This window comes from Apteryx rowi, unplaced genomic scaffold (assembly GCF_003343035.1).
Source record: "Apteryx rowi isolate R43461 unplaced genomic scaffold, aptRow1 scaffold_877, whole genome shotgun sequence".
NCBI classification, from domain to species: Eukaryota; Metazoa; Chordata; class Aves; order Apterygiformes; family Apterygidae; genus Apteryx; species Apteryx rowi.
The window spans coordinates 193,215-255,363 of NW_020451179.1; the positions used below are offsets into that span (position 1 = coordinate 193,215).

Sequence of the window (62,149 nt, forward strand, 5' to 3'; positions counted from 1 at the left end):
CATCAAAGGGGGAAAAGAAGGAGAGAGAGAGGAGAGGTAATGGTAAAGTGGTTTCTTTTGTTTGCTTGTTTGTTTGTTTGTTTGTAATGAAAAAAGACGACCGGGGAAAATGGCATTAATACTGGGCTGAAATGATTGCCTCATTTTACTACTAAGAAAAGATACTGACTTGATCATCACCTTCTGAAGGAACTTTGAAGCTAGTCTGTGGCTCCCCAATATCATAGAGAAGAACTCATAGAAAAGCCTGGATGACAAATGGACTTATCTGTGATAGCCTTCTGGATAACTTTTACAATATTATTTAATAAGAACTGTACCAAACAATTCTTGATGGAACACTGCCAATTTCATCAGTACTTAACATATCTGTGGATCTGAATTAGGATTCAGAAGGCTAAGAAAAATCCCAGAGTATTTTGTATTATCATGTGATAAACTTCTTTTAAAATGGTTTTGGCAATATTTCTGTATTCTGCCAATTGAGCTATCTACCATGTGATTTCTGCCCTTTTGTCAGCCTGTAGTGACCACAGCAATAAAAGTCAGCATCAGCTCATCCCTCTACTCACATGTGATTCTGTAAAACTTGAAGAAATAGACAAATACAAAGAAAAGAGACCACTGCAAACAACCAGCTAACTAGGCAATATTAACAAAGACATCTAAAGCAAAAGACTCTATGAAGTCCTCCAGAGAACTGCCAGTTAATAATAAGATGATGTACTTAAGTACTATCACAATATATAGCAGTATAAATCTTGTAGCTTATAAAATATGTATCAAAGCTCTACATACGCAAACTCCGGGTTTTATTTCTAGTCACAAAAGGTGCACAGAAATACATGGAAAGGGTAGTGCAGGTACATTATAGAGATTTTTAAACATAAATATTTGTTTTCTGCTGTCTTTGTCCTTCTGCTGACTTTGGCAGTAGGATTCATAAAGCTAAGGTTTTATGGGTGGAAAAAAATGAGCAACTGGACTAACAACTTTTTTTATACTCCAGGATGGCTTTACTGTAATTCATATAGGGCCATAGATACTGCAATTAACTATAAGAATTTTAATGGAACATTAACCCTACATACCCTATGTAATGTATTCATAAGTAATTCAGCTACACCAAACTCAGGCTGATAAAATCCTCATGTTGTGTTACTCAGCTGTGTGTTCGCTGTGGATAAATTAACATAGGATTTAAAGAAGAAGTAAACATCATCCTATTTATCCAATTCCCCCTGAGAAGGCGTTTAAGGTAAATAGCACTAACAGCCAGGTCTAGCCTGTCCTCAGAGCACATGACCAAGCCCATATTCAGACAGACTTACCTCATGCTCATTCAGACTGTTTGCACAGAAGACCATGCACTGGTGAGATTTTGGGCAAGGGGACAGCACAGACAGCACAGACCCAAGCATGCCCTTGTTTGGTGTATGGATGTGTCAGACACAGTCTTTAGTTGAAGTGTACTGCCAAGTATATCTCATAATATTTTGCCTTGCTCAGCACTGGGTAACAGTGCATGTGTGTTGTGGATGTTCCCTCCTAGTTGCTGTATGCAGTGAAGAATTATAAGGTAAACAGGGAAGCCTACAATTAGCAAGAGCATGTTGTACTTCAGCACAGGTCTTTGGCTCAGCTGGCTCTCCAAGGGACAAGCCATCCTTTAGCTCATCTTGGACAAAATAGACACAGCCAAGGTGACCTATCAAAATGTACATTGGAAGCCTTCAGCAGCAATAAAATACACCATTTTTCTTGACACTTTGCTTCTACTGGTATTACTTTCAGTGTATCTGATGGACCCATTCAGTATATTTTCATGACTGTTATGGCATATTGCCTGAATATAGGTGAATAGGGAGTTTCTTTGGGAACACCACAACATCGCTCCTCTACTCTGGCTAGAGTAGTTGTTCAGAAAGAACAGAAGACTACTATTTGGAGACAGAACAGAGATTACCATCAGGGTGGCTTGACACATGTCAACAACTTGTGTTTATTTATTTTACTTGACATCAAATCCCTTAGGTAACTAAGTGCTATTGACATGAATAGCAGCCTAGAGCTTTAAGGATGTGAGCCTTAGATACTTTTGGAAATCAGGCCCCAAAACTTTAAATCATTTCCATATGCCCTAGGGAACACAGACCCCTTTTGTTATGTAGGTCAATAGGAGAATTTGCATAAAGCCTGGCCCACAGACTAAATGAGCAAAAACGCATACAGGAACACAGAAATATTTCCCTTTGCTTTCTCTGTGGCCTCCAATGAATTACCTAGGAATGTCTTTAAATTATAGCTCCATGGGAAACAATGAAACAAAGAAATTAAACAAAAGCTTATTTATCTTCCACTCAGCACTAAATGGCTGTCCTGAAACTTCGCTCAGGCGGAATTCTTTCTCCTTGCCCATGCAGAGTAATCAACAGTCCAAAGCACAGCAGTCTTTGTACAGAAGCCTAGATGGTGCCAAAGGAAGAGCAAGAAGTTTGGCTGCAAAGTAGAATGTTGACAACTGCATCATCAAGAGTGATCTGTGCAAGGTGGAGTGTCCTCCGTTATAAGAGAGAGGTTCAGACTGGTTTCACAGAAACTTCTCCCACTCATCTCCATCAGCAACAAATAAACCACAGCAATAAAACATGGAAGGATGTGCAACAGGATACTGGTTCTTACCTGAAAAGGATTGTGTGACACAATCTTGGCTTTGCTGAAGGTGATAGCAAAGTATCAAGAGACTTCAAAGTAATCAAATGTAAAGGCTCTGTTCACTGTACAGGCTTCCAATACAGTTCATTGTCAGCCAGATCAATGACCAGAAAGACAAACCCTTGGTGCAATACTTAGGATTGTGGCAATACTGCATCTGCCATCTAGGACTGGTATTCAGATAGGTGGTGGTGGCAGGAATCACCTCTTAGGGGGATTTGTACATGGAGAATAATCTGGGAGATATTAATCTGTGCTACCCTGGATGTATCTGCATGAGGAACAGCTATGATTTTAAGTCTAATGAAGGAGGATATTCATTTTATCTTTTGGAGGTCTGACCTGTGTAGGATGAAGATCTTGAGCATGACTATGATGTTGTTTAGGAAGAAAATACAACAATAACAAAGAGATGCCAGTTCAGCAAAATATACCTTTGGACAGACAATGCCTGATGTGTAATAAGTATTGTGATGTCAAAACAATGTGACATCAGTGATTCATTGATTAAGCTGATAGCTGGCAAGGGCGTTCAGCTATTTCTCAGAAGTGTTTTGCAGATGATAGGCTGAGTGCACACCATAAGCAACCCTGAGTACTCTGAGATTCTTAAAAATTTATTGAGTGGAAGGGCTACCCATATTCAGTGCTGCCCACATTACAAAAAAAAAAATGTGCCATTGTTTTGTTACACTAAATCAGTGAGTTTTCAGTTAAAGTCTTGTTAAATTATTATGCAGGGACAATTCAAATGTTTTCAGAAGGGTTTGATAAGCAGGAAGAACTGGTTGGGGATGTGATAATCAATGTCATATTATAGAGTCAAGGGGAGTTCAAGATATTGAAGGGTGTGAGGAAGGAGAATAGCAGAGTATAGACCCTGCATTTCAGGTGAACAAATTTCAGCTTTTTCAGGAAACTGTTAGATGGGATTCCAAGGGAGGAAGCTCTGAAGTGTAAAGGAGCTCAGGAAAACTAGCAGGTCTTTAAGAACAGCAGCCTCCAATTGCAAAAAATGTGCATCCCAGTACTCAGGAATACAAGCAGACACCTCAGGAGACTGGCTTGGCTAAGCAGAGAAATCATGATGGAGTTCCAATGCAAAAAGGCAGCATACAGGAGGTGGAAATAGGGTGAGGCTACGAAGGAGGAATTCAGAAATATTGTGTGAGCATGTAGGAATGGTGTTAGGAAAGCCAAAGCTGAACTGGAGTTGACCCTCACAAGGGACATCAATGTCAACAAAAAGAGCTTCCATTGCAATGTTAGGAGTAAAAGTCTGAATGAGTAAAATGTTGGCCTGCTACTGAATGAGGTTGGTCATAGAGTGTTGATGGACACAATTAAGTCTGAGGGACCCAATGCTACCTTTGCCTCAGTCTTCACAAACAAGGTCTCTCAGGCCTCTGTGCTTAGCAGGAGAGTTCAAGGAGAAGAACTAACAGCAGTGGATGAAGATTGAGTTAGTGATTACAGTCTGGGGAACTTCAAGCTGGACAGCCTTACTTTAGTCCCTGGGAAAATTATGGAGCAAGTCCCAATTGCTGTTGGACATGTTTCTGGGCACATGAAGGAGAAGGTTATTGGGAACAGTCAGCATGGATTTACCAAGGATAAATCAGACCTGAGCAGTTTGATTGCCTTCTGTGATAAAATGACTAGATTTGTAGATGAGGGGAGAGCAGTGGATGTCATTTACATTGCATTTAGCAAAGCCTTCAACACTGTCTCCCTCAGTATTCTTGTATCCAAGTTAGGACATTGCAGTCTAGATGGGCAGACAACCAGATGGGTAAAAAAATGGTTGGATAGTCAGGCTCAGAGGGTGCTGATTAACTGGTCATATTCTACCCAGGTGGAGTACTGGCAGCAGTCTGCCCTGGAATTTGTCTTGTTCAGTATCTTTATCAGTGACCTGGGGGAGGTGACGGACTGCTTGCCCATCAAGTTTGCAGATGATGCCAAATTGAGAGGACCAGTAAATACATGTGAGAGCAAGGCTGACATCCAGAGGAACCTAGACAGGCTGCAGAAATGGGCCAAAAGGAAGCTTATATAATTCAATAAGGGTAAATTCAAAGTCCTTCACCTAGGAAGGAAGAAGCCCTTGCAACTGTGCAGGTTGGGAATTGGCAGGCTGGGGAGCAGCTCTGCTGAAAAGGAGCTGGGGAGTTTTGACCATGCACCAGCAGCATACCCTGGCAGAAAAGAAGGCCAGCACAACAGTATCCTAGGCTGACAGTAGCATAGCAAGTAGTTTGAGGGAGGTGATTATCCCCCTCTACTCAGCACTTGTTAGAGCACATCTACAATATTGCACCTAGTTTTTGGCTCCCCAATACCAGAAAGCCAAACTGGAGCGAGATTAGAGGAGGGCCACCAAGACGGTCTGAGAGCTGCAGCACTTTCCCTATTAGCAGAGGCTGAAGGAACCGAGCTTGTTCAGCCTGAAAAAGAGAAGGCTTCAGCGGGACCTAATGCTATCCTTCCAGTATCTACAAGGAGGTTATTGAGAAGATGGAGCCAGGTTCTTCACAATAGTATATGGTGGGAGGACAAAAGGCAATGGACATAAGTTAAAACAAGAGAGCTTCCAAATGGATACATGAAGAACAGTTTTCACTATGAGGACAATCAACTGTTGGAGCAGGTTTCTTGGAAGGATTGTGCAGTTTCCATCCTCAGAGATTTTCAAGATCAGGTTGGATAAAGCTCTGAGCAACCTAGTCTGACCTCATAGCTGACCCTTCTTTGAGCAGGAGCATGATCTCCTGATGTCCTTTCCAACCTGAATTATCTTATGATCTTATGATCCTAGTTCTCTAATCACAGGAATTTGTTCCAACAGAGACTATGATGTCAAACAACAGATTGTACCCTATTCTTATCTATCTTCTGTATCACCTCCTAAAGATACAGGATAAGATGGTTAGGGAGAAGATTCTCAGTCATATCCATAGGCTTCTCTGGATAATTATTTTTGACTTCATATGGCAACAATATCCTAATCTTGAAAAATCAAACTGTCTTTGAAAGCTAAGTAAGTCATCCCTTCTCTTGTAGCTTTATGATCCATATCATGAAATGTGGAGTTATTCCATACTATAGCTCCACCTGGTTAGGGTTCTTTTCTCATCTTACTTTTCAGTGCCAAGATAATGATGCCAAGATGACACATGACACACAGAATGGTTAAATCATGGTTAATCACTTCGGGTTTTGTTTCATGCCTCTGTCTTCCATGGAATCACCTCTTAAAAATTCTCCTGTCCTTGATGGGTTCTCTGTTATTTGGTGACATGTAGAACTGGTCAAACAGGACTTTCACCATTGCCAACTTTATTTATGTGTGACAGGACTTTCCCAGTCTCAAAAGTGAAATAAACATGTAGGCTGCAAATACAAACAGAAAAGGGTTACTTGTTCCCATAGTGAAATTTGTAAGTGAAGAAAATGCTGAGTGATTACAACCAAGCAATTCCCACTAGTGTGTATGTGGGTGTGTGTGCCATGATCAAAAGAAATAGAAATAGATTAACCAAGTGCCTCCAAAGGTTCAGAAATCTTACTTCAAAAGGGAGCAACTCATAAAACAAACATACTAATTTGAAAATGGAAGAGAGAGGTAGAAATTGAAGGTCAGCTGCAGACAGTAAAAGAGAAGACACAAAGGAAATACCATGCCTAAGGAGCACATGAATATATGATTTTTTTTTTTCCTAGTGGAGTATCCTACTGTGCAGATTGGCTCAGCTTCAGGAGGTGAACACAAGTAGGTACTGTGGTATCTGAAGGCTTCACTGTCTATTGTGGCTTTCCTTGTGCATTTCTTGGTTTTGTAGGGTCAGAAACTGTTCTCAATGTTCAAATACCAACATATAACAAGCTGTAGCTCATATGTCTCCTGCCACTAGCAGCTACTACCCTTTCTTACATATGCTTGAGCAGAGGCATCACATGCTCCTCTGATTGGTTAAGTTTTGGCATGTGGTGAGTTGTTTTTATCCATCACAGAGCTGGCTGGAACCAGCTATGACTAGTACAGGGCAGCTCATGACCTCTTCCCCCACAGATCACTCCTGCAGCTCCCAGCAACCAAAACCCTGCTATTTATGCTCAATACAGAGCATTGCAGAGTTACCAGGGTCTGATAGCTACTGAACATGTTGGAGGGATTCAGTGAAAAGCAGTTCAATGTAAGCATTTGCATTCAGTCATTTAGATACAGCAGGTTTGGTAGTACAGTTACCTAGGAAATTTTCCTTGAGTTAGGTCATAGAGAGGATGACATGAAGCTATTTTTGGCTGATGCACCTCATTAGTGGAAAACACTAATTGCTGAAGCTGTGGTTGGAGGCAATGAAGAGGTGCATTGCCTTGACTATTCTGTTTACACTGGAAGTCTGCTCTGTTCTTGTGCAAATGAAAACATTACACTGTAAGAATGTGGGATGCTAGGTATGTCCAGAGTGGAAAGGCAAAGGTGCTTAGAGCAGCTAGATTATGCTGAAAAAAAGAAGTGGGAAAAAACTGTCTTGTCTTAAAGAGAACTGACAAGGAATTGGAGGGTGGTTCCTGTGATTCTGCTGAGCAGCAATTGCAGTACTCTTATGGAAAAGCTCTGCAAGTGTTTCCTTACATAGGTAGCATGTAGAATGCTCCTGAGTGGAGATAATGTGACATTGTTGAGCAGTTTTGCTTGGTGCTGCCAGGGAAAAAATTTAACCTCTTCTTTCACTTTTACCATTAAGTTTTTACTCTTTCTTCAGTCCCAAGTACTATCAGAGTTGTCTATTAGACTTACTAGTGTGTTTCTGAGAGCATCTTACTTATTATACCCATCTTTCGGGGGGTTGAGTCTTGAAGGTTGTACAGCTGCCTTCTCTCCTGAAACAATTATATGGTTGTCCTTACTGTATTTCTCTTTTCTCATGACTGTCTTATTTACAGCTCATTTATCACAGTTGCATCTTATAGGTAATACTAACTAGGTAGGAAACTACAGATCTGGGGTTTCCCAGAAAATCATTTCAGGTGGAATTCCACTTCATCCTCACAGTGTAGTAGAGCAAGGATTTAGCCTCTCTTTATCACTGAGTGGGAAGCATAGTCCACTGGAGTCAGGATAAAGATCTGTTTCATGCAAACAGTTCTATTAGACCACCAGTAGTATGTTCATTCATTCTTCCAATCTCTTTACATTATGGCTGCCTGGACCTCATGCACAGAAGTGTACATGTAAAGTGACAGAATTCAGAAGCCACAAAGTTCTCTAAGGCAGCTTGTAAGTCTACCATATAATAAAGTTAGAGAAAGTATTTAACATGCCTTTCCTGTCAGGGAGTGTTCCCAGTGTTCCTGATCTACAAAAGGATCTCTGGGATGAAAATAGATAATTTTAAAAGACAAGCTGACAGTTTATTCCATAATCAAAGAAAGGTATGGCAGTATATAGGGAAGGAACTGCTTGAGTAGTGAACAAAGAGAAGGACAGCATAAACAGAAAAACCTCTTTCTTCCTACTAAAGAAAATACAGCCAACCAGGTTAAAATCTGAAGAAAGATAGAGGCACATGTAGAGGAAATATTTCTTAGAATAGATCATCAACAGGGGTGCTGGAACCACTCATCACAGCCCAGAGCTGTCAGAATTTATTCAAGGATTTTTTTAAATTATCTATTAGCAATATGTCCTCCGAACAGTCAATAAGAGAGGTAGCCTCCAGAGGCAGACACATGTACGTATAGAGTTCTTATTATTTTGGCATTTAATCAATTATTTGGCACCTCTTCATTGCTTGCATACTTCCATATGCCTTTAGAGTCTTTAGCTAGGCCTTTGGAAAGCATTGGTGATGTCAGCTTTTAAAAAAGATCTTTCCCAGAGAATGTACAATTTCTGACTATACAGAATTATCCTTTTGCTTTTAACAGTAAAGGCTTATGCAACAGTTAGAAAATGCCTTCACTTTTCACTGTTCATATGTCTTCAAGTAAGTCAGCCTTCTTGCATTGTAGGAAGGTAGTTCTGAAACTAGATAATCCAATATCTGCTTTGTTTGTTCTGTAAATAACAGAACCATAGAACCTGTGGCTGCATTTATACTTTCCACAAGGGAGTGCTCCTTCAGGCTCTCCTAGCACCTAATTCACCAACTGCTGATACCAGAAAGCCCTTGAAACATTCTTCAAATCACTTCCAGTGGTGCCTAACCTCAGCAGTATTCAAGGTAGCCTCTTAATGAAGGTGGGAATGTTGAATAAAGTCATAAATGGCAGCTCCTACTTGGAGCAACAAAGAGAGGGAAAGTCACTCCTACCTTATGTAAAAAGTATTTTAAAATATCCCATCTCTGCCCTCCACAGAGAATAGGAGGAAAACATCCAGGCTTGCTGTGAAAAGATAACAGCAAAAGAACTCGCACATCCAAATAGCCTGGACATGCCTTCTTTCAGCATGGGCAGAAAGGGATTTTGGTGGAATTGTTACACTATAAGCCCAGCTAGGATCACCATCTGCAAGCAGTAAACCACTCCTTCCATCAGCCCCTCCCTAGTGAGATCAGTATTGGTTAAAGACCACTTGCTTTAGGATTATGATCAACACCCAGATATGGGTGTGTTGCCTGTCCAGAGCTAGTGCTGCTGTTGACACAATGCAAGAAAGGTGACATTTTGCATCTTGACATTTATGACCCATTCCTGATCATTTCATATGGGGAAGATGATGTGATCTTATAAGTGGGTGTTGGTGAGGCACACCCCAAACATTGAGCCATAGGAAGAATGAGCATGCCAGTGTCCACAAGCATCTCAGCATCACCCTAGTGCATCATGTTAGAACAAGCCAGTCTCTACTGTTTGCACAGTGCAAAGCACTGTCCCCAGGAGACAAAGCAAGGTAGCAGTACTTCTGAGCATAATCTGAATAAAGAACTAACTCTTATCTGTATCAATTAGGTTCTGTTTCTTGTCTGCCATAAGAAATAATATGTAGAAGCAGTATGTAAATCTATGCGCAGAAGCATGTACGTGGAATTGTGGGCAAAATTATGAGCAGCTGTGATCACATTTCTTTGTTTAAAAAAATACCTTAGAACCATAGTTCAAACATCTTCTGCTCATATCTGCCTTATACCTCCTTAAAAATTATATTTGCCATTGTATTATCTTCCAGTTTCAGTGCAAGAAAGCGAACTATGTCCCTGTCAGCCTTTTCATCTTTGCAATGATGTTCAAATTTGTCAAGTTTAGTTCAATTCCTGGCATTTGCTATGTAAATCGTCATTATCATTTACAGCTAAAAGCTTATAGCAGGATTCCTCAAAGACTACAGTTTATAAACAATTTAAATAAGAGACAACTCTCAGCCTATAATGCGCATTTCCCATTGCTTTAGTATAGAAATTGCTTCAGGAATTCGATGTCTGTGACTCTTTTCTCCTTTTCTGCCTGTAGCAATACTATGAAAGTCTTTCTCTAATCAGAGAAGGAAGAAAGCCTTTATGGAGACATGGACATTTTCTGTAGTGGTAAAGTATCCCTACTGTCATAATTTACCAAGGATGCTTTTTGCCTTGATGAGGCAATGGTCCATCAACTCAGCTTTAGCACTTCAGATGAAAAATAAGTCATATAGTTCTGCTTCCCTCCCTTCCTTCTCCCCTTCCTTCCTCCCTCCCTCCTTCTCTCCCTTCCTTTTTCTCCCTCACATCTTTCCTTCCTTCCTCTTTTCTTCCTTCAACCTCTCCTTCCTCTTTTCTTTCTCCCTCCCTCCCTTCCTTCTCTCTCCTTCCTCCCTCCTTCCCTCTCTCCCTCCCTTCTTTCCTCCCTCCCTTCTTTCCTTCCTTCCTCCCTTTATGATTTGATTGTATCACAAACTCCCTGACATCTGAACACCCATGTCTGAAAATATCCCTCATTCAACCACAATTGTCTATGTCAGCACTTTCTAAATTTTTATGCTCAGTAAATTCCAGCCATATTCCACCCAAGAAAATGTTTCTCTGTTTTGGGACATATTACCTCAAAGTTTTTAAAAGTGCACTGCCACACTCATGGGAGGGAGTTCTGAAGGGCCCAGCAGCTCAGGAAAGCCAGCAGGTCTTTGAGGTCAGCACCCAGCAAGCACAAAAATAGTCCATCGTGGTACTCAGTAGAACTAGTAGACATCTTGGGGGATCAGCTTGGCTACACTGGGAACTCAGGACTGAGYTCCAGGGCAATAAGGAAGCAGAAGGAAGGAGAGGCTGCAAGATGGTATTTAGAAATATTGTCCAGTGAGAAGGGATGGTGTTAGGGAAGCCAAAGCTCCCCTAGGATTGCCCATTGCAGGGAACATCAAGAGCAGGAAGAAGAGCGGCTACAGCTTCAGTTACAGTAAAAGAGTAAAAAGGAAAATGTTGGCTCACTGCAGGATCAGGCAAGGAATCTATTAACAGCAGATGCAGATAGGTCTGAGGAGCTCAAGGCCTTCTTGGCTTCAGTCTTCACCAACAAGGTCTCCCAGGCTGTTGTGCCTAGTCATCATGAAGATGCATTCCTGCTATCAGGTGAAGTTTAAAAATGGTGAGCAGCTTAATACTGTTTTCCTTTCTCCTCCTTGCACTTTTTCTAAATTCCTGACTGTTGCTGCAACAGAAGGTTGGCCTCCATCAGCAGAGGGAGACTGTACTATTATGCTGCTTAATCCTCTTCACACATGGTCTGAAAACTCTCATATTTGTTTAGTGGCTAGTGTTGTCAGATGAAAAGAATAGCAGTGCAAAATATTAGCTGAGAATTGCAATAAGCCTGGCCTCACCAAGCAGGAGTTACATAGTGGTTATTCAGCATTTATTGATTTTGTTGTCCCAAAGTTTTTAAACAATGTTTACAAAGTTTAAAAAAAACTTCCCTGGCTTATAAGGACACTACTCTGAAGACAGAAACTGAGTGATAGTACAGCAGTGCAAGCAGTTTCTTGGCCAGAATATACAGGCCTAACTGACAGAGTTGATATCTTTGCATAAGTCTCAGCTCAGCCATGGCCAGTGAGCTTGATGTAGACCCTGGAGCGGTGGCACTGTGAAAGTTAAATATACTGTAAGCTCGGTGAAGCCAGGGAAAGGCTGAGTCATGAAAAATTGCATATGAACTTCAATGTAGGAAAAAGATGCTAAGACAAGGTGAGGGGGGGTGCAGATTCAGTTCACCTGGAAGGAAACACTCATGCTTTCTTTAATGACAGCCCAAACCATTCAGTCTTATCTTCTGCAGCACATGAACTGGGAGCACTGCAAAATATGGCGAGCTTAGCACCTCAGAGTGTGTAGACTCTTTTCTGAGTCTATAAAACAAAATCAGCCTTCCATTGTCTTGTCAATGTGCTTGAAACAAGACTCTCAAGAGTTCTGTTTTCAAAATTCCCTATGGTCTTTGTCCTAACTCAATATACGATGTTTTGTATGAAGCCCACTAGGAACTTTATGAAGACCCATACCCTCCAGATGACCTCAGAGGTCTTTCAACATGCTTCAGTTAATGTCTTTCAGCAGCTATCTATGGGATTCCTTTGAACTAGAGTTTGTAAGGTGCCTCATAAGGCTATCTGAATACCACCATCACTTATGTTCCTAACCCAGAGGACACAAGATTATTGTTCATACTGGGGGGTCAGAAAACACCAAGCCACATGTCCTACTTTATATTATTTGCTATGTAGCACTAGGTCATTTTTTCTTTTTAGTTCTGATTTTTCACCTGTAAAAATGAAATTCATCTTTTAGTACTGCAGCGATTAAGGTGGTTTGCATATGTATTTATTTATGACTTTACAAATTCATATTATGCAGTAAAATGCTTGTGGAGGAGCAAATGTAGGCAGAAGGCCAAATGGGAGAGGGGAGTTGACAGGGGACACAGTAAAGATGGATTTATAATTTCATTTTATTTAAAAACTTAATTTACTGGGGGGATGAGGATTCAAAAAAGATTGTGTCTTGGAAGGCTATTCATGGCTTCATAACAAGGGACAATGATCAATTGTGGCTTGGGAAATTCAGATTGAACATTAGAAAAAAATTCTCACCGCAAGGGTAGTGCAGAGCTGGAGCAGGTGCCTAGTGGGGTGGAGGAGTCTCCAGCCTTCAAGATTTTCAAGACTCTGCTAGACAGTCATAGCTGACATGGTCTGGTGCGGGTAACAGTCGTACTTTGAGCAGGAGATTGGACTGGATGATCTCAGATGTCCCTTCCATTCAGTTCTTCTATGAGTCTACGGATAAATCTTAAAAGAAATCTGCTCTCTAAAATTATTTCCAATCTTCCATTCATTTCTTTAATCACTTGCTTTTCTTGTAACTTACAAACCCAGGCTGACTCTGTTGCTGTTTTGTGACCAGAATCACTGATATTCATCTATGGGAAGAATTACTCTGTCTATTTCACCTCTAGGTGAAACCCTAGAGCTTTATTTGTCAAGCACTAAAGACTAAAAAAGAAAGGGTGAATGAACTAAACTTCCTCCTAGAAGAGATTTCCTGGGCAAGCTGGTGAATTTTTTATTGTTTCTCAGAAGCATGATGGGAAAAGCCAGAGAACAGTTTACAACAGAAGAGAACAATAACACAGGGCAATTTCTGTCCTTAATTTGCTATTATTTCCTGAAAGACAGGACTGTGTATTATGGTCCATAGAATTTGCCATAAAATACTCTTTGATGCAGAATCAGATATCATCCCTTTCTAATTAAAAACGTTTTCTGAATTTTCCATCTATGGAAATAATCTCGAAACTGTGAGGAGAGAGTAACTAATACTCTGACATGTGGTTGAGTCTGCTGGAAGCCTGAAACCACAGCTACAAGAGGTGTGAAGTGCTTCATTCATCCCAGGCAAAGCTTTATATGCTCTGCTTAAGCAGCTGGGCAGTTTGTCAACTTCTTTTTCAAGATGCCACAGAAATCAACACTTCTGACAAGGACTCTGTCACTTTTCTTTTCAAGCTGGTTGCTGACATTTCATTTGCCTAGTTATCCCCTTGGAAGGTCTAGGAAGCTACCAGTTTCTCTTCAACCTTCCCTCCTACTCCCCAAGAGAGATGGGGCTAGAATCAATGCCCAGCATGATTTTGCCAAGTGGCTGTCAGTCCAGCTTGGCTTTACCAATAGTATGGTTGATATGGTTGTGTTGCACATATTTTCCCCCTAGAATATTACTGTTTATTAGTATTTTAAATATAAAACTTCTAGACCAACTTATGACCTCCCAGACATTTTTTTTTTTTTAAATCATTCTTTGTGGTGCTATAGACTGACTGAGCTTATGGAACACTAATATCTTCTTTCCCTGTCCTCATTCTTTCTGAGGTACAGTTTCAATTAATTCATCTTCTTTGCAGGAAAAAGAGTGCTTTTAGCCAACAAATGTATTTGATTAATGAGTAGGAAGGTGGCCTAAGGACAAGTTTTTCATGTATGCAGAGAAATGATGATAAAGTGTTCTTCCATGGGGGCAGAAGAATGGAATAAATAGCAGCAGAGTTTAACAAATTTTGTGGTTATCAACCCATCATAAAACAGTAGCAAGACCACAGGCTTGACATGTGGTCCATCTCTGGTACTCTTACTTACATCTTCACTGGTTTCTTGTCTTATTTGACTTGCAGACTTTCTCAAGGCAGGCACAAAATTCTTACCTAAGAGGTCTCTGTGCACAGTTAAGAACTTGATTAAAATGCTATCATTTCAGAAATAAAAACAGCCTCATCCTTAAAAGCAATAGTAAATGGCTCTGAATAGTGTCCTAATCTTATACGAGCCAAGTATTTGTTGGATTGGTTTATTCCCATTTAGAAGCTTTCCAAAAATCAAGTTAGGGTTTTGTTTTAACTTTTTTCATACAAGACATAGATAAGGATGATTTTGTTACTGTATTGATTATTCAAGTCTGAAAAATAGCACATACTACTGGGACTAAAGTTAGATATCGCAAATCAGAAAAACAAGTGCTAATACAAGGAAAAATTAAACTACTGTTTCAATTCATAAGCAATTGAGGTTGATATCTAATAAACAAGCAGGATTCTAGCTTGACCCTTTGTTCATAGATGGGTCTGTTAAAGAGTGCAGAATGCATGTCAATAGGAGTTTATGGAAATTCATCTATAAGGATTCATCCCATTAGAGTCTGACTTGCATTTTTTTCTGTGTTGGTTACTTGAATGCATAATAGAATATGAAGCCCTTAACTAGGCTAGAAGAGAAATCACAGCAAATGTTTTTAAGAGATGATGTAAACATCAAATCCAGAGTACCATCATTATGAAAGCAAACCCAGGTTGTCTGCATCTGGTTTTGCAGGTGTATGACTAGAGACAGTTCCCTGTACCTACATGTGTTTTATTGCAAGCAGCTACAGCAAGAACTGTTATTCCACTGTCCAAAATAACTCATTCCAACTACATGAAAATATGGCTCCTTCTCCAAAGAGCTTGTTCTGCAGTTTTCTCTAAACACTCAATGATTTAGAAAAATAAGAACCTTGATAGTCCTTATTTCCTACTGGAAATAAGTATTTGACACTCTATGCTAATTTTGCATAAAGGAATTTCCAAAGTGGATTGCAGTGGAAAAACTGAGTTTTAATGCAAAAGTGTGATGATCCAAACATTTTGTCAACTAATATCCATGATTGCTACAAGAAAAACAAACACAAAAACTGGCCCATAATATTTATTTTTGGAAGAAGCAAACAAGACATTCCATATATTTAATGTTTTTATTTTCAGCAAAATAATTCTCTTTTCTCTTGGAGCAACTGGATCAAAACATTCATCCATAACACATTATCTTAAACTCAGAAGTTGCTTCAGTGGCTTAGAAGAGAATTTGGGGTCCATAATTTCAATGGGGGAAGGAACGTCTGTCTTGAAATTATTGCAGTATGATTGGGAGGGACAGGAGAGAAACCTCACAACAGCAGAGATGAGCCATACGGTTTCAGAATCTTAGGATATACCAACATCACAAAATGCTTCACACTGCTGCAAATCTTGAGGCAGTCCATACCTGCAGCATAGTATAGCTGAAATGCTTTGCCTTTGTGTGACTGCAGTCATTGCTGTTTCCCAATCTGAGACAGATCCTTTTCAAACAGATCAAAATGTTTCCTGGTGCCTCCTATAATTTCGCCATCTGAGGTTCATGTGGGCAGAACATTTATACTTTGTATATGCCCTAATGTAAGAGGGTAGGTATTCTACATCTGCATAATACATTTAATATTCCCAGTGCCTGGCATGCCTGTTATACCTGCTGGCTTTTCTGACCCCAAATTTTCTTTTATATTTGCTGATCCTCCAGATCAAATAAATTATGTTAAAGACAGTCTGCACCACTCATCATCAATAAAAAATATTAGGCAAAATATGACTGGGGAATTGTCTACTACTGGTAAAAGATTCTACCCTCTTTTGGGTCTTTTTCCAGGATTATTTTTAATGCGCATGTCACCTCAGGAAACTGGAAGCCAAATTCCAAGCATAACTGGTCAGTTCTGAAATAGAACAGAATTGCTGTACATTGATTATTAAGACAACATGAACAAAGATGACCAATTGTTTTCCACTCATATTTATATTAGGCAACTAATATAAATAAGTAAAAAAAGGGTAAATAAATTATACAGATTTAAGGGAGAGAAAATGCGTTCTGTGCAAGGAGTTTGAAAGCTGACTATTACTGAATGTAATTTTAAAAAAGAAGGAACTTCCTTAAAAATACCTGCTACATTTTTTGTTAATGTAGGGCAGATCTAGAAGGTCTAGTAGTGTTAAATGAGTTCTATTCTGCCTTCTGCAATGTCAACATGTTGTTTTGAGTTCTAAGCTTCATTATTGTTTACAGTGATGAAAAGGAGCACAAACTCATTCTCAGAACCAGGGCTTACACAGCTTATACTTCCAACTAGCTTTTTTTTTAATTATTGTTATTATTTGTAAATATTCACAAAGAGGAATCCTTGTGTAGAAATGGACATATGCAACTCTGTCTTCATTGTATTTCTGTTGGTTTTCAAGCTAGTGGAAAGACTGCTATATATAGTGGGAGGAGTCATCAGTTCTCCCCTTCCTACTGTTTCCCATTCATAAAGAAAGAAAATGCATCTACAATAAGAGCAGCAATTCACAGTTCTGGTAAATGTGTCAAGTCACATTTTTCCCTTCTCCAGAGACCACCAGTGGAATCCCCAAAGGTTTAGCGAGGTGGTTACAATACTTAATTGACACAGATCAAGCAACACTTTCAATTCAACAAAATGAGTCAACTCACAAATATGTAGTTAAGCTGAAGAGAGACAGGCTTCTGGCAGTCTTCCATTGGAGCATAATTATCAATTCAAGTAAGAGAAAAAAAGACACTTAATAAACCCATGTAATTGAAAAAATCATGATTTTGATTATGGTACCCAGCCTCCTGCAAGAGAGGAGAGGCAGGAGATGTTTGCAGTGACATTTCAGTCAGAAATCCACAGGGTCCAGGTTCTTCATTGTCTGATTTTGATTATCATGAGGTGATTTGCCTCAAAGTCCAGTGTCAGTAATAATAGTGTCAGCTCTTCAAAAACAAAAGTTCTGTCACTGGTCCTGTTGGAAAACGAAATGTCAAGACCATGTGTTTCTTTTCACTTACTTCTACTACTGGAATGAAATTCCAAGTTCCTGAAAATGTGAAAACTCCTAAAATGGCATTCCATTTCTCTGAACAGTCATTTTTCTTAATGAGGCCCTTGGCAAATGATAGAATGACAGACTGAAACAGCATCAAACCTAGAGGGCAATTTTTTGGATGGTTTAGTCACTGTGCATCAGGAGTGCGTTGAATGGTGTGGGGTTTGAGAGAAAGAGAGAGACTACCAGTTTCTGAACTGCTTCTGCAATAACTCTTATTCATATATCCAACATTTGCTTTCCATTTCATTCACTGCTATGTTATTGCTCACTACACAACCTTGATGGCTGAACAGTGAGTCAGAGCACTGTGGTTCAGAATTCTACTCTTCCACAGAAAACAGAGACCAGCTGGAGCTCACTTGGAATACTAACAGAGGACACACCACTGAAAGTCACCTAACCAGGTCATACGTCCTCTCATTAGGAAAAAAGTTCCCACTTTAGAACCTTTAAGATCTACTTAGGAATAGCAGTCACTTTTTTTAAAAAGGAATATAGCTTAAAATTCATTCACATAGCAAAAAAATTAAACAGAACAGTCCTGCTAAGACAGCAATGTTGACAATGCAGCTAATAGAGTTTGCCTTTCTTCAGAGGGCAAAATTAGGCAGGCCCTGAATACTAGCTGAATGGTTACAGTCCTTTTAATCATCACAGTATCAGCAACTACTTCTTTCCTGAGTTTAGTTATGGGGGGGGGTTCAGTTCTCTACAAAACGTAAAGCAGAATTTCAGTCAACTCTCCTTGCTCTGAGAGCACTGGGATTCTGTGAGACTGAAGGGAGAGAATTATGCCATATATAGCAGTCTGGGAGAAGACTTACTGATCATCTCTTTGTAAATGGATGAAATCCCAGTGCTGGCTCCTTTTGTTCATTTCTTTAGAGCATTACAGAGCATCACAAACCACCACAGGCCTTATCTCAGCAGACCCACCAACTTGGTGCAAATATCAGTGCAACAACTGGGACACCTAAAAGGTAGGAGAGAGAAGACTGGATTCATATATCATGGCACAGATGCCATCAACCATTCATGATGCACCAGCAGAGCTCTTACAGGCTGGCAAATGTGTGTGGCATGCTGTACCATGCATGAACATTTGGAGCAGACAACTGTTGTGGCAAAAGTGATCCGTGTTCTGGAGTAAGGAAAGAGGCTTCTTAGACATCATAGACCTCTTCTTCCATGGCATGATTGACCTCCCCATGAAGTTGGTGGAAAGTGTTGTGCCTCTGGATCTCCCAGCCACGGTGAGAACTAGTCCTGGATGTGCTCCGTGACAATGATAGAGCAGACAGTTCTTTCTTGTACAGGATGTTCCTATCAATTTCCATCTTTTCGAAACCTTTGTCACAATTATCCCTATCCTGAGCCTTAAATGCTTCTGTGTACTGCATCATCTTCTGTTTGTTGGGATCAACTCGGTCTTCTACTCTGTAGGAGAATTACAAAAGCATAAACTGAATGAAGTAGGAATGTGCCAGCTTATCAACAAAGATGAGCAGCCACAAGAAGCAGTCCTCTCCCAAAGATCTGCCTGCAGACCCAGACATTCAAGAATCATCAACACAAAAACAGGAAACTGATTTTTAGAACAATCCCTTTAGTTTTCTTTCCTTCTTTTATGCATGTTCTCATGCAAGTGGTTCCACCTTCTCAGCTGCTGTCACAGAGTTATCCTTTGACTTCACCCCCGTTATTGGCTTCACTACCTTTATTGCTTCCTTGGTTTTCTGTCACTTTAAACCATTTCCTAGCCACAATTTGCCCTTTCCATTTTGCCAGCTGCAAGATATTGGCAGACCCAGTCCATCTGACTCCATCTCCAGATCTATTTCCTTTTTCTGTATATACATGTATATTCATCCATTTCCTTTTTTGTTGTCTTTCCTCCTCTGCTACTCCATGTTTTTAAGCCTCAGAATGTCACTTATCTTTCACCAAGATTTGGTTTATTTTCTCCACATCCACCGACCCTTCTCTGCATTGCTCATATCTTGCCTTCTGAAATACTGTCCCACACTAAATACAATGAACATACATGTGATTTGACAGAACTAGATGACATCACCACTCTTTTCTCCTAACATCCAATTCAGAATTGGTGCTGGGATGTTGCACTTGCAGAGTTATATTCTGCACCTTGGACTGAATGTTTTGCATACTGCTAACATCTTAAGTCTGCTTATTCTGCCCAGAAAACTTGCAAGAAAAACTTACAAAAATTTACAAGGCCCGTTTCTCTGCTAAAGCCTACAGAAAGTCCTACTTCATAGAGCAACCACTCCCCCTTCTGGCTTTATCAGCAAAAGATGAAGCAGTGAGAAAAGACACATCCCCAAACAAGACTTATTCTTTTCTCACCCTGGTATATATGTTGATGAAAATCAGAAATAGTGAGGAATCTCGTGCTATCTAGACCACAGACAATTTGTTTATTATTTCAGGAAAGCCTAGATCTAAGACTTTGCAACCTGATGCAGTCTTTGCAAAACACAATACAGTTACTTGGCTCACATGAGAAAGCAAGCTTCTGTTTTTGAATCATTTCAAGCTGGTTGCTGCTGACAGCCTTATTGATTGTTTCTGCCTCTGCCATTCCACGCATCCAATGGATAGGGACAGCCAACCAACCACAAAGGCTTGAAGACACTTTGTGATACTCACTATAAGGAGATTAAAAGAAAAATTCAGGCCTTATAACCCATGCAGCTTCTGGGATCTGTCTCCTGGGACTACTAGATAAGAAAACATAACTGATTTCACAAGGAGAAGAGCACTTTTTCACCATAGACAGAAACCAGACAAGGATCTGTATTCTAGAAAGAAAGGACACCAAACACTCCTCCCCAGGCCACTGAAATGGCTCCTTGTTCACATCCATACACTGAATGCTTCCTCTGGGATCCTTTCATACACACATCAGAAGGGAACTCACCTGAGATACCATCGGTCCCCTAGCCCATAGTCCCGACCACAGATTCCAGAGCGAGGCCAGAGACATCGTGGCAGTTTCCGCTCCAGCATAACAGTAGTAGCGACAACCTTTACAATAAAAAACAAGGGAAGAGCTTGGATGAATGGGGGGGGGGGGAATATCTCTCTTGAAAATAATTAGTTTCGCTACTACTGATCAGGTCCATAGGAACTGAGGGAAAAACGCAGAGTCAATACCCTGTTTATTATGAGGCAATTCATTATTTTGGTCCTAACTGTGCCACAATTTGAGGAAGCAGTGGTACTCTTAAAACACTGTGAAACATCTTTCCCTTTATACCTGGTGGTAAGGTGTGGGGTAATCAATTTACAAGCTAGAGAAAAGGACACTACTTACATCAGTATCACAGCCTTGACTGAAATTGAGGGTCTATTCACCACCATCAAAATTGGCTATACTAGCCACACAATTGCAGCTAATCATTTGATTTACTGTTTTCTCTCAAAAAAGTACTGTGAAGTGGGTTTCCTGCTAAGCAGCTAGATAACTGATCTGGTTCAATGCAGCAAAAGGCAGCACGAGCTTTCTGACCAAGAGAGGCAGGCCAACTTCTCTTAATGAATCTATAGACACAATTGACCTATTTGTAACCATTGCTCTGCATTTTATCTCTTTGGAGTCAATCTCTGTAATTATTATTTAACCATCAATTACATAGGAATGTGATGTGTAAGACCGGGACAGCTTTAATTGTTTTTAACAAGAGATTCCGTGAGCAAGAAACAAACAGCTATGGAGACACAGGATGAACAAGAAAGGCTGGATAGGCTTCTAGCTGCTATTTGAAATAAGACAGGGATACCAGTACAGCAGAGGTATTCTGGGAAAAGCTGCAGAGGAGTAGTCTTGCACTGAGACAGTTCAGACTGATAGAAAGGATGAAAGAAATTTGGCGGCTAATGCACAGAGGCAGTAAAACAGAATTAAAAGGACATGGCTTACTGTATTAGCCCATGAGAAAAGGCCTGGCAAGGGTTTTAAAATACATCCTTTAGTGCAGGGAGGGTGGAGCAAGTAATTGGACTATCTAGCTCATTTCCCTTGGACAACCTTTCCCCCTCTTTATTCAGAAAGAATCCATACCATGTAACCTAGGTTACCTGGGCTCTCCAGAGCTCATCCCGTTCATGGGCTACTCTCCAATGGGTGTCACCCATCATGGCAATAAGCAAGTTGAGCATAAGGAGGGTGGCAATGATGGCAAAGGCAAAGTATACCACGCTGTACATAAAGGGCAGGTCCACATCATAGTTTGCAGGGCCATCAATGATAGTGAGGAACAGCTCAAAGGTGGTGAACAAAGACATGGGATAGTTGTAGAACTGGCCAAGGTTTTCAGGGTTCTCGGTCTGGAAGATGATGTAAAAAGCTAGAGGAGAGCAATGAGGAAAAAAGATAAAAATAGTTTAACAATGTGAATCACATTCCAAGAGCAGCAACAAGGTCCTATGAGAGATGCTGACAACACAAGAAGGCCTGTGAAGGTACTGCACATACTATGCTAGTGCGGTACTCAGCATAACAAGACCAAATCCCTGACTAGGGCCACTGGTCACCATTACAAAACAACTCAGAATTACTTTGATTAGTTATCTGTGCTAAAAAAAAAAAAACAAAACTCAAAATAACAATCTGTTCTTCTTCATGGATAGAATAGTTACATGTGTTAATGCCATTTTTCAAAGAGAAATATAATAAATGCAGTATGTTTTCAAACCTTGACTTACATATATTGGCATTATCTGTATTGTCCTAATTTTTATTATCCTGGAAAGAGCAAGAGTTGATAATCAAATCTATCAGAACAGAAATCAATGCTGGCAAAGACACCATGCTGAAAGAAATAGAAACTATACATCATCACCCCCTTTGCCAGCTAACTGAGAGGGCAACCTGAGAGTACACCAAAACCCACTGCACTTGATTCAAATGAGAGGAGTTGGCAGAGATAATATAACCCTGGTTTTCCTTTTGTAGACTCACCTGATGCAAAGCCCAGTATCACCACAGCCATGAGCCAGCAAAAGCGCATAAGATCACCAAATATCATCTGTAGAGCAAAGACAGCACTGCCATAAGGTCCAACTGTCCCACCAAACCACCATGCAACCATATTTAAACCATTTTCCAGATTCTAAGGTCATAGGTGGATGAAAGGAAGCTTCTGCATTTTATACATCCCTCTACTTCCTTTACTAGAGAAAGAATGTGAAAGTCCCAAACCCTTCAGGCAGCCAAGAACTTGACCCTTTGCCATTAATTCAAATCCTGAGAGAGAAGGAGTATTCTTTGAATTCTCCCTATCTGGAAAGCAGTGTCAGGATGCGTGTAACAACCCCATGTTTGTTTCTTATACCTTCTGGATCATGATGGTAAAGGGTCCCAGCATCTGGAAGCCTCGTGCGAAATACATGACATTGCACCATCCTAACACCAAGGCAAAGGACATGGGCACCACCTCACCAGTCATGCTGGTGAGACGCATCACCATGGTTACCAGAATCATGCAAGCATATGTGATACTGCAAATGAAAAAGAGACAGTGAATGAAGTTCAGTAAAGGAATCTTACCCTCCTTTTTCTTATCTTTCTAAAAATTCCAAGACAGGCACACACAGTCATCAGTCCCTTAGGCAGAGGAGAGTTACTTAGAGACTTATCAGTGTGCTCAACTCTACCTGCCCACTTGTCTGGTTTCTTACACACCATTTGAGTCAATAAGAGAAAGAAATTAAGAAAAGGAATATTCTGAAAGAACAGAGAAGGTGATTCATCTGGCAAAAGACAGCAGAGGGGATAATAAGAGACAATGTATTTATTAGACTTAACAGATGGTGTACTTACATAATTATGTGGAAAGGGCCTCCTAAGATGGTTTGTCCAAAGTATTTCGCTGCTCCAACTCTAAGGATATCTGGGATCTAAGAGAGACACCCTATTGACTTTAGGTCTCAGATAGAGTTCATTATAATAATAATTATACTGGTAACCCCTAATAGTCACACAGTCTTGGAGCAAGCCACATTTGCTTTGTTTGCTTGTTCAGTTTTTGTATTATGTTCCTTTAAAAACAGAGTGATTGAGTCAGGCTGGCCCCTCTGGATGAGGTAGAGATTGCTCTTTTCTTGGAAAACCTGAGAATACTCAGGCAGGTTGAGAGACTTAGGGATGAGGCAGAGTCATGTTGCAGCACAGAGCCATAAGCCTGAAGTTCCTGTAGACTACTGAGAAGAAAAGAGAGTGGACAAACAGCCCAGCCTCAGAAGTAACAAAAAAGACCTTCTTAGGGACCAGAGGAGTTTGCTATAATTCAGATTCATTGTGTAAGTTGTAGTGTAGTCCCTGAGTCCTGACTAAACACCTGTCCTTCTGGAACATATATGGGCAGAGAGAGAGCTGTCTACCAGCCCTATTTTATTTCAGATCTCTCTGACTTTGTCATTTGAGTTTTCCCTATTTAAAAAGTCCAGTCTTATAGTTCATATTATATTAAAATTGTGTGTGTGTGTGTGTGCGCGCGCGCGCGCGTGTGTGTGTGCACGCATGTGTGTGTTTTAATATAAAGAACTCCTGCTCTTTTTTGGGGAGAGTTCATGGTAAGGAGAACACCTAGACAGGTCCGTCTCAGAATTATGGTTGAGTGAGGGTCTTGTCATAGGTCCATACAGTTACTGATCTCCAGTTAAAGATAAATTTTCCTTTGTACATACAGAGATCACTTCACCAAGCACCCCTAAATAGATGAGTACAGAAAGTCTCTAAGAATCTCATGCGACTGCTGGGGTTCAGCTGGAACCACAGACGATCCTAAAGGGAACTGTGGCATTACTCTGCAGATACTACTTGATACTGGGATCAGTCCTTCTAACTGTTTGTTCGGCACCTGGAATCTTACTGTTAAACTGTCACAATCTCTGTTTCATCTAAAAGATGCTGTTGCCAGTGCCAGTTGCCATAGGTATATATTGAAGCACTTAGACTCAGCAAATAACCCCTACCAAGTCCTAAACACAAACTAGTATTTGTCCAGTAAGTCAGACCTGTCTTGAATAAACTCAAGACTGTATAGCTCACTGTTTCTCTTACCTCAAGGATCAAAATTACTACAGCGCCAATGATTGTGATCAGCTCCCCCACCAGCCTCAGCTCATCCTCATATGTCAAATACGATTCCTAAAAGAAAAAAAGGAGTCAAAGGAAATTAAAAAAAAAGGATGGGGGAAAAGAAGGTCTGCTGTTAGTGTAAGAAACATGTCAAGGCCTGAAGAGGCTACGGAAACCAGCCCAGCCTGAGCACAGAGAACAACAGAGAACAGAGCATAGCCAGTGCTCCTCACTGACCAAGGTGGGGAGAGAAAAGGAGGACAGCTGCAATAACTGGGAGTTGGGAAGTATTTGGACTTTCCAGTTGAGTAGCTTAGATTAAAATTACCAAATTCTGCCTATGGGGCCATGATTCCTACAGACACAGTACCTGCAGCATTTTCTGGATATAGATAGTATTGTCTCTACTGCTTGTTTTGTTGTCTGTTCGGGGTTTCAGTGGTCGGTAGACGCAGCACATAGTGAAGCAGACCATGTAGAGCACATAGAATAAAGCCAGGAAACAGAAATAGGGCCGTCCATACATATTCCACTTCAAGCTCACCAGTTCCTTCACAGGTGTTAGGTCTAAGATCTGGCGGGCCTGCAGAAGATAAAAAAGACAGAAAAAAAGAAGTTATCTGCCATAAGGGAATTTGTCTACAAGCATCATTCACACCGTTCCCTGAGACAACATTAGAAAATTCTTCTCACCTATACTCTTCAGCATTAAGTAGCTGAATTTATTATTCAAAAATGAGAATGCTCAAGTCAGTTCTGATTAACTCAGGTTGCCAGTAAAGAGCATTAGGAAAAAGTAAGAAAAATATACCCTGCAGCAAATGGCTTTTGAGTACAAGTGGGAAGCACAAGAGAAGCACGTTAGATACTGCAATAAATTTGTTTTCTCTGTAGGCCTGGATACATATAAACACTTCATCTGTGATTTAGGTCCATTAATGCAAATCTATGAGGCTGAATTGCAGAAAAGAAAAAATATCATTTAAAATAGCTTTTATGATGATCTCATTTTTTTACAGGGCTTTCTACAAAGTATATGACATGTATATAGTAGGGATTGGCTTACAGTGTCAGGTTTATAAACCCTGTGAACTTTGGGGATTCCAATGTGTTCAAAACTATTCTACTTCATGAATTGTCTTTTACTGTAACTGGAATCCATTCTGAAGAGACAGCACAATGTACTTTATAGCAGACAGATACTCCCCTCTGTGCAAAATATACACCATTATTAAAACAGAATTGAAAATAACATCATTTGAATTCTATTTCCAGCTGCAGAACAAAGTTGCTGAGCAACCTTATGGAATTTGCTTACCTTTTTTTTTTCTTTCAAAATTCAAGTTCTGCATTTATACACCTAAATTAACAGTGACTTCCACAGCTATTTCTATCAACTTCAATAGCATTTGTGGAAATTCTTAATTTCTTGGAAACATATCAAAAGGTCCTTTACATCATTAGCCCTCTTTGAAAAACTGATTCTGATATTACCTCAGCTTAGCAGACAAGTAAGAGAATTTGGAAAGATTTCCAGAGTTGCTTGATTTCTGTCTGAAGGCACCATCTTAATGGTGTAGCCTGGATTTTCAAGTTTTCACCATTCAGCTATGACAATGATAAAAAATGCAGTATACCCCCAGTGAGACATATTGTGAGAAGATACAGGCTTTTCAGTTTACTTCCTCTAAATTATTTATATCAAATTCAATTTTTTGGTCCTTCTCTTTAAAATCTCAGTGGTCCAGCTCAAGTGTAAGCAGACTACATATATTTCCAGGAATAAATAGAAGCTTCAGCAAGCATCTTGCGTGATATGAAAAATAACACTACTGCATATATTAAGGTTGTGTTTCTGTCAAAGATATGCATATATGCATACATACTGTGTATCTGAAGAATAATATACAAACAAAAAGCTTCATCAGAAAAGTGAAGACCATAGTTTTAGAAGTGACAGAGAGGGTCTTTAAAAAGTAAGATCAGTGGAGTTATGAGCACAGGAGGGAAACAATTCTCTTCCATCATACACTTCCATTTAAAAAACATGAGGAATCCAGAAATTTTCTTAAGTGTCCTCATGGTTGATTGGGTTAATTTACACACATGCACATAAAGGACAAAGAAAACCCATAGAGATGTTTTGAAAACCATAATTCAACTTCTATTTCTCTGTGAATCTATTGATTTGCAGCTAGGATGATTCTGATGAGAACTATAAAATGTGGAAAGTTCAACACCACTCGGCTCTTTTTAATTGTGTTCCCTAGGACAAGATGAAATTGTGGCTACGTTGGTAAGGCATTATCACTCTTCCCACAAGCAGTATGCAAATATTTTCTTTAAATAAAACATGTCACTGGCTGCAATGTAAAGACCAGATATTTGAAGAGAAAAAAATTTCTGTTTTGAGGAAAAATCTCATCTGTACTCTTTTTGAGGGAGTACTGATCAATGTGATCATATCATGTGTTTGGAGAGATAACTAATTACATATTAGGAATGTATGCAAGTCATGTGACAGTTGTACATTTTGGCCTGGATTTGTCCCCTGGAATTGTAATGTACAGAGTTAAACTTAATGCAACTATTCTCAGCTTGTTCTAACTTTAAAAACTGCAGCTTCTGTTTCAAGATCTGAAGTTCAGCACGTATGCCTGAAAGCTTGTTTGATTTTTACATCTCTATCAACTCATGTAATAAATGTCACTACTTCTTCCTACCAATTTTCCTTCATATATGTCCTTAGATCATCACTACTATAAACAACACAATCACAGAACCTTAGGCAACTAAATGAGTTACCTGAATTAGTGACGTGGTTATCCTAAGCTTTCCCTCTTTGTAAGTAATAAGGCCCTACAGTTGGTCATTCAGATCACCTGCAGCTCGCCATCAACAATATGTGAAACTGAGGGTATCTGTACCTGTATTTAAGCACCTCCGTTGGTGACAAAAAAGAGATGGGATCAATCTTGGTCAAGTGCATTTTTTAGCTTAAGTTGTCGAATGTGAACACACAATATTTTGTGCAAAAAAGTAACTACTTCCAAGCCCACCCAAAATTAGATGCTCTGCTTAGCAAACCACTCTGTGAAGAAAGAATGAACCACATGGGAAAGATACTAGTTTTAGTATATAATGCACTGTTGGGATGTATTCAACACTGTAGTGACAAGAACACTATGAGGATGTGAATAAAATGGAAGAGAGAATAAAAGGGTCTTTTCATACTGCGTTATTCTGAAAACTTTGGACCATGATTCCCAGTGGTCACAAACCACATAGAGTTCCATGAAGAGGAAGTAAGTACCACAGAAGTGACAAATATTATTTTCAAAGTAGATAGATAATACTGACTCAAGTTATCATGGCTGCCAAGATCTAGAGTTGTTGAAGAACTAAATCTCTACTTTAGAATCAAATAGATTACCTTAAGGTATTTTCAAAGCCACATTTCTTTTCATTCAGTTATGAACCTTATTCTATTAAAGTGGAAGTAAAACAAAGGTATTTTGCCTAGCTGAGCCTGCAAGCCCAGAAAGCCTAGCTTGGAGTCTTTTGATACTCTTCTGTCAGCTCATTAGAGCAGTTCAGGGTCCATTCCTAATCTGGAAGGTATCAATTTAGCTCAACTTAACTTATAATTTTGCAGGTTTCCTGCAGCTAAAGAGCCAGCCTGTGGCCCTTTGTCTGGCTTCCCTATGTGTGAATGCAGTTCCCACTGATGTAAGTGGAATATGCAAATACTCAAGGTCCAGAAACAGGTCCATGGCTGGCATGTTTATGGAGGATCAAAGTTTGCTTTGTAGGTCAAGGAACTCAGTCTACTTAACAGACAGTCAGAACCAGTTGTATTCAGCTACTTTAGAATCATCAGTGTTATTTCATTTGCAGGTCTTTACCTATAAAAAAGGGAAGAATTTATTTGGCTCTTCTAACAGAACATATGCAGGGTTCACAAGAGCAATAAGCTACTTTTCCAAGAATGTTGGCTGAAGTTGCTATCTGAGCACCAAAATGTTAATGAGGCATTTTCTGTAAAAGGCAGACAAACAGCTATATCTAATTCATTGAAAATTAGTCTGAGGTCTGATAACTTTTTGAGGATGAAAGTTGCTGATAATAGCAATTACCATTTCTCTGATAAAACATTTGAAATGTTTTTGTCATGTGTGGGAATATAGAATTAAGGATGACAGGATATTCCCATCAGTACAGCAATACAGGAGACTTGTGTATCAGATGCTTTAGGATAGGAAAATTGCCAATTTTTTTTCCAAATGTAATTAATACTTGACTGAAGTTCCAAGGCTAATGTAAAAATGTGACATTTTATGCTTCTGTATTATGTTTGGAGTGATACTTAATTGAGTTATCTATAGCCTTCAGTCTCTGCTAGAAGACTGACACTTAGAGCATAAGTAGGACCAACAAGGTTTACTTCACACCTTCTGTCTGAATTTGACCCATACACTTAATTAAATTCTTCTAGACCTATTTCCTAGTGTACTGCTTAGGAGACCATTGCAAGGAGCAAGAAGGGGAAGTGAGTCAAAGTGCCATGAGTAGGTTTACTTTAAATGACAACTTATGCTCCCTAGATGTTTTCCTTCCTTCACTATATTGCCCTGTTTCTTCTAAGTAGCCAAAGATAGACTGAGCACTTTGCAAGGAATATGTATGTTTCAGCAAATGGGCATGACTCAAGAGAACTATTGAATGGCCTGAGAAATATCCAGAAGGATCAGAAGAAAGCAAGAGAGAATGAATCTAGCTAGAGCAATATAGCCTTAGATGTTCACATTTCATTTTCAAAGGGGTGAAAGTAAGTTTGGAAGGTTGCTATAGTCTTCCTGTAGCTTAGCTCCCTTTTATTTCTTCCACGTTTTGTCCAGTTAAGCGGTAAAGGGTCAGAAACTATGCCTTAGTATCTATTTGTGTTTGCATCCTCTAAAGAGGATGCAAGGGGAACCTGCTTCTGATTGGTGCCTAAAGACACTAATCTAGTCCAGTTACAGAATTGAGAGGTTATGTTAGAGTAGGATGAGGTAACACATAACATTCTTCCAGAGGAGCAAACATTTGAGGCCAAAGCTATATCAATGCAAAAAAGAATTACTAATTATGTATGCAAAAAAATCAATTATTCATATTTTAACAGTGTTCTGGAAAATAAAGAAGTCATCATATCTTATGGTATTTGGGGACACCCAACCCTCTGAAATTAGGAATCTTGGATCTGCATGCACTATATGGTTTGGGAAAAGACAAAGGGACAGTTTTTCTTATTTCTTTTAGGACTATGGTTTAGCATTCTGGACAACTTCTAAGGTTGCTCTATTGCTCTCTTGCTTAGAATTTCTGAATACACTGTCTGCCCCACAGAGACGTTGTGAGAATTAATCGGTATCACAGCTATAGAAAGCTATTTACTAGAGATACTCTAAAACTACTTGTTATTTATATCTTTGAGTCTGGTGAAAGAGAGAGCACTTTTTGATGAATCACACAATGCCATTTCCTGTTGCTTGCTAATGCTAAGTTCCTTCAACCATCTCCAAGCTTCGTATCTCTAGAGTAACTGTTAAAGCATCAAATACAGCCATATCATAAAAAAGCTGCTACATTTCATGTATTCCCTGCAGCACGTGGCACAAAATCCACTGTCCATAATAACCACTGACTGCACAGAGAAAGCATTTGGTGTCCACAGTACCTCTCTCTTCTTGGTTGAGACAATGAGCTCAAGGAAGGACTGATCTTCAGCCCAGGAGTCAATCTCTGTGAGATCATAGAGCACAGTGGTCAAGGGGCCAAAGGACCAGAGATTGTACTTCCGCTTCTGCATGAGGTATTGAAACATCTGAGGAGAAAGGAAAGGAGTTGAGGAGATCAGAAACTACCCATTATATATTCATTCTCGTTGCAACACACTAACACTGTTAAAAATCCTTCTTTACAAAATATTTCCATTGAACTTCTTGGCTGTTGTTGTAGTTCTCACATCTTTCAGGACCTGCTTCTCTGCAATAATGATAAACATTTCTTTCACTTACAAAAATGACACTGGATATTCTCAAAATGTATAATTTTAAAACCTTCTTCTTAACATGTCTGGTCTTACCACTTTTAAACAAGATAATACACAAAACAGAGCAATCTTTTGGGGTGAATATTTGTTTTATTTATTCAGCAAATATTTTGGACACACATTATCAGGAATACAGATGGGAACTATTACTGTGGAGGAGACCAACGATCCATGCAGTCCAGTATCTTGTCTCTGGCAGTGGACAAATAACAGTGGTGCAATGGGGCCTTAATCACCTGCTATTATACCTTCTATCAGGTGAAGCATAAGTATGAGATTTTATATTAAAAATAGAGTTCTTGTTTATGTTGTTTCTTGGAGAACTTTTCTGTGTGTCATATTTAGGGTAATAACATCTAGATAGCAGAGACAACTTTTAAAAAATGACTTGGGTGGACCTTTCTGTTAACACCTATATAATGCAAATGTTTCAAAAACTGGGTGAAAAGATATGTTCTTTAGGCACTAGTTCCTCTCATTAGGATTAAGAAATTTCTTATACAAGTTTTCTGGTCTTACATGAGACTTCTGGCAGAAAAAGGAAGGACTTGTTATACATCTTCTACCCACTAACAGTGTGCACAAACTCCCCTGATCTGGGTGAGATTACTTCAAGTTCTGCATTTCTGAATACCTCTCCCTGTATGGAGGCAACTGTGTCACGCAGAAACTCACCACAGTATTGCCCTCAACCCCAGCCAGTTTGAATGGAGTAAGCCCCTCATTGTTCGGAATCAGTTCAAGTGATCCTGATCCCTGTTTGCTCCTGTCATAGGAAAGTATCAGGCTGTACATATGGCAGGCAAATGTCTTGTTAGGTTGTAGAACCAGGATGTGAAGAACAGTGTTACCTGTGGAGGAAGCAGTACAGGTAAAATATATGGAATAGCTCAACCCTATGGAAGGAAAGTAATTATTGCTTAACAATACTAATAAGCTGCTACTTGACTGATGCCATTTTCCTCATATCCCTCATCCAACAGCTGTTTGTAATGAGAGAAAAATATGTGCTTGCACAGATGATAGAGTCTGATTTGAAGTGTCCAGCTCTGCTGTATGCAATTCACTGGGCCCCACCACACATACCCAGATAATCCTGAGCTCTAATGTCAGCTCCATTTTCAATGAGCAACCTTACAATCTCCTCATTTCCCACACAGGCAGCAAATGATAAAACGTGTTCTCCTGCAAAGAAAGGAACAGGGGGGGAAACAACATTAATGACCCAGCAGGCATGGGAGGTTGGATCACTTAGTGGGAAAGCTATCCATACTACTCAGCCTGAGGTTAGGAAAGGAAGAGTTACTCCAGGTAACCTGTAAAACTCCTGCCCCCCACTCCTAGACCTACTCAGAAAGGAGGAAAATAACAAGTCCACAACATGGGAAAGGACAAAGTATCCTTATCAGGAGTATCTTAGTAATGGATGACAAGTGAGTTGCAGTAAGCAATAAATTATATTATACTTTTTATACAATATATAATTTTTTATGCACACAAATGTAAAAAATGTGTAAAATTTATATATATTTATATTTACATAATATCTACATATTTAGGTGGATCGATACTGTCTGCTAAAAGGTGTGTGACTGAGGACCCTGGAGACAGGAGCCTCTGCTCATCCATTATAGGTGGGGACCAAAACAATCCTCCCTCATGTTTCCTTCATCACTCCACTGGTCCCTTCCCATAGCAACAAGGAGAGAAAATAAGGCTGTACCAAAATAGAGAAGGTTCTGGGAGCTGCGCCTGAAGAATTGCCCAGTGGCCCGTGCCATGCAGGCGTTGGCCCCTCTCTTGAGTAAAGCCTTCACCAGAGTGATGTTCTGGTTCACTACTGCAATGTGGAGAGCTGTCTGCCCTGTAAGACACACAAATAAAAACTTGCCTTCTGAGAAAACAACTTCAGGCTGTCAGAGCAGAGATTAGTAGCCTGCAGTTCACATTTCTTGTATGGTAAATCTAAGTTTAGCATGACTGCATCCATAGGGTACCTGGGCAATATGCTTTGGCTTTGACGCTATCCCTGTTTTGAGCAGAAGGTTGGACTACGGAGTTCCAGAGGTCCCTTTCTATTTAAATCTTTTTGTGAATCTGTGAAAAGGGATTTTACAATCTGCCAACAAAACCAACAGGATGCACTTTCTAGATGTTGTTTGGGAAAACAAGACATGCTATATTCCTCCAGGAAGTACACTGAAAGTTCATGTCCCTTAGAAAGGACTTCATGGGATGTGAAGAGCAGATCAAGACAAAGCTCCCAAAGCAGACCTGCTCAAATTCTTCAGAATAGGTCTTGGAATTTTTAAAAACCCATAATTATTATTTTAGTGGTTTCAAGAATCTGGCTAGTATTGTTGTGTAATAGTCAGCCAGCTATTGTTTCAGACCTAGCTGTGATTCTAGACTTACAAACAGAAAAAGGAAATGTTCATATCTCTTCAGAAGAAAGAAAAAGAAAATGTAGACACATTTGTTTTTAATCCCCAGTCTTTGTATACCAAAGAACCAATTTTTCACTTCTGAGAGGAAATCAGATAGGTAGCCCCTTTGTCACAAAGGACTAGATGTGTCTACAGCTGAAGCCGAAACACTGTAGATATCCTTGCCATCCCACTGTAGCCAACAAGCCTGCCAGGGCTTAGGGTTTGTGAGTTACTCATTTGCATATTTTTTCATGTTGTGCATGCATTTGGTTTTAATAAAATCCCACCTTTCTGCAAAGGGTCAGGAGCCACTTGTATGTTGGTTTTGCAATTTAGCAGTTTAGCAATATATTGAACCAGGAACAGTGTAAGCCATTTTCCTATATGTGTAGGGAATGCTTCTTCCCTCCCCCTGCAGAGAGCCCTGACCATCCTCCTACCCTGAGCTGTTACCTTCATAGAGCTCTGATGTCATCCTCTCATTGACAAGCTCTGGAGCTGCTTCCATCAAAGCCACTGCAGCCTCCACGTTATCATACAAGGCAGCCACATGAAGAGCTGTCTCCCCAACTGCACCTAGAGATAGTAAGAGAAGCATGTGGGTCATCTAGACATTTAGCCATATGGGAAAAAAGCAGATAGGCATTTATTGTCGTGGAGAATTATGGGAGTGTTGGGTCCTCCCTTGAGCATTGCAGGGCGCTGCCTCATTGTATAACATGCTAACAGCATAGCCTTGTCCTTCACCCCCTCAAAATCTGGAAGCTGAGCAGAGACTTCAGGTGTTTGTGAAAAGGAGGATGCTTTTTGAGCAGCAGGAAGTAAAATAAGCACACCCTGACCATCTCCTTCAGGAAACGAGCTCCCTCAGTTCCTATAGAAAAGAGGCCTGGTCAAGCTGTAAACCAATCATATCATCTCCCATCTTCACAACTCAGGAGTTGACCATGTCTCTGAGCTAGAAATCTCCCTTTGTTGCAAAATGGAGACTACTGAATTTTTCTTCCATCTGTTCTAGAAGCCAATACCTCTCTCAGCTGCTGACATATAGTTAAGTAATTTGATACTGCTGATGTGAATGTTGTGGCACACACACCCAGGCCACTCTGACTTTTGCAGGAGGGTCTCGTCTTCCCCAAAAAACAATTTGTAACAAATAATTGAGTAACCTCTTTGATAGATATCACATGTTCCATCAGTGAGAAGTTTTGTAATGGCTCGGAGGTTGTTCTCCTTGGCAGCCTGGAGCAGTGGGGATTCCCAGATCCTACAATAAAGAAACAGTGGCTGTTGAAGAACACAGTCAAATACATGGTGCCTCTCTGCAGAACTAGAATGAACTTTGCTCAAGCCAGTAAGAATCTTCAAAAGTGATTTTGCCCTGAAAGGTAGGTAATACACACCTACTATCTGAGGAATTTTGAATATCACCCTCCAAAGCAATAAAAGAACCGGAAAAAGCAAACAAACCCAGTGCTAAAAAACAGGTCATTCACCCGCTCTTGCCTTACTGACCCATAACCATATGGTGGCAGCAGAGGGAAAGAAAGGAGAAAGGAATAACCAATCCCAAATTGATTCTGGTTTATGTAGCCTGCAGTTTGAGGCACTGAAGATAACAAACGACCAGCCATTTGAGACTTCTCCTGCCAGCAGACTAGCTATCTCATGAGCAAAAAAAGCCAACAGGTTTTTATGGAGCACAATAAAAAAAGGTTTCCATCTGAATTACCCACATAATGGATGGAAAAGAAAAGGTACAAACAAGAATTCCCCCGGTATCCAAACATAGCTTCCTATGGTATAATTAAAAGAATGAGATCTGAAATGTAATTGCTCATCATACAAACTTATCTGGGACATTTACAAACTTAACTATAATATTTGTTTTTCTGTTGCTGAGAGAATTGAGAAAGTTGATGAGAACTGAAAACTGTGTCTGTTCTGGGAGAGAGCATGCCGTCAAACAAGTCCCAAACCAATGGAACATTTATAGCTGAAGAATGCCCTTGAATCCTCTACCAGGCTTTTGCTTATTTCAGTAGATCCTTCAGAGTCAAATAAGAATTTACAAGTACTTCACTACAGTAGGGACATTTGATGTGAACAATATCCTGGACAGTGCAAAGTTGATCACAGCAGTGGAAAATCAACTCTTGTAATTTAGTGTGGTCCTTGCAATACTGAATGCTTCTTCTAAAGCTCCTGTTCGGACATGATAATATCCATAAGCTACTAGCCCTCAATTCTTTTTGTAAAAATGGCAAAACATCAGTCTTGTAACTTGAAAAGCACACCTCCCAATCCAAAATAGATTTTAAAAGTCTAAATATTTTAGGATGGTCTTTTTTTTCTAGGTGATTGATTCATCAGTTTTGAATGCTTTGGGCAGGGCTCCTTTCACCCAACTGTGTTTCTCTAAAAGTTAGGTATTCCATCTCAGCTGATCACCTGCGTACCAGGTACAGTCAGTGTATAGAGATGGATAGGATAGTCTTTCCTGGAGGTGCTAGAAGGCTCTATCTGTGAGGAAGAGACAGATAAGAAGTTAGGCAAGATGAACCTCATTCACAAAGTGATTCTACATGAACTAAAGTCTGATTCTTCACACATCTGATCAGGCTGCCTCAGGGTTTTCCACTGCCTTGGGAAGCTGAACAATCTGAGCCCTCAGCCATGCTTGCCACACATTCAGAGTAACAGCTTTTATTTGCACAGTCTTTTACATTCTATCACTTATGCTAAAACCTGTGCTGTCTATTTGCCCATGCTAGCCTTGGATAGCAGGCTGAGGTGGGCTGGTGGCCTCAGATTTTATAACAATATCTAACTAGTAAACAAGGTACAAAAAAATTTGTGAAACAGGTAAAGGGGAATCATGCAAAATGGTTTAGCATAGTTTATCTGAAAACTAAGGTGCTTAAGGAGCTGTTAAATCTCTTTTCAAAAGATACATAGGACTAGAGCAACTGGCTTTCTTCCCCAGGTTTCATGGATCTTGTTGCACTCATTAACCTGGACCAGGCTTATACTTTTAAAATATAAAGAATAAGCTGCCCCTGTAGGTGATGAGGAAAACTCTACTAACCTCCCATCTAGCGTTTCATCCTGTCCTGTGACCCCAAAATATGGGTCTGAGAAACAGGAAGCTTTCTAGCCTTGGGATTCTTGTAGAAAGAGATCAAGGATAGTTAACATGAGTACGACCTTTAAGCTTTCTATATGGATTTTGGTCTTTTCTGTGGAGCATGGAGGATTTAACTTGGTGACAGAGATGAGCTACAGACTTGCTTCAGTTTGGGGAAAAAAGGGATCCAAGTTTTCCAGGGTACTTAAGTAAACTTCGAGACCAGACACTGTTTTCTGGATAATGAATAAGAGAGGCATTTGCAGAGGAAAAAAATAAACTGATTTGGAGAACCTGACCAACTGATCCCGTCTCTTCCCATGAATGAGCCAACCTATCATACAAAATACTTTATAAATAAGATCTTATTTAAAGATTTCTTTTTTATTACCTCCTGAATGGAACAGAAATTTTCTTTTCAATCCAATTGTTACTGCGCTAGTTATCTGCCACGCCTGCTTGGTCAGCATCCAAACAAGTTTTACTAATGTTCAAAATTTGGGCACCCAAAAATCACAAAAGATAGAACAAAAACTACTATTTTGGAGTTATTACTTTCATTATCTTACAATATTTTCAGAGGTATCTTTTCATTCTTAAAAAATGTTTTGGAGTGGATTTTTTGGTTTTTGTTTTTATACAGATAAAAACTTCTAAGTAGCCCAGGTTCAAGATCTAAAGCTTTAAGGGAAAAAATCCCCCAAAAAACAAAAGAAGTAGTCTATGTCTCCTGAGCTTTCAGAATGAAATAGCAAGAAAATCCTCATTCCAAATGGGGTAAGTTCAGCTTTAGGCCAGTGTTCAGAGGCAAATTTTGTACTTTTATCTTACCCCTGCTTTCTAATAGTATAGATCTTTAAGTATTCTAAAACACCTAGCACAGCTCAGGTCAGGCTGTAATGTGTGAAATGGAATAAGTCTAAGGAAAACTGTAGAGCAATGACAATGCTGCTATGAACAAGGAGAACTTCAGCCTTGTTTTCCCTACCTATTTGGCAAAGGACACTAAGTCCTTTTACCACAGTTGAACAACTGCTAGTGGACCGGACACTGGTCTCACACCCCTCAAAAAAGGCACACAGAACAAATACTTTAGTCAAAACTATAAACTTGGAGATATATTCAATGTTTGTTACTTGTGTTGTCACAGATTTCTTCCTTGTATTGTGGTATTACTCAGTTGCAAGATTTTAGGGATACAGCTTTTTTGGCCAAGTACTATACAAAACAATAGGTGTTTTGCATTAATTAATAATGTTGATGTTAGAACCCATTATCTATGAATATAACTCTATAATAAGCCACAGGAAATCCAAGAGAGAGAGAGAGAGATTGGGAAACAGAGATAGAGAAAAAGAGAGAAAGAATGAATGGCCCATGGCCATCAGAACTTGTGCCTAATAGGTATAGGATGATTCAATAATAAAACCATAGAAAATCATCAGAAATTCTGTGTCTTATGGAAATATATATTTCTTGCCTTAAATTATTCTTTTATTAATAGTACTTTATAAACTTGAAACAAAGAAGTTTCTTTGATACCCAGTTATCTTTGGATTTAATCCACTGAAACGTGTCCAAGCACTGGACGGCTTTATAGGAGAGGGATACTGACATGCTTGAGAGAATTTGGGGGATAAAGCAAAACAAAGAGATATCAGAAGTATACAGATTAATAGGAATCAGTTGACTAAATATAAGCTAAGGGGCACAGGCATATAATATTATATAATATAATAAAAGCATAACTGAAGGGAATATTTATCATTTCATAAAAGGAACATTTCCTATCACCAAGAGCGCCCCATTTCCCAAGTCACTAGAAACTAGACTAGAAAAATACTAAAGAACAGAATATAGCTATAAATATTCAGAATGTAAAGAACCATCCTGATCAAACCAGGGAGCCATTCTGACATATTCTGTATGTGTTCTTCAGACTCTTGGCCTTGCTGCCATGGGAAGTATTTCTTCTTTGCCTTATCTATATGTTAGTTGCTTTAATTGCTAATTACAAGCTGATTTGAAGAGAACATTACTACTAGGATGAGACAGGTAGGGAGGAAATAAAGAGGCATTTAGAGCAAAACTTGTAAGATTCAATACAAGTGAAGCAAGTTTGTCACTTCTGCCATTATTTTGGCTGAGGAAGATTGTGTTTCTGGAGAATGTAACTTCCAGAGGCAGGAAGTGGGAAGGTGGTGGGGTTTGAATAGTATAAACAGTGCCACAATTACTATGTTGATGCTTTACTGGGTATGCCTTTATCCCACAGATGACCTCAGGAAGGAGGAAGGATTGGGCAAGAGACAATGTGGGAGGACACAAACACAATACCTTTCTCACAAAATTCTCCAAAGCCCTTGTAAACAACTAATTAAATTATAAGCCTGTTAAGAGGCAGACACCTAATAGCTATTATACTCAGCTTTCAGAAATTTAGGCCAAAATTTTCAAACCTGTCTATTCATTGTAGTGATCTCCAACTGGGCTCACAGAATCAGAGGTGCCAGGACAAACAGCAAGCTGGTAAATAATCGAGAAGTGTTGATAAATGTCACAGCACACTGCCTCCACTGCCTCAGAAATCCATGACTTACATATTTATACCATGTTTTTACCATCTCTTAATTCTATGGCCCCTAATTGAGAAAACATTTTACTGTCATTTAAAATATATCATTGTAATTATCAGCCAATTTTTAACACATTACTGCAATGTGGTGAGTATATAAGTGTAAAGTACTGCATGAACTACCTTCACTAATGCAAAAAATAAATCCAAATTACATCACCTGAATCTTGAATCTTCACACTGGATTACAATTTGAAATTTTTAATAGCTCTGGATATTTAAACAATTTTCTTCCTGACCCATCAAACACAGCATCAATTCTACATGTTATAACTCTAGTTTCTGGGTGTCAAAGCAGCCACAAAGTAAAAACTATAACTTTAGATTCTTAACAGAGCTTCCTACGCTAGATGCTTAGTTTCCATAAATTACCATTACAGCCACTGGATGGAGAGGGAAGATTTCAGAGAATGATTCAGCATGGGGACCTACTTAGGCACTTTGAGAAAACAATTCAGCACAGCTAAACTAAGATGCTATTCTATATCATTTCTGGCATCAACTACGTAATCAAGGGACAATAAGCTCCTAATGTATCCACCTAAGTTATGTGTGTAACACTAGGCAGTACTGATGTCTCCTTATAGGATCAGTTTAGGGTAACACAGTTATATAGACAAATAGTAGTTCTCATGGGCAACAAGAACCATGACAGTATCCAACTGGAACCGCATCTAAGTTCTTCCTACTGAGTTAAGGTATGTAGATGCCTTGAGGCACTCAGTGATTCTGGATCCTGTATTACTATCATCCAGTTTACTTAATAGATGATTCAATGATAGGCTCAGGAGGCTGTGGTTTGTTTTTCGGTATAGGTGAGGGCAAAGTCAGCAACACCTGAAAATCCATTGTGAAACAAAGAGGAGATAGAATGTAGGTCAGATTCTGACTGAGGGAGTCATGTGAAATAACTTTAAAGAAGATTAAGGATTTCATAAGCACTTTCTGCTGGTGATATGTATGTTTCTGCATTTACAGCTTCTTAGGTACTTCCTAACTCCATAAGACTCCATAAGACTTAGTTACAAAAGTAGGAATTTGAATTTATAGGGATATTTTTTTTTAAATGGAGGAATTATGCTAAATATGTGAACTGTTTTGACACCAAACAATCTGAAGCCTTTTTTTTTTTCAAAACTGAGCTCACCAGAGATGAAAAAGAGCATTTCTTTCTCCTCCTGCCTTCCCTTCTACTGCTTGAGGCATTCCCAAGCTCGAGTATTCCTATTGCCGGGTACAGTTTAAATTTGGCATCTGCTAGCTTCATTCCCTATCTTCATGGCAATGTCCATTACAGAAGACCTAAGGCAATTCTTTCAAACTGGCCTATAAATTCAGCAGCAACATTTTATTTTAGCTTTCTTTTCTTTCCCTATTGTGGTACTCAGAATATCCATTCTTCAGCACTTCATTGTGAAATCACCAAAAGAGATTCCTCTCCTCCCTTCCTTGTGCTAGCATGTTTATGTTTGCAAGCCTTCAGGAGAGCAGGGGAGTGCTCAGAGAAAGCTAATCAGCCAGAAGGAGGAGCAATGCCAAAGAATGAGTTATGAACAAAGAGCGCAAAGTGAAAAGGAGACAGATTACAATAACAGGGACTCAGAGAAGTAAAACGGGGCAATGTCATCAAATTTCTTCAGCGCCAACAGCAGGAATCAATAATTTAACTGGAAACTCTTCTGTGCATGTGTGGAAGTCAACAGTAAACAGAGCTTCTCCTATGCTAATAGGCTTTAATGGTTCTTTCTGCCAGGAAAAAGACCCATGCTATAATTCTGCTGTTGCAGGATACTAAAAACACTTGATTGTAGCAGCCCTGTGACAATTCTGTAGTCTTAATTTACATAATTAATCAGTGTTCACCTATCTTAAGTATCTCTAGAGGGGCCTATCAGTGTGCATATATGAACACCAAATGCAGCAATAAATTGGAAATAAATAAAATTATTTTGTATACTCGGGTTAGCAATTGCAGATGTTACTAGATAAGCAATGGAGATTGAAGTGTTGTTATCCCCTTTGATGTTTAAACCATCTACCACACTAAGTAGCAGAAAGCTTGCTCATTCACCTCCAATAGGGCAGTCTCCTGGCAAGAACACCGTTTTTTAAATCTGCATCTGACAGCACCACAAGAATAATCTCGTGCTAGAACTGGATCAACAGTTTATTTCTCCTGCACTGGTTATTTATTTATTTATTTATTCACTGAGTTATTCATAAAACTAAACTGTTGAAACATAACCTCACCCTAAGACAAAAAATCCAGCCCTTGTCAATAGGGATCTTCATGCAGATTCATCCTAGGTTGTCTTCCTCACCCTGCATCTAATTGGTTTTCTCTAATAATTTTTTGTTTGTTTTTGCAGAGAAGAAATTCCATGTTTAATTCTTCCTGAGGAAACCTATAGCCAAGTTTAAGAAAGCAAATGGCTTGCTAGACCTGTGGGCCTAAGTTACATCTTAGGCACCGGGGTCAGATGTATGTGTGTCTGTGTGTTGTGGGGGAAATGTGAGCTCCAGATGAGCTTCATATCTGTGAAATTAAGGTGGCTTGTTTTCCATTATTAGGCTCAAAACTTACAGTGAGGGCCTAACAGCATAAGAAAAGAAGACCAAAAATGCTATCAGTGATACCTTTGACTTTGTCATACATGCAGCAGCAGTTTCCAACAGGCTGTTCTTTGTACCTTGACTACTCAAAAGTATGGTTATTGAAACATATTACAAATGATGGAGTGTAACTGGGAGCTGGTGTCTTTGTGTCACTGTCATCTTTGAGAGCAAAGGAACCAATTAATGTTGACAAGACTTGTGGATTTTAAGACAGGACAGTTGTACATTAGTTTTTGCTCTGAAATCTCAGTAAAGTTGTTCAAATGAGTGAAAAGCAAACCTCAGGTGACATCTCTTATTTACTACCAACTTGAGATGGATTGGTCTAGAAGCTCAAGACTCACTGTGTCCCTGTAAAACTCTTAAGCAGCTCAGTGCAATAGCATTAGGCTGAGTTACTTTTTGGTTGCACCATGTTTGCTTTAATGGTAAGCAAAGCACTTCAAGTACAAGAAAGACTAATCTGTCTGTGGGACTGAAGAGCCCCACAAAACCCCAGGAGAATAAAAGCAGTGATGTTGAAGAGGGATACAAAGTTTTTATTGACACATTTGGAATGAGCTGCACAGCTCTCTGCAAGTTATGCAAATTGCCCCAACCATCTCTAATGGATTATTTCTGGTGGAACAGATTTCTATATTTCTATAATTAATTAATATATGTAAAAGGGCTTTGATATTTCTGTTAAAATGTACTACACAAGTTAAATCATTGTTATTAAAATAATTAATTCTCACAGCATCCCAGGAAAGTCAGGTGATACCACTAATCCCGAAGCAATAGCTATGAGAGAGAGGGGACACACATAAGATAAATGACTTATCAATCAAAGTTACAGAGGCAGGCAATAGCAGAAAGAGGAATATAGCCTAATTGTCCTGGTTCCGTGTACTCACTTGTTCTAATTTATGTATCAATTATTTTTGATGAACACTGCAATTCTTATACAGTAGAGTTTCCATAATTACATGCTAGAGAGATTCTGCTCACATTTCCTTAGAGAGTCTTACGTAGAAAAACAGGGGGAAAAAAATTTAAAAATGGCTCTCATCATTTTTGGCAGATCTATTAGGCTGTGACAGGCATGTAATTCCTCTTCATCCTTATCAGGCCTTAATTTTCATAACTGTTTTTTCATAACTATTTTTTTTTATAACTATTTATCTCTGTTCCCCATGATCCTGAACTATGCTGTTTTTTAAGTTCATATGTTTCAGGCTACGCAGATCCCAGAGTTTAATTCCAAAGATAACTTTGGGAAGGTCATACAAGATGGAACCACTATTGCCAAGACTCCATGTTGAGCTACAAACTGGTTAAGAGGAGTACTCCAGCACAGCACAGTAAGGAAAGATGAACTCAAAGTCCTCTCTAATCTTAGTGGGAAATTGTATTACATTTACTGAACTTTGATATCCCTTTGGGAAATGCTATACAATTCAGGATCACTGTGGACAACTCTGAGCCAAAACCTCATTAAGATTCAAAGGACTACTACACATGGAGAAAGAACAAACAGCAACACAAGTGAAGGTGAGAATTAGCAAAAAAATTATCTTCCAAGTTTTATCATCATCAGTTATCGGTCAGGAAAAAGCACTGTTCTCCTAGTGCAGAATCATGACACAATAAATTATAAAGTCAGAGCATAGTAGATAAATAGTACCATATTTTCCACTGGCTTTCAACACAGCAATAGTGAAATTTAATTGCTGCTTATTCTTGTGTGTATTCCTTGTTAACATTAAGAAGAATTCAACACTAAGAAGAATGCAAGCTAAGGCGATGACACGGCAATTCCACACAACAAAATGGCAGGATGAAGTAAAAGTGACTTACAGCAGCTTTTCCACAAAAAGCAAAAGTTTTCTAAGGACAGTTCCATACACAAGCCACCACAGAAGGTTTTCCTGATGCTTTTCATCTCTGTCTGTGCATAGTTAACAATATGAAAGTTATAAAACTGCTTCCAGTCCTTTGTAAAATGTTCCTTTTCTTTCGCCTCAAATTCTGAATATCTCTGGGACAAAAACATGGCTGCATGAGAAAAAATATGCATATAGAAAAGAAAGAACAGTATAATAAGAAGGAGAAATACACCTATTCCTCTTTAGGGAAGAGCTTCTACATATTGAAAACAGCTAATATGACCAAATAGCAGAAGGCTGTTTTATGTTATTTAAAGTAGTGGGAAACATATAGACCTAAAATGGGATCGAACAAAGTTGTCCCCATGCAATTCTGATTTCATTTACAGGGAAATCGTATGCAGTACACATGTTTCTTAAGCTGATTTTTATAAAGAAACACAGAGATGTCAGATGAGGACCACTGGGGTTACACTGTAATGATGTATGAGAAATTTATGAAGTGCTTATATGCTTGACAGTTTTTCTGTTTTCTTCCAGCAGCAGCAACAAGCAAGATGTTCACAGACCTAGAGCACATGATATATGAGGAAAGGTTGAGGGAGCCGGGTTCAGTCAGCTGAAGAGAAGGTTGAGGGACAATCAAATAGCAGCCTACAACTAGGCTAAGGGGATTGACAAAGAAGAAGGGGCCAAACCCTTCTTAGTAATAGCAGATGATAAAACAAGGGGCAACAGCAGAAAATGGTGACTTGGGAGGTTCAGGCTGGACATTAGGAAAAAAAAAAATCTTCTTCACCAAGAGGTTACCACAGCACTGGAAAACATACTCAGAGAGGTGGTGGAATCTCTGTTCTGGGAGACTTTCAAGAGTCAGCCAAACAAAGCCAAAGAAACCAGATCTAGTATTGGCAATAGCACTGCTTCTACCAGGAAGTTGGACTAGAGATCTTCAGAGGTCCCTTTCAACCCACATTTCTATTATTTAAAAAATATAAAAATAATGTTATTATTGTAACTATAAAAATATTAGTATCTTCAGACTTTTACATTGCACATGTTCACTTGGACATTCTACAGAGCCTGCTGAGAGCTTATTTTTCAGTTACCTATGTTTTTTCATGAATGTTCCTAAAGATCTGGTTTATCATACCCAAATTTAAACATTTCAGAGCTCCATGGAGACAGACTTGTTGTCCCCTCTCCTTCCATTTTAAGTCTATATATGTCCCACTGTTTTGAAGTAAAATAAAACAGGCTTCTGCTATTTGGTCAGCAATTAAATGATGCTACTATGTGGAAGTCCTTTCCCTAAAACCAGATAGGTCCATTTGTCCCTCTTAAGGTATTCTACTTATTTCTGTGCATATATGTGCATATACATACATATATACATAAATATGTATGTGTGTATGTATATCACATATATATCTATATTGTTCCATGTAGCCACATTTTTGTCCCCAGAGATGCTCAGAGTTTTGGAGGGAAAGAAAAAAAAAAGATTTTTACAAGGGAATGGAAGCAATTTTATTATTTGAGTACTGCAGTCCATGTGCATGCAGAAATTATAAGGAACAATGAAAACCAGAGATACAGCTCCATTTCCTGAACAATCCTGCATCCCTGTATGTGGAAGGGACAATCTTGCACAGCAGCAACAGCCTTGATCCAGTATTTACATGTGAAGACACAGGCGATCTTGTTGATAAGGTTAGGTCCAAGAGGATTCCCTATATGCTTTGAAGATACTGTCATCAGGCTCAAGGATGTGAGAAACTGCAGTCCAACCTAGGAAGTGAATGACCACCAAAATGTGGAACAACGCTGAGTTCACTGGGTCCCAGAGTAAGGGCAAGCTTCAGAGAGGCAGAAAGCAGAATCTCCCTAACAAGCCATCGTTTCAAACATAGTTCAATGTACCATAAATAAGTCACACACACTCTTAATGATGAAAGCTGTGAGCTTTACAAATGAAAGCAGGAAAGACAGAGCACACATTTGAATTTGTGGTGGAAATGCTGCACTCAGGATGATTCAGCTGAGACCTAGTAAACCCAGCTGTGAAAGAAAATAAGACTGGAACTCCAGAAACATTCTAACTTGAAAAAGAAATCCTATAGAGAAAAGTGTGCCCAAGCTGTTTAAAGCTTATATTCTGGCAGGAAAACCTAAGGAAAAAGAGGGAGAAGCAGCAGGAAGAAAGGGAAAGACAAGAAACCTTAGGTGCACTGTACCTTTTCTGCTGGAGGAGGTAGATTTTGTCCAGATGTTTATCCCAGGATTTTTTGCCTTGCAACATCTGACTCAGTCCATTCCAGATCCGGAAAATCTGTCTGCTATCCCCAAATAAAGGCACCCCCATTGCACGTCCCTTTTTCTGTCTTGCCCAGCTGCCTTAAAGCCAGCAATCCTCACTTTGATAAAAATCAGGAAAGGCTCACTACAAGGCAGAACTGCTCTTCACTCACGGGAGACTGTCCTTCAGATGCATCAGCTGATCAAAGTACATGTAAAAACACAAAATAAAATCTCTTCTGCCTAGCAGACCATACCTCTAGCCTCATCAACAGATACTTAGTTTCCAAAATAGCCCAACCCAAAGGTGTGTCTGATTTACAAATAGCTCACCAGCAGTCTTCCCCTCACAAAGACCCTATACAGCACTGAGAACGTCAGTACAGAACCGATGTCCTAGGCTTCTGTTCTGTTTCTAAACTCTAGAATTTAAAAGTAATCTTCCCTCTTATGCATCTGTGGCTCCCTCTGAAATGCAACATATAAGCATAAGGAACCTTGCAACAGGCAGCTGAACAAGCCAGGCGAAACACCTTCTACCTGAATGAACCTGTGGGAACTTGCCCTAAAAGACACTGTGCTCTGGGAAGGCGGTATAGAGGAGGACACACCTCCCACCCCAGCCCTCTGCAAATCCCATTAAAGACACAGTCGTTATAGTCCCACCTTCTCTGCTTCACACGAACAAAATACATCCATTTTAGAAGCTGAAAGAAGAGTTTATATAGATTGTTGTGCAAGCTTTGCATTTTTCATTTTCCTTTAATTCCTGTATCCTCTCATTGTTTCTTCATATTATTGTTCCAGAAAAGCATATTTGGGAAAGGAATTAAAATTTCTATTTAACCAAACTAATTTTTGGTATAAAAAAACCATCAGCCAGCTCTTAGGGGTGTCTGTGAAGCAGCAGACAGTATTTCAAAATTGAAAGAGGAGACATCTTTCTAGCTGAACTGTGAAGAAGTTAGAAGAAAATTTGGGAGGAAGGGAACTTCCTAGTCTTCTAATCTTCTTCTCCTAAATAATTCTCCTAATATTCTTGTAGATCGAATCAATAGAAATTTCCACTCATCCTTAATACTGCTGTAGTGGAACAGGGTTTTGCTTGAGTTCAGGGTGCCTGGACCTAGGCGTAATCAGTAGGTAAGAGAGGAAAATATGTAAAACAATAAGATAGCCATAAGACAGAGTTATCCCTTCAGAACTTCAAGTTTATTTAGAGGTTATGCAGACTTGTCAAACCAGGATTCACGTCCAACTTCTGCAAGCTCCTGAAGTATCCCATGCTTTTCATTGTAACTGAGTCACACTGTGACTATAGGTCCTAGCCTTGCTTTTCAAGGTCTACCTTCAGCTCCTGGCATTATTCTACCTCTACTTGTTTCTTGTTCCAGACTCCTACTGCTAGTAGGGTCCTTAGCCTGGCTGTCAGTCATGCTCTTTCCTGGTATGTGTCTTATCTTCTCTTGTTTCTGACTTTGGCTCATTCTGACTGCAAAATTTGGCTTCAGCTTGGCCCTATCAAAAAAAATTGACAGTTGATGTCAAAACATCCTTACACACACTTTCTCTCCTACATCTGTAGGCCATTAGTAGCAAAGTAAGAATGAAAAATACCAACCACAACTTGGCCAAATGTGTTCCTCACACCACACTGTCTAACGACACAAAACTAGGAGCAGAGTAGCAGTGATAGGATGATGTTGGTTCTGTGCAGTTCAGTCACCCTGTGGTTCTAGGGGATGTATGAACATTGCATATGGCACAGTCAGTATGTGCTGCCCTTTGTGGAGCTACAGACTGCATGAGTAAGCCAATATGTGGAGAGAAAGGAAAAAAAAAATACTACAGCAGTTACCAAGGAGTGCCCATTTTCACATATCTGCTACAAATAAAAGGGAATGAGGAAGCCACTTTGGCCACTGGAAAGTGTCATACTGCCAGAGACACTGCCGTACACTTCCATGTACTGCATTGTATTTCTTTCAAGTCAGGATACATTTTCAAACCAATATCCTAAATTTGAATAGCCTAAATATGAATGAACTGACTTTTGGTGATCCTGGAGCTCCAGTTAGCCCTTTCTAGCAGTATACCTGAAAAGAAAAAATTATTACACAAAAATTACAAGAAAAAGTTACAGGAAAAATTATTGCATTGTCACCATTTTTTTTCTGTCCTCTTCTGTTTTCATCCTCTTCTGTCTTCTGTTCATTCTTTCTTTCAAATATAAATCAAAATGGCTATTACCTGGGCTGTTATAAAAGTAATTTCAATGTTAATGTAGAGACAGGTATGATTTGCTCAGTACGTGGCATGGATTCCTTTCCTTCTGAATGGCCCTGACCCTTGCATTCCATGTTCTCATAAAACTCCTGTTAATCTGCCTGGAAATTCTGAGTGGCCAAGGTATGTAGGATTGAATCCAATGTGTTTATCTGGTGACAAACCGTGATGGAAGTGCATGTTCTTTTTTTTCTTTCTTTCTTTGGTTTTCACTTACAGGTTCTTTAGAGGGTGAAAATTGCAAGAGCCAGGTGATGTTTCAAAGTTACTCTGAAGAAACAAGTGTAACCCTAGTCTTTCACAAAAGCCACAACAATGTGAAATGTGGTTACCAGGAAGCAGAGATGATAAAAGGCATTGCAAAAGTGAGGAAGGTTGTTGAACCTAAGGGAGAAAGCTGCACATGGTAAAAGTCCCTCATTTATGTCTCCTGAAAAGATTTTAAGGGTTTCTATTTAGCACAGAAAAGTGGGTAACGAATGGTATCAGCAAAACTTACACAATGTGGCTTTTGAGGGGAAAGTGAAGTCAACCTATTTACTGTTTATGGTGACTTGAAATCTGCCCCCACATTTGCCTTCCACATTTGCTCCCCAAATCTATGTTAAGCAGCTGGAAGACATTTAAACTAGCATGTTGTAATTAGATATCTAACACATCTTCAAAGTATTGTATAACCATCAACTAGCAAGCACCCAAGTTTTCTGTATCAGAGATAAGTATCATCTCATCCCTTCTGTTTGGGCAAATTTCAGCACAGAGATTTGCCTGGTTTGCTGTCTTAGGGACAGCATCAGAGCCAAAAGCTTCCAGGCTATTTCAGAAGTTCTTATCCTTCCACTGCATCTTTCTCTCTCTCTTGTTCCATACATTCTTTTTGAATGTAAACATTCAAACCTTAAAAATAAATGAATTTTCTATTTTTTTGCTGCAAGTCACAAATATCTTTTACCTTACCTCTGATAAAAGTTTCCTCTTTAAAAAATCATCACTTCAGAGATGACAAGAGAAATTCTATCAGTCCAGCATCAGCAAAGCACACAGGCACAGATTTGTATACCCAAGCTTAGGCTACCATCTTTAGAGCAAGAGTGGAAATGCAGCCTACAAACAGACTTCCACCAGTCTTTCAACAGCTCCCCTGTACGTTTCCGGTTGTACTGCAATTCTTTTTCTGGAAGACTGGCGTCCAGGAAAGGCTCTAAGATGCGAGTCATGAGAGAAAAGAATGAGAGAAGCAACAGTGCATTAAAAAGCCATAAAAAATAACAGTTTCTGAGAACAAACAGAAAACAGGAAAGGAAGCCAAGAACTCATAAGGTCAGCTTATGATTCTCTTGTTGCTCAGACACATGCCTTCAACAAGTAGTAGTATAATTTCTCCATGTATACAATGAATAATCTTCCATCTGAGAACGTAGTAGTGACTAGCCAATGACTGCTTGGCATGTTACAGATATGTTAGGGAATCCTACTGGACCATGATATTTCCAGTCATTCAAGTTATAGCATCATACTTGTGTAGCAGTGCAAACCAAAGTTGTGGATGACTGTATGCAAACGCCCCATATTATTTACAGTTTCACATCATGCAACTGAATGGTGATATATATCTATGTAAAGCAAAACTAAATAACACAGGAAAATAACTAGCCATTCCCAGAGAAGCATATTAGTAATGTTATCTCCATCAGTTTTGAGAAATTCTTATCTTCACAAGACCTCATCTACTATGTAAAATTGAATTACTTAACCACCAGTAAATCACAGATAACGCAGAAACAGAAGTGATTTAACAATGCATTACAAACTGTATCAGGACATAGGGGTCCTTCAAGGATCTGCTATATATTACACAACTAGCTCTGATGTGTAATTCTGGGAATCAGTGTCATGGCCTGAAAGACTGCAGAAAGTTGGAGGTAAGCTTTGTTTTAGTTCAGTATTACGCTGAATCATCTTAATTAATTGTGTGTGTGTGTTCTGTGTGAATGTGTGCATGCAATAAGCCTGGTTAAGAAGAGCTCTGCACTTCTTGGCTTGAGGTAGCAGAAGGCAAGGCCAGCTACTTGTGGTGGAGAATGCCAGCAGAAAATGCATTCCAAAGGTCCTGATGAATTGGGTGAGGGATCAGCATTCGTTCCACCAGCTGTTATAGAAAGTCCTGGTGCAGCAGCAAAAAGATTGCTGGACGTTATAAGACTGGCCCTACCAACATATGCAGCAGACTTTGGCACAGTTGCAGTGGTAGCATTTCCAGGAAAAGCCAAAAGAGATGACAGCAAGAACTGCAGACCTCTGGTGAGTGCAGCTATATAGATACTTCTAGGAGAACCCATATTAAATTGAGGTCACCAAGGAAATTTCCTAGAGAGGGAACAGTGCTAACCCATAAGTAACCTTGAATGAACGAGTCAGTAGGATTCTCACTGAGGAAGCTCAGACAAATGGCCTGGATATTTTCCTACTGTTGTGCTTTGGGCTATTGGCTTAAGTCAGGAAGCTTTCTGTTGGTGAGCTGGGACGCCTATTGTTGGTGATTTAGACTGGAGATCTATCACCCAGTCTCCTGCCTTGGGATAGTGTCTCAGAGACTCACGTACTCAATAAAAGCAGCAGCATATTCCATTGGAAAAAGTGAAATGAGTGAACATGAAGCAGATTTCCTTGTCCTGCACAAAGGGACCTGGGAGTGGGTCCTAACATCAAAGAGGTAGTATACTGGTGGAAAAGGACTTGGAACATCACCTGAACTGTAAACTAGCAGAAAAATTGAGACAGAGAAGATCTGAAGTTGTAAGAAGGTGAAATCAGGCTGTGAGACCCTTCTTATCTGGGTTTCCTCAGAGGATGACTGGGATTTTAAGACATCCCCAGGTGTTATGAGGAATCTCTAAAACAACTGTAACACAGTGGAAGAAAACATTAGCAGAGAAGAACACCTCACTAGTTTTACTTGGTGGTCAGGAGTGCCACAAGAATAGCCCAATCTTTAATTTGGTAACTGGGGAGTTCTGTGTGTGAGTCTTACACTTGGTAGAACCTCATTTTCTACAAATATTAGTAGAAGACCTCATTGCTCCTCATTGATCTACAAGTGGATCAGGGCATGTATCTGGGATTCATCCACTGGAATGTTAACCCAAATTCTGGGGCCAGCAACATTTTTGCATTTGGGAAAAATGATGAGGTTAGTGTAACAGCTGCTTGGTGTTCATATTCTATAGTGTTGAATTAAGACTGGGCTCTGGTAGGCTGACTCCTGGTTTTGCAGCTTGCATCAGGCTTGAAAGATTCTGAGACCTCTGAGAAATGAAACCTTCCTGATTTGAGCATGAATTTGTTGAGTCCTAGCCCATGTTGTAGTAATTGCGTTACCATGTCAGCACAGATATCAGGGAATCAAAATTGAATTGTGTCTGGTTTATTTTGGTCACAATAGATGATGTCACCCAATACTTGGAAAACACAGCTCTGACTTATGCTGTTGTCTAAACCATCAGTAGGGAACTCCTGAAAATATGTTTTGGTGGGAGAGGGAAGAGGGAAAATTTTGAAGGTAAGTGTTGATTGCAAGAGCTCAGCTTTGATTTTGACTAATATGGGAAATCTGGGCCCTGTTAAAATTTCTGTCAGGAAGATTCACTGTTGGCTGATTGCTTGGTGGAGCCATTCAACTATACATCACAGGTTACAGGGCATGCCACGGACTTCTATAATCTGTGAAATCCCAGAGTAGATCCAGAAGATTTTAGTCTTTTCCCTGCCCCATCAGGTTCCTGAGTACACAAATAGGCTTTAATGGCCCTAACCAGCCTCACCTGGGGTTTCCACCCACACACCCTTACCCTCAAGCTCTCCCAGCCTCCAGCATTTGCCAGAGCTAGGTTAGACCTTTCTCCTCAAGCTTGCTTAGCCTCCAGGGCTCCCCAGGGGTGACTTGGATCCTTTTTCCCACCAAGCCCACCTATCCTTCATGGTTTTTCAAGGGTAACTTGAACATACCTGCTTGCTTCCAAGCCTCTCCAGTCTCTAGGGATGTCACAGGCAGCCTGAACCCACCACTACCACCCAGTCCCAAGTCTCTTATGCCATGTCCCTTTCCCAGTTCCCTGTCTCTATGTCTCCTGAAATAGCCCTATGACAACCCACAGCAATTAAAACACTCTCCAAGTCCCTTCTGAATACAGATACCTGTAAGGTGTGAGGATGCACCTTTCTGAGAGGGGCGACTACTGTCAGGTCCCTGAGAGCACTAATAGGTCTTAATGGCCCTGACCAGCCTCACCTGGGCTCTCCACCTACACACCCTGTCTATGGCCAAGAAGCCTCATTTAAATTCAGGACTGAGCCTTCAATCCCTGCCTGAGCTATATCATAGGAGTACTACTTTCTAGCTCAGCTATGGCTATACTTGTTTCTGGCTATAGACTCCATTGATTTGGACTCTGACCCACTGATTGACTTCCCAGCTTGACCTCAGACTTGCCTTCCCTCACTGAGAAGCTCTTCCAAACACCTCTGGGCTTATTATTCTTCAAATTACAGTATTGAAGATTGCCCTAGTGAGGTCTTGACCTCTTGTGAAAGTTTTGGCAGCAACAGATCACAGGAAGAGGCTAGATTTGACTGGTTATCTTAAAAAAAATAATTTGGTCAACCCACCACTCCCACAAGCAGTATTAAAATAGAAACAAATATCTCTGCATATGTGAACTTGTTGCTTTCATCAACGCAGAAGAAATACCCAGTAGAAAATGGTAATATCCATTTAAGGCATCTGAAGACTGCTTACAGAATTTGCCTGGTAAAAGTGACAAAGGAGCCCACATTTATTGTATTAACCAGTGAAAGGCCTTTGATCAGGTGACATATCAGAGCCTGATCCCAAGCAGAGAGACTTAAAGGTCCTCTCCAAATAAGAGTAGAGAGGCTAGAAGTGTTTCTCTCAGGCAGATTATCCTCAAAGAAGGCTATCTGTCAAGGGACTTGCCTATAGACAGAAGAAGTTTTTGTTTGTTCATCAACTTTGGTTAGTCAGCCTGGGGAAGGTTCAGGTTATTGTGTTACTGGGTGAGTAAGCCTGTTCCTTCTGTGCAGATATGGTACAATAGTAGTTAAGAGACACTCTGCTTAGCTGTAGCACTCACTGTCCTGTGCTTCTGGGAGAAGGCCTGTTATACACCTCGTGAAAAATTTTATGGTAGAAACTGAAGAGTGGCGTATGCAAAGCAGAACTGATTCAAGGAGAAAGCACTGACCTAAACATTATATGAAGTTTTGACAGCACTGTGAAAGGAAATGACAAACCTCCAGTAAGATGGAACTGGTTGTTTTCTATTTAATGTATTTGTTAAAATAATTTACTAATATTTATTTGTAAACTTATCTATTCATTTATTACTATCTAGTTATTTTTCTCTTTGTTTCTGCTGCAATAGTAAGTTGATGTTTGAGGTTGTGGTGGGTTTCTTCTTTCCTTTCTTTGAATTTTTGTTTTTCCTCAGATTCTGTTGGTTTCACCCAGTTTGATAATGCAGAATTCTACTTCTAAAGAAACAGGTATATGAGTGCATGCTAACACCAAGAAATTTCCTGGGCTCTTTAGCTGCTATTTCTGTGTGTGCCTTATGTCACAACCAGAAACTTGATATTTATTTTGTCATCTTACCACTGTGCTGGATCAGAATGCAGTATATTGAGGCTTTCCTCACATTCATGCTATCCAGTTAGACTTCATCAGCTAATTAAATATGAGCCTGAGCTACTATGACACCCAAAGAGCCAGAAGAGCTCTATTTCCATTGGTGATTTTTTTTTTTTTGAGTTTAACTCTATAGCAGAAACAATTTGTCATTACAACCACATAACTAGAAACATGATGAATCATCAAAATTAGACACTATGCCCTCTGCCCCCTGAGAATGGCAAATATCCTGGAAAGCTACTCCCTGAAACAAACCTGCACTGATTAAAAAAATAAGTAAAGAGCAGAGCAGAAGTTCTAAGCTTTTGAATTGAAGCAAGTTTTCAGATACTTGCATATACTCCAGGCATTCCCTGGGCTGAGCCAAGGTTATATCCAGTTGCTTCTGGATCTATTTTTTTTCCAGGAACTTTTGAGGTTTTTCTATTACAAAGAGTCTCCTGCAGCAGATGTTTGCAGTGAGCACTAGCTAGGTTCCTAAAGGAGGAAGAGAAGGTCTTCATTTATATAACTCTGAATAGGGCAGAGTTTTAGGAAACAAATTATTAGAGGAAGTGTTCTGTCCTTCTGAGGGCTTCCAAGAACAGAATTTGAAATAAAAAGTTACCTTCCCATATTCAGGTATGATTCATAACATTTTCCAGGCACACTCTGAAGCCTCGCATTGTGAATGGGCACGGACCAAGCAATTAAATATAAATTTCAAACTTCTTTAAGCTACATATCAACCAAGGATTTCTTTCTTTTGGTGTTTAAATTATCCAAAATAACATGCTTTTTCCTGAGTGAGCAACAAAAATATTCCTGCTGATACTGAAAGGAGTGTAGATAATGTGACACAAAGGTCACAATGTAATGAAGCATCACAAATTTGATATCGCAAAATGGCATTAGGAGGTCACTCAGCAGGAGCCTAGTTTCTCCCTGATTTAGTTCTGATCCTTATGCCAGGAGTGGTCACTGTACATTGACTATAACTAAACACAAGCTCAAGACTCAATGTAATGCCCAACTACTGAAAACTAAAATAAAGCATGCATATGTATTAATTCCTAACAGTCTCCATAGCAAGTGCACTAGTTTTTTTAACGTACTTAGCTATGAAACATAACAAGAGCTGCTGCAGAAGTGGAACTATATCCTTTGACATTCTTCTGTGCTCCATGGATTGCTGAGAGTTCACTCTCATTTTTAATGTTTTTCTTACAAATACGTTCAAAGTACAGAGGACACCTTCACTAAGTTTGCAGATGACACCAAACTGTGGTGAGTGGTTGATCTGCTGGAGGGCAGGGCTGCCATTCAGAGGGACCTTGACAAACTGAAGTAATGGGCCAATAGGAACTTCATGGAGTACAACAAAGACAAACGCCTAATTCTGTGTCCTTGGATGGAAAAGCCCTGTGAATCAGTACGGGCTAGGGACTGACTGACCGGGGAGCATCTCTGCAGAAAAGGACCTGGGAGTCCTGGTGGACAGGAAGTTCAACAGGAGCCAGCAGTGTGCCCTTGCAGCAATGAAGGTCAACCACATGCGAGGCTGCATAAACAAGAGCATAGCCAGCATGCCAAGAGAAATTATTATTCCCCTCCATCTGAGAGGGATTAGGCTGCTTTTGGAAGACTGTATCCAGTGCTGGGCTCCCCAGCACAGGAGAGAAACAGGAGTTCCTTAACACTAGAAAAATTACTGTCTTCCTAAGAGGTATCCCTAGTTCCTCTACAAAATAATTTCAACCATGAAATATCTGGAATATATTCACACTCAGGGTACAACCTCAGTTTAGTCAGTGTGGCATCTATCTCTGTGTATTAGCTAAAGGAATGGAATTGGGATGGGAACCTGTCACAAAGCAGCCACAGCAGCACAGAATTCAGCATAAACTAACCAATGCTGCTACCACCAGCCAAGCCAGCTAATTTAAAGCTAGCTCAGATACCTCACCTCTGCAGACTCCTATTCCATCAAAGACCCTTTCTAGCTTTTTCTATACATGAGAGTCCCCTATGATCCATTCTGCTTTTTAATCTGATGTCTCTTGAAATATGTGTAATCTCCACATTTATAATCAGGAAGAAGCAACTTCTCACCTGCTCCTCATGATAACAGAGTGAAGTTGCTGCAGCTTCAAGCCCATCTTTCTCCAGAAAATACAATGGTAGAATCCCACTTCTTAAGAAAGAGACCTCCAGAGGTCTCCAGTCCAAACTCCCATTGGGAACTGACAGTGGAACTTTCACAAATATTCAGTCAGATCAGCTGAAGCTCATATATACTTGATTTCCCATTAATACAGCAGAATAACCAGCATTAGGGCCCATGTCTTTGCCCATCTTCTGATTTTAAGGCTGTAAGATCAGAGATCTCTAGCACTGTTGTAAGAATACAGTGTCTGGGTGACCTTCATCCAGACCCTGAGGAAAGACCACAAAGTATTTTTCCACCTGAACATCCCCTGTGCACCCACGGCATTTTTCCATAATTTGTCCTGTGGAGTCACCAAGTTTACTGAGAAAGAAATGCTGACTGAATACACTTACTTCATTTGGCTCCTTCTCTATGTGGGATTGACAGAGAAATGTTATCTGTGTGAAAGCTTTCTCTGCCTCTTAAGCACCTTCTGAAGGCAACTATAATTGACTCCCAATCCATTCTCATCTGATGCCATATATATAAATTTAACTTGAAACCTAATTATGTCTATTGCAGATCAGATCATGAGTTTTGTGTTTTGGTTGCCGTCTTTAAAAAGTGTTTGTAATGTCACCTCTTGCTCTTGTTTTTGTTTCTTTGTTTGTTTGTTTGTTTAGACTCTATAGTCTTTAATCTTTCTTCATTTAGGAATTTCCATTTTCCAACAGTTTGAGACATTTTCATTTTCTCCATTCAGTACTGAAACTCTGGTATCTGTTTCCTTTTCAAAAATAATGTAATCAGAACTTTATGCGGTATGGGAAGCATGGACATATAACCAATACACTAATGCCTATAAAATCTGTAGGCTTTAATTTGCCAGGTCATTCACACAGTTCACAAAACCCTGCTGATCTGCAGAGCCATGCAGTGCTCTGTAGCTAGTTCATGGATATTTTCAGCTCTATACCATTTTAGTTAAAAGTGTGTTGAAAAGGTTACATTCTGGTCAAGGAGAAACTGGTGATTGATAGTTAGTCATTGTTTTTAAAAAGCTGGCAGACAGTGGTATTGACAGTATAAATTTAAACTGTGCCACTAAACTTCTGAACTGCATTGTTACATTTCCTTCAGCTACTGCAGTTATGTCTCGAACTACCTATACTGATTTCTTTGACATGGTATAATGCAAATTCTTAGCTTCATTTTTAGTTCATGTGCTGCTAAACAGTGAATATTTCAAAAAGTTATGTGGGTGATGATTCTATGAAGTAAAAATTGGGGGAGTCTCTCAGCTACTTCTGGTTTTATGCATTAACTGTGTGAGATATATTTCTTTATTATAAGTAAGGAAATAAAAAACAACCTGATAATAAATGATAATATAAATAATTTAAAACTAAATCATTTAAATGGCCAGAGATTTTTGCCCAGCTATCTATCCTAGAGGGGTGTTTTACATAGAAACCTTACCCAAATGAACAAGTGACTTTAAAAAATAGGAGTAACTTACTATCAGACTAATAAAAGACCAATCATTTTGCAGTTTTAAGAATACCTCTCGCTACTAGTGAGCAAACACAGTTCTGTTATTTTAGAATCAACTTTATCTTTTGTGTCAGTTCTTTAACATTGCCTACACTCTGTATAATGCTCTCCTTTTCTGTGAAACTACATAAAATGTTTTTTTCTATTAATAGCATCTTTATTATATTGTGCAGAAACAGCAAACTTTTAAAACTACAACTAGGAAGTCATGGGGAGAAAACACTACGAATATACCTTTTAATTATGCAGAACTATAGGGTTTTCAGCTGTCATTTAACATGAAAACAAGCTCAGAGGGCAGTCACATAAGTTACTAAATATAAGGCTTTTGAACTTCTCCACCTTTGGGGATCATCTCAACAAAAACACTTTTGAATCTGCTATCTTTGGAACGAAGGAAGAACAACAGCAAAAAATCTTCAAAACAGTTTCTGCTATTTGTTTCCTAGGGCTAGACTGCAAGGCACACACAAAGAAACTCAACATATTGCTGAGTCCAAGTGCCACAGTGATGAGTATGGTTCACATTCCAAACGCACAGATCAGATTAGAGATTGGGCATCACATTATCAAGAGTATTATGGGAAGAATGTATATTCTGGCCAGTTCTGCTCTCTGAGAAAGTGTAAAAGGATTTTAATAACTAGGGAGTACTTCTGCCATAACTACACCTCCAGAACAGGTTCACTTGCCTTACAAACAGGAAATATAATTTGTTGGCAGTATCAGTGTATGCTTATTTTGAAGGAAATATCAGTAGAAGGGAGGTGCCCAGCTTTAAGAGAGCTAGATAAAGAGAAGGTCAAGCACATTGGAGAAGATGTAGATAGTGCAAAATATCTAAGATCATATCTTTGCATTTGTAGCCATTATTTGTCCAGTCCATCCTGCCAAGCAGTCCTCTCAGTCAAAGGGCTTTACAGTGGGACACAGATATTTCTCTCTCCCTCTCCAGACACCTCTCTTTACACAATTCAAATTATTTACCAAGCAATGTTATTGAAATACTCAATTGTAGTTTGGCTGGTTTTGTTCCACCAAAGTGAAAGCCAAAAAAAATTTCTAGAGTAGTATATTGTGTAACTACCTGCATCAGACACCTTGAAGGGTAATACTCCCACTCAGCTGATACACATGCAGATACTACTTAAGCAAAATCTTGGCTCTAAATGAAGCCATTGGTATTTTGCAATTTACTTCTTTTCAAAATCAAGATTGTTATATTTAAAGGGGCAGTGGGAATCCCTTATATCTGCCTGTTCCATTACACTAAGTTAGTTTTGCAAACACAGGCTTATGAATACAGAAGCAAGAAATAGTGAATTTCCAGTGGAGACTGGAAGAACGGAAATTCTTTGAACAGAGAGAAACTAGAATGATATCTATTCCACGGCAAATTCAGAAGTGAAAGTCACTGGGGTTAACATACAGTGTTCCATGGCTATGTAGAAAACATTAAAATATTAAGAATAATCTTCTAATAGCAATATTTAATTTTTTAAACACAGAATTATTTGTTTATTTAGTTCTCTGAATAGTAAATATTCTTCCTTGCTAGTAAGAGTGACTGAAATATATAGCATGACACAGAGATCTTGCAGCTTCAGGGGCAGTTCACAGTAACACCTTTGGCAGCAGTGAACCATCACAGCCTTTCTTTCAAACAACTTAATTGTCTTGCCTCTCAGTCTTATCATTCTACTGCCCTCATTTATCCCAAACCAAATTACAGCCTGGAAGGAGATTGCAGTAGTGATTTGTGTACCTTATCAAATGAATAGTTACATCATGTGGTCAACTCTGGAACAGGTTCAAGAGAAATTAAGACAGAATCTAGTATAATTGCCCATTCATAAAGAAAACACGTCAGAAAAATGTCACTGACGTTTTGCCTGGGGAGGAATGAATGCAGGACCCTGACAATGCACCGAATGACTTTTTGCATTCCCAAGATAGCTGTATCCTTCATCTCCTCTGCCATATCTGTAGGCACATGCAGAGTTGCTTCACATCCTAATTCTCAAGAACCCCAGGTATATGTAGCATCCACCCATGTAGAGGCCTCATTTCATTGCTGTAATGATATATATTAACTTACTGAATAAAAATAATTACTAAGGATATTCTTTAATTTAATGAAATAATTGTGAAATTGTATCTTTTCCCACACAGACCTTAGACCACTTCACAAATGAAAAAAAACTATCAATATCTGCATTATTTACTGATGGTGAACCAAAGACAGAGGAGACATGCAGATTCCATGGAAATGGAACATATCTTGAGTCCTGCAAGCAATGTATCCTGCAGCAAGGCTTTGAAGGCCTACAGTGCATATTGGACTGAGTCCTTGAACTTTGCAGGCTTTTTAATGCATGAATTTTTAGATTACTTTATGAAAAAAAGAATCCTGAAAATATTAAGCTAGCAGATTCAGAGAGTAGAAGGCAAATAGAATGTTCCCAGATTATGTTTTTTATAATCTTACAGATAATTTCTTAATTTTCTTAAGAATTTGCTTAAGAACTGTGGCTTTCTGAATGAACAGGTATAAGAACCTGAACCTCCTTTGAAGTCAGTTAGGTTTTACCCTGTGTCTAAATTTGGCCAGGGTACTGAAGTACTTTAGAACAAAACCATAGGAATGTTTTAAAGCAAACATAATAAAACCATTGTAAAGAAGATTCCAAATTTTATTGCTAGCATAGGAAGGTGGTTGATGATTGCCACAGAGATACTGAGATAAGTGATGTGGGGCTTGACATGCCAGACAGAAAGGGGCTTCAACAGTTAAAGCTGTTGTTTGAGAGACTGCTTCTTCTTGTTAGGCTACACTGGCTCCACTGCTGCCGATAAAGGCATCAGGTTCTTCATCCATTTAAGGGAGAGGGGCCTGGCAATTGAGTAGTCTGATTTAGGAGCTCCCAGGTGTGGAACAGACTTTCTCCTTCAACTGAATTCACTTTTTCAAAATTCCAAGGAGAGGTGCTCAGCTGACCTAAATCCAGATATTTAAAAAATAGCTAAATCTGACTTAGTCCACAGAGTAATTTATCCTGTCTTGATACAGCTGTTTGAGCTGGCTGGGAAGGATCATCCCCTGGAGGTGATTCTTGCTCCCCCCTTGCTATTAAAGAAGGCTAGGTGATTAACACAGGTTCGAACAACTAACAATTATGCATCTAAATTTTCAGGAGATGGCTTTGGGCCCTAAGGACCACCATTTGTCTAAAGCATGTAAAATGCTAAGTCCAATTATTTGCTAATGTTTTGTACATATTTCTAAGTTCCCAAGTCACTTTTGACTTAGCATCTTGAGGAAAAAAACAAACTATTTTTTTTCAGCACAAATTATAAATTACATATAATTTTCAAGGCTGCTACCACAATGAGAGACAAAGCCAAGTCTGAAGCTCTGTAGATAGTCTTATTTCCTTTTCCATAAGTCATACTAGGTAGCTTGCATATGCTTCCACTGTTATTATTTTAAATAATTAAAAACAATCAAGGCAATTAAAGATGAAAACAGAAATGGCACAAGCAGACAATGAGAAGAGAAAGTGGAATTACAGCCTGTTCTTCAGTGGAAATCTAATCTGCAAATATCTGAAACAACCATCAGCCATTGTTACCTTCACTACCAGCTTAGGAGCTTTCTATTTCTTGTTACTGTGCGTGGTGAGATAGATGCAAGCTCTGGGATAAGATGGAGTCTTACACTCAACTCTTGCATTGGAAGAATACCACCTGACTGCCAGCATCTGTTATGTTAGAAGAAGCAGGACATTTTCATTTTCAGGATCCAGTACTAGTCATGTAAAAGGGCTGTGTTCTGAAAACCCCATCAGGTTTCTGCCCCTTTTCACCCCTCCTTCCCAAGTACATGGTGTACTGATGACCTTAGAAGCTGTGAATTCTGCATGAGAAAGCAAAGAGCGAGAGTGCATACCTGGACGTGGAATGCATATGCGAGTCATGAAAAACAGATTCCAGCAGAACTACTTACCGTCCTGATAATAAGCATGATAGAAAAATGTAAGGGACTGTCTGCCAGAGGGGAACCAGTTGCTCAGACTTTGCAGTGCACTTGTTCACTCCCTGCAACACCAGATCAGTAGTCAGAATGCAGAACTGTCTGCAGTCACTTCACCACACTTTCTGGCTGCCTCCATTCACCACAGTCGGCCGTCTGACCTGCATCACTTCATTCATTTCAAACCCAGAATTTCCAATATCCATCAATCCCGGCTTCAGCTGTCCAGCTATTTCTGCCCTGTGGTCCCTAAAAACATCTGCCAGTTCCTATTTTTCCTGCCTTGCATCCCTCCACTTATTTCTATTCTGGGATATTGACTCTTACCCTATTCTCTGGGTTTTTTTCTATTTCTGGGTACTTCCAAACCTGCTCTCAGTAATGTTCCAGAGTCTGCCATTACAGGCTGGAGTGTCCCCCAGTTCTCTACTGCTATCAGTTTTCTGATCTGTGGCATCAAAATCAGCCAGTGGGTGTGTCTTTAGTTGCCTGGCACTATCCTGTCCTCTGAGGAGTACAGCCTAGGGGTAGGATGCAGAAATTCACTGATTATGATCTTTTGGTCCATTTCCTTTCTTCCCTCCATTGGCTCCTTCTTGCCTCAAGGCCCTCACTGCTCCATCTTGGGAATGACTTTACAGCCTCCTCCACCTCCCCATTACAAATCCAGTGGGGTTTTGACCTCACATAGGGGAGTCATCTGATGTAGACAGCGATAACCTTCCTGGTGCTGCCACTGGTCCTGTGCTTCACTGGACCGGAGAGCTGCTTTACTAGATTTCATGCACCAGCTCTTTCAGCCTGGCAGGTGAAAAAGCATACATTAACTAGTTTGTCTTATC

At 39.6% G+C, this 62,149-nt stretch overlaps 1 protein-coding gene across 1 annotated transcript; it reads right to left on the minus strand.

Annotated features, from left to right (window-relative positions):
• Positions 1 to 18,590: 18,590 nt before the first annotated feature.
• Positions 18,591 to 46,497, minus strand: LOC112977882 (transient receptor potential cation channel subfamily V member 6-like). The gene is made up of 15 exons (XM_026090737.1): positions 45,539 to 46,497; positions 34,225 to 34,322; positions 33,509 to 33,631; positions 32,350 to 32,490; positions 31,713 to 31,811; positions 31,302 to 31,477; positions 30,252 to 30,398; positions 24,903 to 25,115; positions 24,515 to 24,601; positions 23,273 to 23,349; positions 22,785 to 22,950; positions 22,412 to 22,478; positions 21,529 to 21,797; positions 20,369 to 20,475; positions 18,591 to 18,864 (listed from the first exon to the last, which is right to left on the minus strand). Exons 1-15 carry the CDS (start codon positions 45,664 to 45,666, stop codon positions 18,591 to 18,593), a joined length of 2,172 nt encoding a protein of 723 aa, XP_025946522.1. The 5' UTR covers positions 45,667 to 46,497.
• Between the last annotated feature and the right edge of the window lie 15,652 nt (positions 46,498 to 62,149).

Excerpts from the sequence above, each read along its gene's own strand:
- LOC112977882 (XM_026090737.1), bottom strand. The coding sequence starts at position 45,666 with ATGGGGGTGCCTTTATTTGGGGATAGCAGACAGATTTTCCGGATCTGG. Across the intron at positions 34,323-45,538 it reads TACCTCCTCCAGCAGAAAAG|GATCTGGGAATCCCCACTGC; the intron begins GTACAGTGCACC and ends TCTTTATTGTAG. Across the intron at positions 33,632-34,224 it reads ATGTGATATCTATCAAAGAG|GTGCAGTTGGGGAGACAGCT; the intron begins GTTACTCAATTA and ends TACTATCTCTAG.